A 72,089-nucleotide genomic window follows, 5' to 3' on the forward strand; every position below is an offset into this window, starting at 1 on the left:
TAGGTCTCAGTATGAGTTTGGCATGCCCAACACGACCCTCAACTCATATTTGGAATGCTTCAAGTTTTGTTGGCTACCGCACGGAGCAATACAACCTTAACCCAACACAATATGTCGACATATAGAAGATAATAAACATATGAAAATAATCATGCAACAGAATCACAGGTAATCCTATAGATCTACTAGACTAGCATATCAATAACTAGCATAAACATGCATATCTATCCCATACTTAGCATATCAGTGAATAACAAACCAATAGGTTGTCCTTGGTGCCTTTGACACGTAACTACGGTGAGTAAAAATCACCTCGCAAACTGGACAATTACTTGAGATCTCGACTTTGAATCTCAGCTCCAACTGACTCCTATTCTAACCAAATGACCTAAATCTCAATCAAATTTGCAAAATACCCAAAATACCCTTAAGGTCAACTTGGTCAAACTAGGTCAAAGTCAAAGTGAACTGGTCAAACTCACTAAGTCAATTGGGTCAAACCAACCGAGTCAACTCAACCGGATTGACCCAGTGCGAGTACACGGGGCGTACCCCGAAGGTATGCTATGATGGGTTTTGAGCAAAACATGAATCCTATGGTGTTCATGCAAACCATAAAACTTTGGATCTAGTTTGTCTAATGAACATGCAATAATCAGCCAAAGCTCATAAACCCTAGATCTAACATATAATCGATTTAACATATGAATTAGGGTTTAGATCTTACCCTGATTGTTATGTAGCAATAACAATCGCAAATCTCCTTGATCTTGACTCTTGAGAGCTTAGTGCCTCAAATGTTGCACCTCTAATGGAATCATAAAAACCATGAGCAACAAGATAACTTAGTAGAAGGACGAGGAGGCACCAAAAACGTCTAGGGTTCTCTTAGAAGTGTTAGCCACGTTTTTGGGAGCCTTAGGGGTCTTTATATACTTGTGAGGACTGCTAGGGTTTCAGGTGAAACCCTAATTCTCTGCTTAGGCATTAAGCAACCCATATAGTCCCTCTAGAAAGCCCTTGGATGAAAATCATATGGGCTTCCCATAGATTTCATCCAATGCACTTTCCATTAGGAACCCATATCCCAATTTGCAACTATACTTACAATGCACTCATAAAATCATACACAACAATATGTTTTATAACACCAAGTTACTGGTGCGTTTAGATATTATCAATGTGCAACCAACTTGCAAACTACAAGTCACACGTCTCTGTTTCAAGAATATAAGATATTATCGTCTCACCAATCAATCGTGATAAAATCCATGAAGCGATCCCAGTGAGTGTAGGTTTAATCCAATACTCAAATCTTATTTGAGGAGAACTCGTGAACACTGCAGCAGACTTTTTCTATGTTTAAAACGCTTTAGACAATCTACAGTCAGATTCATGATAGTCTTCTTTCATACCTACTTCCAAAGTTTGATCGACTGTGGATGGTTTGAATAATCTTATTATTCGGGAAGTCAAAACATGCAAAGTGAAACACAAGAATAATACTTAATCCTATATGGCCCCAAACTTTTAAGTATAAGTAAGACACCTTTATTTAATCACCATATTGATTACTCATTATTCATTGTATAATGTTTCAGGTAATCAACTTTTTACTTGAATTATAACAACAGTTGTCCCATGCTCAAAGCATGCACACTATGTTTACATATGGTCCTTACATTGTGAAATATATCAATTGAACACATTCCCAACGATGCTCATTTCACAATTCCAAATCCTTATCATAAGTGTAAGAATACCAATTCTTACCACTATTAGAATATGTTAGATTCTAACATTTTACGCAATGATCCTTTCGTAATGTCACAGCACCAAAGCCACCATGACTTTGCCAATGATATTATAAAGTACTCTAATAGAGATTGTTACAAGGCAATTCCATAGATGTGAAGTCTCATATTCAAAGTACATTCCTTTTAACATCCTTCTTGCATAAAAGTTTCTTATCTTGACATAGATTCTTAACATCCAACTCCCAATATGGAAACATTTCCACATTTTCCATATGACAACTCTTTATCAATAGAGTCTTATCTATTCATAAAGTCAATATGGTTCATCCATTATTATACTTCCAACTGTCCACAAGCGACCAATCCTTGGTGAACCTTTGATTGTCCTTGACAGTTGTTTAATTATTTTAGTCAAATCCGGTTCTAGTCCTTTTCCCTCTTAATTCCCTAGGCATTTGGAAAATTTAGAATGTTCGAATATTAAAGCATATGCAATCGATCCTATACCCGAAGCGTATGCGACATGATTCATAATGAAAAACGTGATACTTTACCAGTTTCTTGCTATAATATTTCCATATATAGAATTCCTTTATGTTGAATCTTTTCAACATAACATCAATATATGTCCTTTGACTAAATTTTATTAAAATTTCTCTAACCAAGCTTTTAGATTTTGAAACGAAGTATAATATTCCCTCCCTTAATTATAGAAAAACAATTTATCAACCCTTTAAACTTTGAAAAGTGAAACCTTATGTTTTCTATAATTAATATTGCTAAATTTCAATACTTAAAATAATAATCATGCTCCCACTAAATGATGATTATATCCACCCCAGCATAACAATTATGTTCCCACTAGTTTTGACATGTATTCAGAAAACAATTGGACTTCTAGAACGCAATACTTATTGACTTCCAAATTTCATATTTCTAATACGATATGCTTCGATAAGCCTTTATCTAAGCTTCTCAAACTCATATAGCTTCCCTTAGATAGCTCATATGTGTGTCTAAACAATTTCAGCACTTATAGCAATAAGTCTTAAATGTTTAAACTAATTTCCAAATCTCACAATACGCACTATGAAGAGGGGTGCCGTAATCATAATCGAATTTGAGAATTCAATTTACACAATCGCTATCTCCTTAAAATCTTCATAGTGAAAGCGTTTCATCACAATCATTTTAATGAAGGAGAGAAACCTTATGACACTTAGATTTTATGGTTTATGTTTTCCTATCCATGTGAATTTTTCATAACCATAATCATAAGATAATGTTTGTGACAAATCCAAACTCAAATGGACTAAACTTGTTCATTCTTAATTTCTTACCATCAAGGGTCCCACCATTGCTTCCAAGTTATTTAGCAGCTCACCTATACTAGTCAATGCACTTTTGTTGAACAAGGTGCTTGCCTTTATGCAATCTATTGAGAACTCGTAGAACTCATATGCATATTTGACCAAACTGGAATGGTATAGAAACAAGAATATGGTAACACGATAGGCTACAAACCTCAAGTCGTGTGCTAGTGTTTAATAATAGGTTTACTCTTGATTAGTTCTTGAAACTTTTCAAGATCATTTAGACTCCCACAGACCTCTTCACATATAAGATTCTCTTGTCAAGAAACATTTCTTGACAAACAAATCTTCAAGAGTTAGTGCGGATTCTTATCAAGACAAACACTACACACAATTGGTATTAGTTGGTCTTTGTCTTATCCAAAACATCACAATTTACCAATTCAAACGTGCAAGAGTAAGAAAAACAAATTTTCTACTTCACATTTAATGAGTGTTTTAAAACTTATTAAGATGTGTCACTCACGTCACAATCTTGGAGTATGACTCTAAGACTTGATTTGGGAACAAAGTATGACTCGTCCTTCTGATTTAACCATTTCAATAGTTTTCGATTCCTCTTCTTAGCCGTACTAGTGCAACAAGGTGTCCTTAAAGGATCAATTGTGACATGGTTTCATAATCAATCAGACGATCATAAAACACGATACTAAAGTACTCTTCCATCTTTTTAGATTAGAGAAACTTTTATCTTTTTGCCTAATTGATTCTTTTTATTCGTTCTACCATTCATCGAAACCTTTCAATGATTCATAATTACACTTAATATTGTAAGCATAACCACATTTACTAGACTTTTAGTAAATCATAACGAATAATCTTGTTGTTATTTGTAGTGGACTTGACCAGCGCACAACATTGCATACCAGATCTCTTAGTTTTTCACTTGACTCACATACTTATGTGAACAAGGAATTAATCTTAATTTTCTAAGTACCAAGATTTCCATACATCACACGACTCATATCATATGATCCCAGCCTTCTGTCCAATTGAAACTTGGGCGATGAGAATCTTTCCTTACTTATAAAATTACCGACACTACCATAAATAACATAACTAAGAATCACATCCATTTAATATTGCTTATAATAGAAACACAAGCATCAATTTTCACAAATGACAATGCAAGGTGATATAAATACGACAAAAGCTCAAATTTATTTTATTTATAAAAGGTGTTGAAAACTATCCTTACAATGCAATTCAAATGAAAACTATGCTATTAAATATTCCTGAGCAATTTATCATAACTCTAAGCAGCAGCTTAAAAATTCGATCATCGAATCATGTGATCGAAACACGAAATCTATTTCTTCACGATCAGGCTCAGCTTACTTCTTCCTTTAAGCTTCCTTTCTTTTCTTCGATCCTACAAAACATCAAAATGTAATCATATCACATCATGTATTAAGAATCTACAAACAGGAACTTAATAGAGTTAGATAGTGGTTTTACTTGAAGCAGAGTCATACATCTTGACGCTCTCATCTCTTATATCTCTCAGGTAGTCAGGTCATCTTCATAACCAATGCCCCATCTTTTGGCAGTAGAAACATATGGATTCTTCTAGAATGGTACACGGGACTATCTCAAAATCAACCTTTCTCTTGCGTAGAGAAAACTTTTATGGACTTCCAATGTTGCCATTTCCCATAGAAGGTTGGGATATTGATTTATTAGACAAATTTGCTCGACCAGTGCTCCAAATCATTTCTGATTCAGCAAAAATAAGAAACTAAGTCAACTCAATGAGGGTCACGTCGTGGTCCATCATATAGTACTCTCTAACGAACTTACCATACGATTTAGGAAGTAACTGAAGAACCAAGTTAACAGCCAACTTCCCGGAGACATCGACACCCAACATTCCCAATATATTAATATGCAACTTCATATCCAAGACATGAGCGCATACTCACTTTCCATCTTCGTGTCTTTTCGCCAATAGGGATTGACTAACCTTGAATTTTTCAAGTCTTCGAACATATGGGTCAAGGATAATTATTGGAGGAGGTGGAGGAAGTGAAGAATGATTTCCATTTCCACAATCCAATCATGGAACATCATCTGCAAGCGGAAAACGTTTTCTAATGGATTCAGGAAGACCATAGTTGTTAGACTTTGATATCCACAAAACGGGAGAAAATGCAAGTTAGTTGATAAAATCCTCAATATAGCACCCAAATGAAATATTGAGGCTAGGATCCAACACAACATTCTACAATTTGGAAGAGGGATACTGTAATCCAAATTACAGAACATTTGAAGGTAGGTAAATGAAAATTTACCAATTTCCACCATGAAAAACGAAAAGGAAATTTAAGTTTTAAATGAATTGAAACTCCTAGATCTTTTGAGATTCATTGAACTTTTCAATGGCATGTTTAACTCTCGATTGTGCCCTTCAAGTTGTGACTGTGATGCCGAGGATCACAAACAAGGTGTGGATAACCATACAAATTAGCTCGGTACTCTCGATGTTACAAATCACATAATCAATGTGTCGGCTAACCACACACGCTCCATTGATCTATGATAAACATCAAGCTACCCATTATCATCCTTCATTGGTCCTATATGAGTGTGCCAATTAACCACACACGCTCCACTAACGACCAACTCCACATTTTTCCTAAAGTAACTAAGATTTGGGAATTCATAAAAGTGTTTAGTTACTTCGATTTTAGGCAATAAAACGAATTTTGGAAGCAATCCTAAACACAATCTTGCAGGAAAATCGAAAAATCCGGCAACAGACCCTTGGACTCGGCGAGTCTGCCAGCCAGAAACCCTAAGATTTATTTTTCAAGAAAGCAATGAACAATTAAGCATCAAATACATCAAACAAACAACATAGGATCTTATATCATTGACGTGTTTTAAGCAAAACATCAATCCTATGGTGTACATGCAAACCCTAAAGCTTTGGATCTAGTTTGTCTAATGAACATGCAATAATCATCCAGCCCTCATAAACCCTAGATCTAGAATATAATAATAAAATTAACATATGAATTAGGGTTTAGAGCTTACCTTGATTGTTATGTAGCAATAACAATCACAAATCTCCTTGATCTTGACTCTTGAAAGCTTAGTGCCTCAAATGTTGCACCTCTAATGGAAACACAAACACCATGAGTAATAAGATGACTTAAGAAAAGGTAGAGGAGGCACCAAAAACATCTAGGGTTCTCTTAGAACTGTTAGCCACATTTTTAGGAGCCTTAGGGGTCTTTATATACTTCTGAGGGGTGCTAGGGTTTCAGGTAAAACCCTAATTCGCTGCTTAGGCTTTAAGAAACCCATAGAGTCCCTCTAGAAATCCTTTCGATGAAAATCATATGGGCTTCCCATAGATTTCGTCCAGTGCCCTTTCCATTAGGAATCGATAGCCCAATTTGCAACTATCATATAATTGCAATAATAGTCCCCTTTATTCAGTTAATCTCTTTTAGTCACAAAACTAATTCTTAATTAATTCTTGACTAATATTAACTAAAGAATATGATTTCTATTTTAATATATTATTCTCATAATATATTAATAAATCATAATTAATCCTCTTTCTCCTTAATTAATCCTATCGGTTGCTATGATGAAGGCAACCTAAAAGCAGCATGCTCATAATCAGGTCAAGTACATACCAAAATAGTTATGGGCTTAGACACCTAATCCAACACGATGGGCATACTGCCTCCTTGCATGTTGACCACCATCTGGGTGGTTGACCTCGTATCCAGGGCGTACTCTCGTAAACTTCAAAAATCATTAGGAGCGTATTGGCTTAAGCACTTACGTCCATATTTCAGATCCAAGGCTAAAATACAATCTAGAATCATAAAGTTTCCAACTTTATGAGTTTACATGCCCATTAAATGCTTAAATTAACGTCTTAATCCATTAAGACCTCCTACAAGATAAATGGGCAAAACTAACCATTGGGACTTCATTTTTATGACTTACGACCCCTCCTAGGGCCTAAAAGGACAACTTAAATCGTTAAGAACATGTGATGCGCAAGATAATACAACTAGGACCAAAAAGCATCACTAAAACCACCCATTTCTAGACTACATGATTGAAAGCTAAAGTTGCAACCGTTATACCTTTGAAGGGTTGCAAATGAAGAATAAGTTCCAGATCCAAAGTGCTTCACTCCTCCAAGATGAGCTTGGCTTCCTTCCGTCTTCTTCTTCTAAGCACACAAACACACACTTTTAGGCTAGAAATGGCTTCTCAAGGTGAAATAGGTTAAAAAAACACGAATGAGAGGGTGTAGGCTGATAGTGTGAAGGGAAATGAGTCCATAAGGATGCTTAAATACCAGCCAATCCCTAAAACTTAGGGTTTCCTCATATAGCAAGTACGGACAACATACATTGATGTGCGTACAGCGTACTAGGGCACGCCCTAGTACACTCAGCGTACACCATGTACGCATGGCGTACTCAGAAGGTATCAAATTAAAACAATGCCATTAAGGCCCTTTTTGCATACATTTCTTGAACTTGGGACCAAAATGCAACATAAATTAATTAAAGGGGTTAAACTTAGATGTACCTCACGTCGGGATGTTATAGTTCCACTGGAACTTATTACTAGGAACAATTCCATGGCTATGAAGTCTCCAATTGAAGATACACTCCTTGAATACTTCTCTTGCATTAAAGTCTCCAACTAACATGTTGATTTTATAAGCATTTCCCATTATGGAAACATTTCCATATGCTCATATGACAATAAATTCTAACCAAGAATCATCTTAATCCAAAACGTGTCACTATGGTCCTTACAAAATATTATCATACTTCTAATTTTCTACAAGCAACAAGTATGCGGTAAAACCTTAGAATGTTATTGATAGTTTCTTAACAACTTTAGTCACATAAAATTCTAATCATTTTCTCACAATGCTCAAGGCATTTGAAAAATTAGAATAAGTACATATTATAGCATATGTGATCGATCATTCATCCAAAGCATATAAGGCTCGACTCATTATTAGTTGTACAAGGATTTAATATATGTTCTATAATATTTCTATATAGAATCTTCTATGTTGAAACGTTTCAACATGAAATTCATATATGTCTCTGACTAAGTTCTATTAAATTATACAATCTAAACCTTTCGATTGAAAATAAAGTATTATTTCCTCTCCCTTAAGTCCACTGTAGCGAAACATCTGCCGGACTTCTCAATTTTAAAATTAGACACGTTGTTCCTTACGAATAGTGTTGTTAGCATCCAATACTAGCATAACAATTATTCTCCCACTAGCTTTGACGTGTACCCAGAAAACAACTGGACTTCTAGAAATCAATATGCTTTGACTTTCTTAAGGAAGTACAGAATTTTGTTGCGCGATGATTTGATAAGTCTCTAACTAGACTTTTCAATCTGTACATCCTAATTAGATAATATGTGTGTTTGTGTGTGTTTAAACATTTGAAGACTTGATAGACATGTCTCTCGAAAAATTCAAACAATTCCTTGTCATTCCTCATAATTTAAAATATGAAGAGGGATGTCGTAATCATATTATGAATTTGAGAATGTAATTAACATGACCAATATCTAAATTAATCTTTATCAGATCTTTAAAACCTGTTAGCGAGAGTAATACCTCATAATCATTTTTATGAATTAGAGCGAAACCTTTACCACCTAGATTTTGAAGTGTATATGTTCATATCCATATGGATCTTTAATTTCCAACCTACAGTCATTAGATTAGGTTTAGGAAAAAAACAAGTTCAAACTTAGTTTTCCTTCATGAACCAAACTTTGATATTCTTAATTTTTTTTTCTTTTTTTATTTTTGCCAGCTCAAGGCCTGCCAATGCTTCCGTGTCATTAACAGCCCATCTGTATTGATCAGTATTCCTTCATTGACCAACATTTTTTTACTTTTACATTAAAATGAAGACATAGAAATGAAAATCATTGCCAGCTTTAATTGGAAGTACACGAAAATAAGAATGTGTCAACTAAAACACAACAGGTTTTCAACCACATGTCGCATGCTACTGGTAACTGAAAGGTCTATAGTCGGTTGACTCTTGAAACTCTCAAGATAAATAAGAATCTTGTTGACTTCTTGACATATGAGTTTTCTCTCAAGGAACATTCATTGAGGAGCTAAACAAATACTCAAAAGGTTGTGCAGATTCCCGACAAGCAAACACTTCATATAATTGATCTCAGTTTATCCTTTGTTTATCGATCAATCAAAACATCACAAATCCAAGTCTAAATGTATTAGATTAAGAAAATAATTTATACTCCACAAATTATAAGATGTTATCAACCTTCTTAGTTTGAAATGAGTTTCAAGATACGGTTTATAGTTACTGGAGCACAGCTCTAAAACTTGATTGGAACGAAACATGATGCATATATGATCATACCATTTCAAACAATGTTTGATTCCTCTTCTTAGTCATACAATTACACTAAGATGTCCTTTGAGGAGCAGTTGTGATACAATATCATAATTACTAAGATGATCATAAAACATGATACTAAAGTACTCTCCTTTCCTTTTAGATTGGATAATATTTTATTTTTCTACCCAATATACTCTTCTATTCATTCTACTACTCTTTGAACCCTTTCAAAAGTATTAGACTTTTTTTAATCTTATAAATTTAATCATATACATTGAAACATCAGTGAATTATGACGAACAAAGTTATCATCCCTTATGGTGGATCTGAAAGGTCTATATCAATATATAAAGGTGTCTATCAATGTATAATAGATCAATAAATCCTTCATTTTCTTAACATAAACATGTTAACAATAAGTTAGTCATAATTTTTCAATGAACAAGATTCTCATGTATCATGCAATATGAATTGTATGACTCAAAGTTTCTATCCAATTAAACTTGGCAATGAAATTTCTTTTCACTTGTTCAATTATGACAGTACCACAAATGATATCATAAGAATCAAATCCACAATTAATATTGATATTACTAGAAACATGATCAACACATTTATTAATGCCATTGCAAGGATATTTTAACCATATAAGCCACAACTTTACCATTTTTTTATGAAAAAGAAAATTAGAACTTGTCCTTGCATGAAAAAATAAAAACTATGTTTCTAGACATCTTCGAAGAGTAATCACAATCTATTAAATTATCCTAACTCCTTTACAGTAGCTCCAAATTCTGACCATCGAACCATGCAACAAAAGTCCACCTCCCAAGATCATATTTAACTCACATTTGCTTAAGCTTCCTTCTTTCTTTTGGATCCTGAAATACCATCAAAATGCGATCATCACATCATGTATTAGGAGTCTACAAATAGGATCTTATAATGAAGTTAGATAATAAATGTACCTGAAAGAGAGTCACACGGATTAAATTTACCATCTTCAAGATCCTTTAGATATTTTGGGCAACTTTACTTCCAATTTCCCTTCAATTAGCATTAGAAACAAATGGACTCATTGGAGTCAACATTGGGAATGATCTTAGAATCAACCTCTCTCTTCACCATACGATCAAATGGTTTGAACTTGGTTGATTATTTTGATTGGGAAGAGAAACCTTTTCTTGATCACAAATGTTAGCATTGTCAATGTCCATGGAAACCATGGGATCAGACCCTATCAACATTGTTTGCTTAATTTTTGTTCTTAAGAATTTCTACTTCAGTAACTATCAACCTCTCGGTTAGATCAGTTAGGGTCACATCAAGATTCTTCATTTGAAATTTCTCAACAAACTGACCATATAACTTAGGAAGTGAGATAAGAACCAAAACATTGGCTTGCTCCTTCGAGAATATGAAACCCATTCTTTCTAATTTGTCAGTGTATGATTACACTTTCAGAACATATGCATACACATAATTCCCATCTTCATGTTTACATGCCAATAGGGCTTGAGTAGTTTCATATCTTTCAACTGGCAGAAACGTGACATTGGAAGAGTCATAGGAAGAGGTGGAAGAGGTGAAGAGAGACGATGTCTAGTTCGACCATTACCCATGGAAGTGAAGACAATTCCACATTGACTTGAATGTGGAAGACCATCTCCAGTTGATTAAGAAAAAGCATTTCCATAAGAACGAGGAAGACTATTTTTATCTTCATAAGACATATAAAAATAGTAGAAAGGAGAATTCAAGTTAGTTAATTTTAATCCTTAGTTATTAACCCAAAATTAAATTAAGGTTGGGATTCTTATTTTTATTTTTGTAATATGAAGAAGGATGTGGTAGTAATATCACAAAACTATTTTAGGAGGTAGAAACATTTCACCAATTTCAATCACATGAAACTCCTAAATCCTTTGATATTTTCATTGAAACATCAATTACATGTGTAATCTCGAATTATACTCTTACCAATTGTGACCAGAATGTTGAGGATCATAATTAAGATGTGAATAACCATGAAAAGCTGCTCAAACACCCTCGATCGATTTATAATCTCTCATTGATGTGTCAGTTAACCACACATGCTCCATCAACAATTATAAACATGAGTTTTTTCATCATTCATCTTTATAGCCCCACATTACTGTGTCGGTTAACCACACACGCTCAATTAACAACTCATAAAGAAATGAAGCGCATTTTCATGGATTAGCATACAACTTCACATATCTCCTAAAGTAACCAGACTGGGAATTTTATAGAAGGTTATAGTACTTTATATCATTATACTTTTAATGAGATTATGTCTTATCAAAACCGTTTGGCTAACGACCTTCCACTACACAAAGGAGTGGTGGGTGAAAAAGACACCCATTCAACGGTCATTTTATAGGTCGTTTCCTTATACCCCTGTTGGAGTGTGGCTTCATGAATGAGATTTAATATTTAATTAATTGACTTTTAGTGATACATATAGTATTAAGATTTTACATATGTATAGGGTGTATTTTTAACATTTTAAAAAACAAGATTTAAATATTAATTATCTGAATTAATCATATAATTAATTAATTAATTAAACCAAATTGTATTTAATGTTTTCTTTTAATAAAACAATATATTAAAATAATTAAATCATTTAGGAATTAAATAATTATCTTTAATTATACATTTAACTAAATAATTCAAATTTAATCCCAATCCTTCTAATATTCGAAATTAGGGTTTGGGTTACAAAGTTTTAATTGTTCAAGTTTTAAGGCGTTAAAAATAACAAATAAGGAAACTATAAACCCTAAGAAAACCCTAGGGATTTTCGAAAATAGGCAAGGAGGCTAGGGATTCAAGAAACCCTAGTAATTATCGAAATTTACAAGAGGCAAGGGTTTATTTTCAATAAACCCTAGCTTTATCAATTGACCTCATGCACAATCAATTACAAGACTAAGGCTCTGAGATAATTGATTAGTTTTATAGGTTATAAGATTACATGTGAGTGAGGAAAAAATCACTTAACACTTAAGGTCATATGCAACCTATAGAGATCTATATCTTCACAATTAATAGCAACATACTATGAATATCAAGAACCCTATAAGAAGCCTACTATAATCGAAATTAGTAGATCTAGGGTTACATATCTTTGAAATGTCGTAGTAAACAATTCCTTGAATCCATTCTTTTATAGATCTGGGAAAGATAGCACCAAAAGTATGATGCATCTAATGGCTCACACCTAAAACGCTAGAAACCCTAGAATAAAGAAAAGAGATAGGGATGAGAGAGAATTTTCGTTCATAAGCCTCTTAGAAAGGTTGTGCATGAAATTTGGCTCCAATGGGGTCCTATTTATAGTTTAGTTAACTTTTAGGCAAAGCCAGATTTGAATTGATTAAATAATAGATTTAATCCAAATTCAAACCCTTTCCTTATCTGCAACCAGGAGGCTTCCAGAAACCCTAGAAGTCCCTCCAAAACCTTCCATACCATGGAGGGTTCTAGAATTGATTCTTTTGTTCAACTACTGAACAATTACAACTATCCCCTTACACCTTTAGTTAATTCCAATAACTAAGCATGAATTAATTCTAATTATTAGTTAATTAGCTCTTATTGATTGCATATTAATTTATTAACCATATCAATTAACAAAATAATCATTTAAATATTGATCTCATATTAATTTATTAATCACATAATAAACTAAGAACTCAATCATTTATTTTCAGTTAACGTATTAATCATTTAATATATTAACAAAGCATTTTCCCATAATTTCCAATTAGTTTATTAATCAAATAATAATTTAATAAATTATCATTCTCTCTCCAAATATAATTTCTAGCTATTTATGGTTATAAGGGCAATCCAAAAGGGTTTTGCTTCTAATTACAAGAATATACCAATTTAGTTATGAACTTAAACGCATTAATCCAACACAACCACCTCTGGGGGGAGCATATGTTAAAAGGTAATACCTTTAAATAAATAAAAATTAAAAGGATTGGCGGGTTGATCCGTACACCCAAATATCAATTCAAACACAAACTGTTTATTTGGTTTGTTGACGGATCATAAATCTCAACCCAAATCCGTCCGCACACCCAAATACAAATCCAAACACAAACTATCTATTTGCCTTGGTGACTAGTCATAAATCTCAACTTAAATCCGTATATTTACATGTTGGGTTTGTGTTATGTTATGGACCGTGTTGAGAATTATCACCCTACTAATTACCAACCATTCCAATAGTTTAGATCTTCCGATTCAACGCATTCTCATTCAATTTTTTCAGGTACTTAAACAACATCATCGTGGAAAAAACAACAAAATAAACAACATTTAGCCGTTACAAACTTCCTAGAAGCATTTACCTTACACACAAGAAGCTAGATCTACAAGTCCCCATGTCTATCACACCACCAACATAACCAAAACCTTCCCAATCCCAACAAAATAAGCTTTTAAAAGAACTCGTCTTGCCGCAAACAACCTCGTCATCTCGGCCCTTCTTAATACTATTTGTAATATTTAAAGAACAATATATCATTTTTAAACTTTTATACACTATTATCATGATAAAATTATACATATTATATTCTATTAATAATATTCTGAATTGTTTCCATAGACATGTCATCAGATCTTACAAAAATAGTCATGTTTCAAATGAAAGCTTCCATGTGTGTATATATATATATATATATATATATATATATATATATATATATATATGTGTGTGTGTGTGTGTGTGTGTGTGTGTGTGTGTGTGTGTGTGTGTGTGTGTGTGTGTGTGTCGGTGTTGTAGAAATTGCTTTGGTGGCCGATTAACTAGGGATTAATCACCTGGCGGTTTGCAACCGATTACGATTACAAGTGTTTGGTGAAAATTGGTCAATATCAGTAAAACTCGAGCTTGAGGGTCATCGATGGTCCTTGACGCTTCTTGGCGGTTCTAGGCGAGAAAACTAAAAATAAAAATAAAATTTTTAAAATTTCAAATATTACATCAAAATTTACAATATTTAAATTTTCAAATATTAAACCAAAGATTTTAATTTTCAAAATTATAAAATTTTAAATGTTCCAATGCTTATTTTCTTAGTATATATTAAGTTTTTAAATACTTTTACTAATAATTTATGGTTTTGGATTAATCATTGATCAATCCCTGCCTAGGCAGATTAATCTCGTAAACGTAGTCGATCATCAAACTACTGTTGAACGTTTTTTACAACCATGATATATATATATATATATATATATATATATATATATATATATATATATATATATATATATATATATAAACACACACACGCACATACACAAACACACACACACATATATATATATATATATATATATATATATATATATATATATATATATATATATATATATATATATATATATAGATATATATATACAAAGAGAGAGAGAGAAATGAGAGAGTAAATTACACTAATGGTCCCTAGGCTTTAGGGTAATTTGCATGTTTGGTCCCTAACTTATTATTCTAACTCGGAAAGTATTTAAAGTATGTTTTTGTTACATCGTTGGTCCCTATTTGACGTAAAAAGACTATTTTGACCTTAATAATTCTTTTAATTTATGTTATTTATCATATAATTATTTAATTTTCTTAATTTATTCACAAATTTAGAAAAAAAAAAAAAAAAAAAAAAAAAAATAGTCTCTATGGTTATCCAAAATCTGAAGTTTAGTCTCCATGGTTTAAAAACCTCATAGATAGTCCATGTGTTTTCAAAATTTTTGATGTTTGGTCCTTTTTGCTAACTCCGTTAAATTTGTCCATTAACTGAAGAATATTTTCGTCATTTCACCACCATAGGGACCATTTATGATCTTTTCTCGTATTTTAAAAAAAAAATTAAGTATGTAAAAGGTCTCTCTCTCTCTTCTCTTTCAGTTTTATTCTAAATAAACCATACCTACTGCTGCATATAGAGGCGTTCAATCCTCATTCACATCTACATAAAAGGATGATGCAGCCAAGAGATCACCAGGAAACAATTTTGGTTCATGGATCCTCCGATTTCTGTCCGCGTTCACATACACATATGGAGGCGTTCAATCCTCGTTCACACTCATAGTCGAAAGTCTACTCAATCACCGGAAACCATCGACGGAAATCTAAAGGCGTAGAAAACAGTGACGGTGGCGGTGTAGTGATAAACGAGAAATCAAGAACTCGATTACATCGGCACCTGTTTTACTTGTAAGTATCTCTCTTTCCTTCTGTTAAGAACACGTGGATTGTACCCTCTCAAGAATGCTAACCAAAAATCGGTTTAAATTCCAGGTTCCTATATATCGTCCTGCACCTAAGATTAGTTGCTATGTGGTGCCATCTATTTTTAGATTATTAGCTTTATGTGTATATTTTCATTTTCTTTGATTATACATCTGTGTGTATTGAGTTCAGTTCCAATTTGGATTTCAATTAGAAATAAAACAAAGATTTCATGGTGATCTTCTTAAGTTGTACACCAACTGTTTATGGAAATGCCCCCAATGACGTCAATTTGTTCACGCCCCAAGCTGGTTGTTTCTTGTTTCACAGCTTCACCATAATGAAGATGATGATCAGATGAAGAGGAACATGGTAGACAGAGAGATGTTAAGTTTGTGTATGTGTTTTTGAGAGAGTGAGATATGAAATTAGATATGAAATTAGAGTTGGATATTGAAATTAAAGTTGGATTCTATTTTCACCGCTTTGCTTCAGAGTTGGATTCCATTTTCTTTAACAGTTTTGCTTCACCACTTGTCGTATTTGGTGATCTTGATGATTTCTAGCTATGTGGATTTAAAGATAACAAATCCTATGAATTACAAGATTAGGATTTGGACAAGTTAAATTGTGATGACTTGAATATAACCCAAAGAGAGAGAGAGAGAGAGAGAGAGAGACCCCTTTTGCATATTATTTCTATTTTTCTTTTTAAAAAAAATAAGTGAAAACATCATAAATGGTCCCTGTGGTAGTGAAATGACGAAAATGCCCTTCAGTTAACAAACAAAACTTAACGGAGTTAGCAATAAGGACCAATCGTCAAAATTTTGAAAGCACACGGACCATCTATGAGGTTTTTAAACCATGAGGACTAAACTTCAGATTTTGGGTAACCACATGGACCATTTATGATGTTTTTTCACAAAATTATTTAGTAAAATACCCCAGCCTATCGTTCATTGACAACACCCCCTCCACCACTGATAGAGTCACCACCAACAATCATAACGACGATCACCACCGACGCCCACTGACGACCATTGGTGACCACCGTCGGAGACCACCTTAGACCCATCTAATCTCCTATCTCTCCTAGAGATCAATATAGTTACAGATGAAATCTAAAAGTTAACCATGTTTGCTGAAATCTATTACTCAAACCTAAAACTCAAAAATCAATCTAAAAATGTTTTTCTCCTGTAAATCAATCTAAAACCCAATTCTTTTTTATTAAATCTAAATTTCTAAAACATGATTTACCCATATATCCTGGTGTCATTTTCTAAACACATTATTTACATAAAAAGAAAAAAAAAGAACCCAAATATGTGTGCCAATTACAAAATCAAAGAAGAATATCTGAGATGAAAGTCGGCCTCTTAGTTGATACGAGAGAAAAAAGTCAGAGAAGAACATGTAATTTAAGGTTTGCTTCGTAGTTGGTGTTGCAGTTCTATTAATGATCGGACTGTAGAATGGAGACAAATTATTGATGGTTCTTGATCCCTTCATCCGAAGCCACAGAATGACGTGGAAAAAGACTAACTTGTAGTTCGAAATTTAGGGTTAAAAGAAGAGATAGAGAAGAGAGGTGGGGAGAGGAAATCAAAAATGGTTGTGGGTACAACAATTAAATCGGCGAAGTAGATGAGGTTTCCAGAGAAATATACAATTTAATGTCACTTTTCTCTTCCTCCGTCGATAGAAGATGTAGGGACAATGAAGTTGAAGATGTTTCTTGAAGGTGGACGTTGGCGATGAGGGTAAACGATGGTCGTCAGCCATCTGGCCGCCATGGCGGAGGATTCCGGCAGTGTTTCTAGACATTTAGCATTTAGAGGGAGATGAAATATATATTACGGTGGAAAGGAATGGGGGGCTGGGAAAGGGTGGTATATTATTAAGGGTGAGAATTTTGTGAAGAAATTAATAATATAAATTATTATATGAAAAATAAACTAAATAAAAATGAGTTATTGAGGTCAAAATAGTCTTTTTACATCAAATAAGGACAAATCATGTAACAAAAACATACTTTGAGGACTTTCAGAGTTAACAAAATAAGTTAAGGACCAAACATGCAAATTACCTTAAACTATAAGGACCATTTCTGTAATTTACTCATATATATATATATATATATATATATATATATATATATATATATATATATATATATATATATGACAAAACTATAAATTTGGTCCTTGTGGTTTGCAAAAACCTTTGGATAGGGTCCAAAAAGTTTCCGGCTTGCACCGAAGGTCCAAAATCAAGGTTTTTCATTGTTTTTGGTCCAAAAAAACTTGAAAAGTCGATTTTACCCTTTTTAATTTCTTTTTTCTATTTTCTTTATTGTTTTTGGTATTTAAATAATTAAAAAAATAAAATCTTACCCAACACACATACTCTCTCTCTCTCTCTCTCTCTCTCTCTCTCTCTCTCTCTCTCTCTCTCTCCCTAACCTAACCCAGGTTTATTCTTATTCACCTTCCACAAATCCATCGAAGGTGTTTTCTTGTGCGTTCTTCTGTCCCGATTTTCAGCAGAAGGAACTCCGTCGGAGGTGTTTTCTTGTGCGTTCCCGGTGAGCAAGGGAGCTACAAACCCCCTTCGTTCTCCCTTCACCTTTTCATTGTTCCTACCAAATCAAAAAGAAGATGAAGCAAGGAATTAACGGAGCAAAAAGGCCCTCGCATACCTCCTGTTGGACATCGAACAACCAAAGTCATTACCATTGCTGCTTGTCTCGCCCTATCGAAGACCTCCGTCCCTTCGCAGCCTCTTGGCCGTCGACCCAGGAGACAATCCTTCTCACGACCGATCAACGAATAATCGCGCCCTACGAGCCATCATGCTTCCCTTTTATTCGTTCGTCTGCTTCGTTCGCAGCTTCGTATCCGTCTCTCTTTTGCCCGATCAGTCAAAGTGACGAGGGAAAAAGCCCTAAATCCTTTTCAACTTGATGAATTGTCAAAATAACCCCCTACTACAACATTCCCTTTTAATATAATTCCCAATGGAGACGAGATGGGAAGTTCTTCAGTTGAGAGAGAGAGAGAGAGAGAGAGTGATGGGTAAGATTTTATTTTTTATTTTTTTTTAATTATTTAAATACCAAACTAAATAAAGAAAATAGAAAAAAGAAATAGAAAAGGGTAAAATCGACTTTTCAAGTTTTTTTTGGACCAAAAACAATGAAAAACCTTGATTTTGGACCTTCGGTGCAAGCCGGAAACTTTTTGGACCCTATCCAAAGGTTTTTGCAAACCACAAGGACCAAATTTTTAGTTTTGTCTATATATATATATATATATATATATATATATATATATATATATATATATATATATATATATATATATATATTCACAGATTGTCTTATAGGTTAAAATGTTTCTAGCATCTATTGTGTGCTCGGAAGCACAAATTTGGACCAACGGATGAATAGAATCAATGGTCTTGATCTCAGGGTCTATGATATTACAACAGGGTAACATATAGCATATAATCATACAAATTTCAGCATAAGGGTATTTGGTCAATTAACCTATAATAAAAAAAAGAAACTTTTGGAATATAAGGGGTAACAAATTCCCTTATTTTTAAAAATCTGAACTTTTTAAACATGAAAGAATGATAAAAAAAAATGTGAACCAACAATGTGAAAGCATGTATGATGCTTATTTTATAACAACAAAATTTCATCAAATACTTCATTCTAGCCCTACAAATGGTCAATAAAGAATTGGAAACCTTTGAAATTCCAATTTGATTTCACTTTGAAGTTGGACTTCCTTATTGGACCTAATGGACCAATGAGCTTCCAATTTAACTATCTTGAACCTAGAACTCTCAAATGGGCCCTAATTGGACCCATATACATGCAACTTAACATTTTTGGGCCTTATGAACCCAAAATAAACTAGATTTACTTTAATGGGTCTTATTAGACCAAAACAAATTTATAGTAGCCCTAATAGGTCATAAAAATCGTTCTTTGATTTTTATTGGGCCAAAAATCACCTAACTTAATCGTAAAATGGACTTAAGCATTCAAGGCCCAAATTTTCTTTTCTTCCCTCTAAATTCTCGACCCAAGCCCACCTAGAGGAAGAGTTGACTTGTGTGGGTGCCACCTCATTTTTACATGGCGGTTTTCCATGCAAAGTCTCATGCTTCCATGCACCTATCTCATCACTCACTCTATCTTCTCTCCTCTTTATCTTCCTTTTGGCTGAACCCAAACACACACACGCACACACTTCACTCAAAATTCTCTCAAGAAAACTCTCTCCACTCCTCTCCAAATTTTCGAGATCTAAGAGACTTTCAAAGAGATTCTTCCACAAAAATCATCATCCAAGGTAAGTTTATGTTTGGATCCATGATCTAGCTACTTCATTTCATCCAAAAATCTCTTTTAAATCCATTCAATCTTGTGATCTTGCACCTTAGAAGCATCTAAGTTCGAGATTTAGCAAGAAGACTTACTAGGATCGAAATTTCTTCTTCTAGTCTTCTTCAAAACCGAAACTAAAACTGAAGGTGAGCTTCATACCCCTTTCTTTTCGGTTTTCATGAGTTTTATGGGGGAGAATACAATAAAATTTGTAGATCTATGTGTATATGTATGATATGCGTGATTTTATGCATGTATGTGTGAGATTTCATGTGTTTTTGTGATGAATATGTTAACAAAAAGGGGTGTAAACCCGAGATATATGACATGAGAAAGGAAACAAACATAATCTAAGCTATTTTAAATAAAACAAGTCAATAATGATAGCTTATAAGGTTATGATGAACATATTCTAACATAAAACCCATTTTAGGGCTTCAATTGTCAAAAATACAAAACTTGGGTTACAAATCGACAAGTCATGTTTTCTTGAGGGTCAAAAGGGTCAAAATAGTTTCTATAATCATTTTTATGAATAATAGAATTTTCAAGGGACTTAAAATGTGAATTTTTAGCTTAATGGGCTAATTTTGGGCTTTTCAGCCCAATAAGCCTCAAAATGCAAAAATGATAAATTTAAGGGGTTGAAATGAATTTTTTGGTAAAACAAGGGGTAATTAGCAATACAAAATATGTTAAGGGTCAAAAACGCTTTTCACTGTAAAAAAGGACCAAAAATGCAAAGTTTTTAGATTTTGGGCCAAAATTGTAAAAGTTGAGAAAATGCGGTTCTAATCGAGAAACCCATTCTGGAAGGGCTGAAGCTGCCAACAAAATAAATTTGGGTTAAAACTGTCTTTTCAACAAGTTTATCACACAAAAGTGTCAAGAAAATGTTTTAAGGAACTAAAAATGAAATTCTTTTATATAAAAGGACCAAAAGTGTTATTTTTATAAAAGAAGGGTAGTGAAAAGGTCAAATTCCACTTTTAAACAAATTAATTCATTAATACAAAATACAAGATCCACGACTACCAACAAAACGGAAAACAAATACACTTTCAACAACAAATATTGTTACAAACGAAGTGATTCGCTCTCGAATCAATACAAAACAACAAGAGCTAAACCAAACCACCTAAATAAATATGCGATAACTACGATGAACCAATTTACAAAATTTGGGCTTGGAAGTTTCAAATCATGCTTGTTGGGCCTTGCTATCCCATTAACATGATCCTTGGACCCAAAGGGAATATGCTTATGTGATATTGGGCCTCCTATGACCCGATTTCATGTAAAAGGGCTTCAATGGCTCTAATGTGCTATTGGCCCCTAGTGGCCCATTAGTGTTGCTAGTGAGGTCAAGAAATCAAATGCGAGTTGGGCCAATGTGCCTTTCGCATCCCCGACAGCCTAAAATAACTCACGGAAATAACAGGACTTCGTACTCCCCCTTTTCCTCGTTTGTTAGGCTTACGAGCAATCAAGATAAACAGATTTGGGACGTTATTCAAGAGTAATCATGGTTGTGGATTAAGTGAGTAGTAACGGGCGACGCCTTTAAGGATCGTTCGAAATCTGTAGTTATAAACTAGTCATTTTCTAATGCGTGGTTATAACAACTCACAAACCCAAAGTAATCCAATGCCACCCGAGTAATCAAAATCATTCGTTGTGACGGTATAACAATTGAGAAATCACTGTATTTTATGTATTGGTAAAACCATCGGGTTTTCCTAGGAAGTTCAACATCTTCACTTGCGCGATTTATACTAAAGTTCAACATTTATACATGTTTTGAAAATCAAAAAGCATATATTTACGGATCTTCATACTTTTATTTTATAAACAATGATCTTTTCAGAAAATATCGGATTTTCTGGGTTTTACAAACTACGCCAAATCATTTTATCACAACATTGCTTATGAACTCACCAACATTTCATATGTTGACGTTTTTCAAATTAACTTGTATTCTCAGGTAACAGGTAAACCGAAGAGTAAGTACCAAGTAATGTTTGGGTGTTTTGCTTATGATATCTATCAGAGAATCTATGTTATGAATTTGAAATGTTCAAAATAATGTACTGGATGTAAACAATATCGGTTGTATTATTTTAATGCATGGTGATGATTTATGTTAAGATTCATGTATATTCATTGTGATGGTATTCAATTTAAGTCACAAGAGCCCTCGGACATTCTGCCGTCTGGTTCGGGGGTGTGACAGGTTGGTATCAGAGCTCTGCTTATAGTGAACTAGCATATCTAACCACACATTGATATGCAACTATAAACCAAAAATAAGGACTAACACAACTCTGAACAAAACAAGTAAAACACAACGATAAAAACATCTTTGCTTGTGTGAATCAGGAAAAAGAAGATAATACTGAAGCAAACAAGATAATGCTAGCATCTCGGTTAAGCCAGGACTATTCATAGTTGTATCAAGGAGTGGATGTAGCTTGATCAACTACATTTCCTCCAAGGCACAACTATCACATGTCCCAAGGAAATCGTGATGGCTAGGGAACCTAAAAACATACCCCCTTTATCACTAAGAAGAGAACATCAGATCAATTTATACAATAATTGTAGCGTCCTAGGAGTAATGATAGTTTATTCGTATACCTCCTCTCAGTTGCTATGGAAGGGGAGCAGTAGGGCATTCAGTTTCATCAGGTCTTAGTGGCTCACGGGATGATTGAAGATGAGCCTGAAGGAGATCAAGGGGGGCACATGACATTGGGCCTGACGAGTACACGGACACTGACTACGAGTTCGATGAGGCCGATGATGACATGGAGGAAGGACAAGACTCAGGCGAGGACTTCGCCACACCACCTATCAGCGAGGCGCAGTAGGACCAACCCCGCCCCACCAATGAATCCCGCAAGGGAGAATTGCTCCCCCGAAGCTGAGATTACCGCCCTGCGACAACAACTATTCGCCATGGAAGCACGTGCAGGTCGAGCTGAGCATGAGAGGGATGAGTTCATTGGAGAAATGACTGAGATGGCTCAGTTGTTGGCTCAACACTTCGGCATATGATCTCGCTGCTATCATAGGGCGCTCCATAGAGTGTTAGGAATAGATTTATCTTACTAGTACTATGATCTATGTTATGCACCATCGACTCTATGTTTAAGTGATTACACTACTCATAGAGCCGTTATGATGCCGAACTTGTACCGCTTATTTATGCTCTTTCGAGCAAAATTTTCATGTATCAAAGTGCGGATAATAGTAATAAAAAAATTTATATGTTTACTGTGATGTTTTAATCTGTTATGTGTTACATATCCATGATTGTGTGCTAATTTGTGAAATTACTTAAGTTTGTGCCACACACCTAGTTTATAGGATCACAATCTCACAAAAAGCATAGACACTCAACATCTTTCCGTTCCAGGGCAGAAAGATGCCTCGTCGACCAACCCGCAGAAACCCTGAGCCAAACCCGCCCGAGTTCAACTCTATTGCTTTTCAGGCAGCGGTAACTACTGCAGTCACCGTGGCTATGGCACAAATTCACCAAGGGAACAATGGAGGATTCAACGGACAAGGGGCTGGAAGTTCAAACAATGGGATAAATCAAGGACCTACCAAAACATGCTCCTACAAAGACTTCACCAACACCAAACCATGAACCTTTAAGGGCACTAGAGGAATGATTACCCTGAAACGATGGATCGAGAAGGTGGAATCGATGTTCGATATATGTGAATGCCTTGAGGAGATGAAGGTGAAGTTTTCCGCATGCACTTTCGTTAACCAAGCACTCACCTGGTGGAATGGACACGTGGAAGCCATGACACTCCCCGTAGCCAATTCCATGCCATGGGCAGAGACGAAAGAAATGTTGATGGCCGAGTACTGCCCTCGTGGCGAAATTCAAAAAATAGAACAAGAGCTGTGGAATCTCATCGTTCGAAACGTTGATATAGATGCATACATATCAAGGTTTAGCGAACTATCTCTACTATGCCCTGGCATGATCACCTTAGAAGGAAAGAAGATCGAGCGACTCATCTGGGGACTAACCTCTCCGATCCAAGGAAACGTGATAGTTGCAAATCCCGAAACTTTCGACAGTGCCAAGAGATTGGCCAAGAAGTTGTATGACCACAACAACAAGAAGGGTGAGAAGCCAGTGGAGGCTGAAGGTAAGAAGGAAAATGACAACAAAAAGGGAAAGAACAACAAGAGGAACGGATGTCAAGGCTCCGAATCATCCAAGAAGCAGCAAACAGTGGCAGTTAATGTTGCAACCACTCAAGTTCCACCCACACCACATGCTCCAACCTCAGTTGCTCCAAGTGCTCCTAGGCCTTATTCCGGTAATCTTCCTAAGTGCAACAACTGCGGTCTCCATCACAATCGAGAATGCAAAGAGATGTAGTGCACCAGTTGCAATCGGAAGGGGCACACGGCGAAGTATTGCAGGACCTACCCTCCTCAGAACCAACAACAGGGAAACAACAACAACAAGAACCGCAACAACAGCAACACAGACAATGGCGACAATAATGCAAGACCAAGCCACACCTGCTATGGATGTGGAAGGACTGGGCATTTCCGTCGAAACTTCCCCAACAACAACAATTTCGGGAATGGAGGGATAGGAAGGGTGTTGACCATGGGTCAGGGAGAAGCGGTTTAGGATCCTGCTGTCGTCACCGGTACGTTCCTCCTAAACCACACTTATGCATGAATCCTATTTGATACCGGAGCAGAACGAAGTTTTGTGAGCAATAAGTTTAAGCATTTGTTAAAACAACAACCCTAGAAGCTCAATGAAACCTTTACGGTGGAAATAGCCAATGGGAAAACAGAATCCACTGGGTAAATCTATATTAGATGTACCCTAGCCCTAAATCAACACGTCTTTCGAATGAACTTAATGTATGTTTCCATTAGGAGTTTTGATGTGATTATTGGCATGGATTGGTTAAGCCCCCACTATGCTGAAATTATGTGTCATGAGAAGGCCGTTCGCCTTCACCTTCCAAATCATGAAACCCTAATTATTTACAAAGACAAACCCAGCACGGATCTTCATCTCATCTCATATGTCCAAGCACAGAAGTATCTGCGAAAGAAAGATTTGGCGTTCCTGGCCCACATAGTGGATAAATCCAAGGAAGAGGTTAATGTTCAAGACATTCCTGTAGCATGTGAATTCCCAAACATATTTCCTGAAGATCTTCCTGGGATACCCCCAGAAAGACAAATTGAATTTCGAATTGATCTTGTGCCAGGAGCTACCCCCATCGCTAAATCGCCTTACTGATTGGCTCCTGCTGAGATGCAGGAATTGTCCAGCCAACTCAGTGAACTCCTGGACAAGGGATTCATTCGACCCAACTTCTCGCCATGGGGAGCTCCAGTTCTCTTTGTCAAGAAGAAGGACGGATCTTTTAGGATGTACATCGATTACAGAGAACTAAATAAGCTCACTGTCAAAAATCGCTATCCACTCCCATGAATCGACGATCTATTTGACCAGCTCCAAGCAGCTAGTTACTTCTCTAAGATAGATCTGCGGTCTGGGTACCATCAACTCAAGGCCCGGGAAGAGGATATTCCCAAAACCTCTTTCCGAACTTGTTACGGACATTATGAATTTGTTGTAATGCCCTTCGGTCTAACGATTGCCCCTGCCGCACTCACGGACCTAATGAATCGAATCTACCGACCATCCCTCGAAAACTTTGTTATTGTTTTCATTGACAACATTCTAGTTTATTCTCGAAGCAAAGAAGAACATGGCCAACATCTCCAACAAATCATGGAAACCCTGCGAATTGAGAAGCTATACGCAAAACTCTCAAAGTGTGAGTTCTGGCTCCGTAGCGTGAACTTTTTGGGTCATGTTGTTAGTCAGGAAGGAATACATGTGGATCCTTCTAAGGTTAAAGCCATCGAAGGATGGGCAGTCCCAACAACGCCCACAGAAATTCGCCAATTCTTAGGTCTAGCAGGTTACTACAGGAGGTTCATTCAAAACTTCTCTAAGACCGCCAAGCCACTTGATGGGTTTTGGTCATAAGACATCCTATGTGCTCATACAAACCCTAATGCTTGGATCTAGGTTTCTCTATTGTACATGCTTTGAATCCAAGACTATAAACCCTAATTCTAGCATACATATAATCATATTAACATGAGAATAAGTTTATAGTGTTACCTTGATTGTTATGTAGCAATAACAATCCCAAATCTCCTTGTATTGACTTTGGAAGGCTTAGAGTCACAAGTGTCACTCCTCTAATGGCTCACAAACACCATAAGCAAGTGGAGAAGGTATAAGGAGAGAAGTGAGAGGTTAGAATTCGTATCTAGGACCTCTTGGGAAGGGATACACGAATTCATGGCCCTAGGGGTGTTTATATAGGTGTAGAGATAGGGTTTCAGTCATTATCCTTATCTAGTTGATTATCCATTAAGCAACCAATAAGATAATCCTTGAATCCTTATCATACTCGAATTCTAAGGGATTTACACCTCAAATTCGTTCACCATATATATAAGGTAATCCTTACCTTATTTTGTAACTATCACATAATTACAATTCAGCCCCTCTAGTTTAATTAATTACATTTGATCACAAAACTAATTCTTAATTAATTATTGACCAATATTAATTAAACAAATATGATTTATCCTTTAATATATTATTCTTATAACATATTAATAAATCATATTATCCTCTCTCTCTTTATTCATTTCTCCAATCAAGTTGCTTTGGTGAAGGCAACCCAAAAGGACCATGCACCATCGGGTCAAGTACATACCAAAATAGTTATGGACTTAGACACTAATCCAACAGTCTCCCACTTGGATAAGTCTAACAACTATTCTGCGTATGACTTCAGATCCTGATCTGCAATCGTAGCTTTCCAAAGCCGCTATCAACTCTGATCATATCAGATACGCGTGTCCTTAGATAAGGGATCATATATTCCTCCATTCTTGATATCGTCTGAGACATGATTTCTAATCATTCTCTTTGTACTACTTCTCGATTTCCGATTTATGACGACAGACTAATTGAACAAATCAAATTAGCCCTAGCCCGGCCGAGCATTTACATATGTCATCACTAAACCATCGAGGGGCCCAAAGATATCGCTTTTATCCTACTTTGGATAAGAGGAACGGATAAACTTTGATACAATGCTTGCTTGCACTCACTCACCGAATTACACACAACAATATGTTTTATAACACCAAGTTACTGGTGCGTTTACATATTATCAATGTGCAACCGATTCGCAAGATACAACTCACACATCTCGGTTTCAAGAATATAAGATGTTATCGTCTCACCAATCACTCGTAATACAATTCATGGAGTGATCCAAGTGAGCGTGGGTTTAATCCAATGCTCAAATCATATTCGTAAGCACTCATGAACGTTGCAGCAAACATTTGCTTATGTCTAATACTCTTTTAGACAATCCACACACCAATTCACGACAGTCTTCATTCATATCTACTTCCAACATATGAACGACTGTGGCCCGTTTGAATAATTCGATTATTCTTAATAAACTCAATTATTCTGGAAGTCAAAACATGCAAGGTGAAACACAAGAATAATACTAATCCCATATGGCCTCAAACCTTTGAGTATAAACAAACACGTTTTATTTATCACCATATCGATTACTCATTATTTGTCGTTTCGGGTAATCAACTTCGCATTTGAATTCCAACACTTGTCCCATGCTCCTAGCATGCACACAATGTTTACCTATGGTTCTTACTTTTGCGAAATAGACAAATTGAACACATTTCCAATCATTCTCATTTTACAACACCAAATCCATTTTCTTAAGTGTAAGAATGTCAAATTCTTGTTACTTATAGAATACACTAGATTCTAACACTTTATGCAACGATCCTTTTGTAATGTCACTGCACCAAAGTCTCAAAGACTATTGCCAATGATATTACAAATTCCTCTATCGGAGATTGCTACAAGACAATTCCTTAGATATGATGTCTCTCACTCAAAGTACATTCCTTTGAACATCCTTTCGCATAAAGTTTCTAATCTAGACATAGATTTTACTTCCCAACATGGACATACTTCCATATTTTCTATATGACAACTCATTCTTAATAGAATCTTATCTATTCGTAATGATGTCGATATCGTCCATCCAATATGGAAACACTTCCATAATTTCCAATACTATACTTCCAACTACTCGCAAGCGACCAATCCTCGTCGAACTTTGGATTGTCCTTTGATAGTTGTTTAATTATTTTAGTCAAAACCAATTCTAGTCCCTTTTCCCTCTAAATGCACTATACATTTGGAAAATTTTAGAATGGTCAAACATTAAAGCATTCGCAATTGATCCTATACCCGAAGCGTATGGGACACGACGTATAATGTTTTATTTGCTATGTTCTCAAAATTCGAATTGCGAAGAGGAATGCCGTAATCACAATCGAAATTTTAAGAACACACTATGTACCTTTGACTAAATTTATCAACATTTCGCAATCTAATCCTTTAGATTTGAAATGAAGCATAATATTCTCTCCCTTAATTATAGCAAAAACAACCTTTCAACTCTTACAACTTTGCAAAGTATGACTCTTGTTTTCTATAATTAATATTGCCAACTATGCAATACGTGCCTTAATAATCATACAATCATAACATTTATGCTCCCACTATCATGATGATTATCATAACACTTATGCTCCCACTAGCTTCGACATGTATTCATAAACATCTTAACTTCCAGAAAAACAATACTTATTGAATTTCTTAAGTTCATGTTTCTAATCCTTAGTGCTTTGATAATCTTTTATCAAGGCTTCTTGAACTTATACACTTTTGCCTTAGATAGTTCATATGTGTGTCTTAACAATTAAGACTAATTGCCAAACCTCACAATTCAAATTATGGAAAGGGATGCCGTAACCATGATCGAATTTGAGAATGCCATTTTACAATCACTATCTTTTAAAATCTTTCTTAGTGAAAGCATTTTCTCACAATCATTTTCATGAAGGAGGAAATCTTATGACACTTAGATTTAAACGGTGTATGTGTTCCTATCCATGCGAATTTGTTAAAACCAAAGTTTACGACAAATTCAAACTCATATGGATCGAACTTTCTTTATCTTGATTTCTTGCCTTATGGTAGCACAGCTGCCCACCACGTCTTCCAAGTAGTTAAGCATCTTACCTTTTTCCTATCAATGTACCTTTCATTGATCAAGGTCCTTGCCTTTTACGCATTCAAATGAGAACTCATAGGACTCACATGCATAATTAACTCGATTGGATTGGCACAGAAACAAAATAATGTCTTTACGATAGGTTGTAAACCTCAACTCGTGTGCTAGTGATGATCGATAAGGTTTATTTGATTTGTTCTTGAAACTTTTCGAGACCATTAAGACTCCCACTGACTCCTTGACATATAAGATTCTTTTGTCAATAAACATTTCTTGACAAACAAATTTTCAAGAGTTAGTGTAGCTTGTATCAAAACACTTCATAAATTGGTCATAGTTGGTCTTTGTCTTATCCAAGACATCACAACTTTCCACATTTGATGAATGTTATAAACCTTTTTAATACTATTCACTCAATGTCACAATCTTGACTTTAAGACTTGTTTTGGAACGAAGTATGATTGTCTTCTTGATTTGACCATTTCATCAATCTTTGATTCCTCTTCTTGGACATACAATTGTACCAAGACTCACTTAGAGGATCAATTGAGATATGGTTCTTAATCATTAAGACCTATCATAAAGCATAAAAGCCACTCTCCCTTCTTCTTAGAATGGAGAAACTCTTATCTTTCTGCCTACATGATTCTTCTTATTCGTTCTACTATTGATCTAAACCCTTTAATCAATTTAGAATTACACTTAATCTTGTAAGTATAATCATATTTACTAAGCCTTTTAGTAAATCATGACGAATATCTTTGTTATTCTTATGGTGAACTTGATCAACACACAACTTTGTGTACTCGATCTCCTAGTCCTTCACTTGACACATTGTCAATGAATTTGTCTAATTTCCAAATATGGAATTTCTCATTCATCATGCAACCAAGTTGCGTGATTCCAAATTTCTGTCCAATTGAAACTTGGGCGATGAGAAACTCTCCCTATTTGGTAAATTCTTGACTTTCCATAACATAATAAGAAACAAATCCATTATTGCTAATAATTTTAACATCAATTCTTCATATATGCCATTGTAAGGATAAATAAATAAAATTTAAAATCAAAATTTATTTTATTGCGGAAAAATTTGTCCTTCACAATGCAACTCTTTGAAAAACTTATGCGAATACATCTTTCTTAGCAATCTAATTCTAACTCTAAGTAGTAGCTCAAGAATCTAATCTTCGAGAAACGCAATCGAAATCCATTCCTTCATGGTTAGATTCTGCTCACTTCTTCCCTTAAGCTTCTTTTCTTTTCTTTGATCCTTCTAAACATCAATTGTAATCTTATCACATTATGTATTCAGAACCTAGAATGAAGCTTAAAAGAGTTAGTTAATGGATTTTACCTAAATTAGAGCCATACGTTTCGACTCTCCCATCTCTTAGATCTCTTAGGTAAATAGGGCAGCTTCGTCTCCAATGCCCCTTCTCTTGGCAATAAAAGCAAATTGACTCCTTTTGGAACAACACATGGAACTACTTCAGACATCGCCTTTCTCTTATGATCAAACTTTTCGATCATTGCATGTCTTTCATTGCCATTGTCTATATCCACAGAGGTGTCGAAGGCAGATTCACCAATCAACTTTGCTTTTCTATTGCGCCAAACCATTTCTGATTCAGCAGCAATAAGCATATAGGTGAGATCTATAAGGGTCACGTCGCGGTTCATCATATAGTACTCTCTTATGAACTCACTATATGAGTTAGGAAGTGATTGAAGAACCCAATCAACAGCCATCTCTTCACCGACAATGGATCCTATCATTCTTAGTCTATCAATGTGCGACTTCATCCCTAGGACGTGTGCACACACCGACTTTCCTTCTTTATGTTTACTTGCCAAAAGGGCTTGAGTGATATTGAACTTTTCAATTTTACAATCTTGTGGGTTAGGGAGAATAATTGGAGGAGGAGGAGGAAGTGAAGCATGATTTCTTGTTCCTCGATCGAATCGTGGAATATCATCTTCATGTGAAATGCTTGTTCCACGGGATTTGAGAAGACCATAGTTGTCGAACTTTGACATCGGGAGAAAAACGAATTCAAGTTAGTTGATTGATTGAGTCCTTGGTAAATCACCCAAATGAAATTCCAAGGCTAGGACCCAACACAATATCCTACAACTCGGGAGAGGGATGACGTAACCCAAATCGCAGAACATTTGAAGGTAAGTGAATGACGATTCACTAGTTTTCACCATGAGAAACGAAAAAGGAATTTAAGTTTTAAATCTATGAAAACTCCTAGATCCTTTGAGATTCATTGAACATTTCAATGGCATGTTTAAATCTCAATATGCCCCTCTTGTTTGTGACTGGGATGCCGAGGATCACAAAGCGGGTGTGAATAACCATGCAAACTACATGGTGCCCTCACATGTTACAATCACCTATTCGATGTGCCGGTAAACCACACACGCTCCACCGAACTATGACAAACATTGAGTCACCCTTTGCTACCTTTGCTTAGAACCATTTAGTGTGCCGGTAAACCACACACGCTCCACTAACGTCTTCGCAAGGGCACAAAGTGTAATTTCATGGAATTGCATCAATTCACTTTTGCCTAAGTAACTAAGATTGGGAATTTGAAAAACATTTAGTTACTTTGTATTTCATTATACTTATAATGGAAGGTTTCGTCCTATCCTACCCGTTCGGCTAACGACCCTCCACTAGTCAAGAGTGCGGTGGGTAAGAGTGGATACCCATTCAATCGCCATTTTATAGGCAATTTCCTTAAACACCCCTTATAGACCAGCTTCGTGAATGAGGCCTACTAACGGTAAGACTGACTTTTACTTATACATATATATAATGTTAGACTTTTAATGTTATATATAGTATAGGGTGTACTTTATACTTTTACAATACTATATGGTTAACTTTAACAATTACACTTTTAATTCAATTAAATGGTTAACCTAAACTTTTATGGATTTATTAAACCTCCTTTAATTATACTCCTTAATTAATTAATAAAACCATAAGGGTGTGATTTGAACTTTTCAAAACATTACTAGAGTTTTAGAATTTAACATTTCTAATTAAACTTTTAATCAACTTTTAAATTCCAAAACTTGAGGGCAAGTTTTGAAACATTTCAAAACATTAGGGTTTTAACTATTTAAATTTCAAAACAACAAAACTTTTGGGGTTCAAATTTAAACTATAAAACCTAAAGGGATAAATTGAAACTATTTCACAAGATAATTCAAATCTAAATTACAAATAATCAAATTTATCTAATAAAACAAGTGATTATCTAAATTTTGACAATTATCTTCTATTTTGGTAAGGATAATCACATAATAATGAAAAAATTCGGATTTTATCACAAAAACAAGTTTATGGTAATTATCCAAAACCAAAACAGGAAGAAAATCGCGAATCTGAGCTGTCAGACCCTTTGACTCGTCGAGTCTGGACCTGGACTCGTCGAGTACAGCTGACTCGGCGAGTTCACCAAGTGACTCGGCGAGTCAAACATTCAGAAACTCAAAAAATCGATTTTCAGTGCTTATTTCGATCAAATATGCATCAATACAATTGAAACCAATCTAGGCTCTGATACCACTGACGGGTTTTGGTCATAAGACATCCTATGTGCTCATACAAACCCTAATGCTTGGATCTAGGTTTCTCTATTGTACATGCTTTGAATCCAAGACTATAAACCCTAATTCTAGCATACATATAATCATATTAATATGAGAATAAGTTTATAGTGTTACCTTGATTGTTATGTAGCAATAACAATCCCAAATCTCCTTGTATTGACTTTGGAAGGCTTAGAGTCACAAGTGTCACTCCTCTAATGGCTCACAAACACCATAAGCAAGTGGAGAAGGTATAAGGAGAGAAGTGAGAGGTTAGAATTCGTATCTAGGACCTCTTGGGAAGGGATACACGAATTCATGGCCCTAGGGGTGTTTATATAGGTGTAGAGATAGGGTTTCAGTCATTATCCTTATCTAGTTGATTATCCATTAAGCAACCAATAAGATAATCCTTGAATCCTTATCATACTCGAATTCTAAGGGATTTACACCTCAAATTCGTTCACCATATATATAAGGTAATCCTTACCTTATTTTGTAACTATCACATAATTACAATTCAGCCCCTCTAGTTTAATTAATTACATTTGATCACAAAACTAATTCTTAATTAATTATTGACCAATATTAATTAAACAAATATGATTTATCCTTTAATATATTATTCTTATAACATATTAATAAATCATATTATCCTCTCTCTCTTTATTCATTTCTCCAATCAAGTTGCTTTGGTGAAGGCAACCCAAAAGGACCATGCACCATCGGGTCAAGTACATACCAAAATAGTTATGGACTTAGACACTAATCCAACACCACTTACCTCACTTACACAAAAAGGGCGTACCATTCGAATGGACGGACAAGCAAGAAGCTGCATTCCGAACTCTGAAGCAAGCACTCTACAGTGCCCCGGTACTATCACTACCAAAGCGGAAGGAAGTTTTCATAGTCTACTGTGACACGTCAAATCAGGATTTTAGTTGCGTTCTCATGCAGCGTGGAAAGGTGATAGCTTATGCATCCCGACAACTAAATACACACGAAGTGAACAATACAACCCACGATCTAGAATTGGGAGCAGTGGTCTTCACCCTGAAAATTTGGAGGCACTACCTTTATGGTACAAAGTGCACCATCTTTACAGACCACAAGAGTCTCCAGCACATCTTCAATCAAAAAGAGCTGAATATGAGGCAATGAAGATGGTTTGAACGATTAAACGATTATGAGTGTGAAATCAAGTACCACCCACGAAAGGCTAACGTAGTAGCTGATGCCTTGATTCGGAAAGAGTACTCTAATCGTCGTGTGAAAAATCTCATAATAACCATCTAATCTCACCTAACCACTCAGATCAGGGCAGCACAGTCAGATGCCATGAAGGTGGAAAACAAAACAAGCGAAGCGTTACACGGAATGGAGAAGAATCTCGAGGTGAAAGAGGGCGGAGTATATTATTTCATGAACCGTATTTGGGTCCCTAAACTTGGAGGATTTAGGGAGGTAGTCATGAATGAAGCTCACAAGACGCGATACTCCATCCATCCGGGTTCGGACAAAATGTACTTGGATATTAAACAACATTATTGGTTGCCTAACATGAAGGCCTATGTTAGCAAATGCCTTACTTGTGCCAAAGTAAAGGTAGAATACCAGAAGCCATCGGGGTTATTACAAAAACCAGTAATTCCCAAGTGGAAATGGGAAAGGATTACCATGGATTTCGTGACCAAGTTACCGAAGTCATCAGATGGATTGGACACTATATGGGTAATAGTTGACAGACTGACAAAATCCGCTCATTTCCTACCAATAAAAGAATCCTACAAGATGGATATATTGACAAGAATATACATTCGAGAAATCGTGAGATTTCACGGAGTGCCAATGTCTATCATCTCAGATAGAGATAGTAGATTCACTTCATGTTTTTAGCAATCACTTCAGAAAGCACTCGGAACCTATCTCGACATGAGCACTGCTTATCACCCACAAACAGATGGTTAAAGCGAACGAACCATTCAGATGCTTGAAGACATGCTTCGCGCATGTGTGATAGACTTTGGGAAGTCCTGGGATTCCCACTTACCCTTAGCTGAATTCTCATACAACAAAAGTTACCATTCGAGCATCAAAGTTGCTCTTTTCGAGGCATTGTATGGACGTAAGTGTAGATCACCGTTGTGTTGGGCTGAGGTAGGCGAAACCTAGCTAGCGAGAGAACTGACATCAGACAAGACTTTAATGGGACCGGAGATCATACGTGAAACCACGGAAAAGATAGTTCAAATCAGAGCTCGACTACAAGCATCACGCGACCGACAGAAGAGCTACGCTGATAAACGGTGAAAGCCCTTGGAGTTTCAGGTCGGGGATCGAGTGTTGTTAAAAGTTTCTCCCTGGAAAGGAGTTATTCGTTTTGGAAAGCGGGGACAATTGAATCCACGATACATTGGACCTTTCGAGATTCTTACCCGAATTGGTCCAGTAGCGTACAGACTACAGCTACCCGCTGAGCTCAGCAGCGTACACCCCGTGTTCCATGTTTCCAACCTAAAGAAGTGCTTATCCGATGAAATTCTCGTCATTCCCCTTGATGAAATTGAAATCAACGAGAATCTCTTGTTCGTGGAGGAACCAGTTGAAATCATGGACAGGGAGGTGAAGCGTACCAAGCAACGTCGCATTCTGATTGTGAAGGTACGGTGGAACGCGAAACGTGGGCCAGAATTCACATGGGAACGCGAAGACCAGATGAAGCAGAAGTACCCTCACCTATTCTCGCATTCTCAAATCTAGCTTTCAAAAGAATTTCGGGACGAAATTCCCTCTAACGGGGGGATGATGTCACAACTAGGAAATTTGATGCCTTGTAAACATGGAACAATGATAAAAAATGTGAACCAACAATGTGAAAGCATGTATAATGCTTATTTTATAACAACAAAACTTCATCAAATACTTCATTCTAGCCCTACAAATGGTCACCAAAGAATTGGAAACCTTTGAAATTCAAATTTGAGTTCACTTTGAAGTAGGACTTCCTTATTGGACCTAATGGACCTATGAGCTTCCAATTTAACTATCTTGAACCTAGAACTCTGAAATGGGCCCTAATTGGACCCATATACATGAAACTTAACATTTTTGGGCCTTATGAACCCAAAATAAACTAGATTAACTTTAATGGGTCTTATTGGACCAAAACAAATTTATATTAACCCAAATAGGTCATAAAAATCATTCTTTGATTTTTATTGGGCCAAAATCACCTAACTTAACCGTACAATGGAATTAAGCATTCAAGGCCCAAATTTTCTTTTCTTCCCTCTCCATTCTCGGCCCAAGCCCACCTAGAGGAAGAGTTGACTTGTGTGGGTCCTACCTCATTTTTACATTGAGGTTTTCCATGCAAAGTCTCATGCTTCCATTCACCTATCTCATCACTCACTCTCTCTTCTCTCCTCTTTATCTTCATTTTGGCCGAACCCAAACACACACATGCACACACTTCACTCAAAATTCTCTCAAGAAAACTCTCTCCACTCTTCTCCAAATTTTCGAGATCTAAGAGACTTTCAAAGAGATTCTTCCACAAAAATCATCATCCAAGGTAAGTTTATGTTTGGATCCATGATCTAGCTACTTCATTTCATCCAAAAATCTCTTTTAAATCCATTCAATCTTGTGATCTTGCACCTTAGAAGCATCTAAGTTCTAGATTTAGCAATAAGACTTGCTAGGATCAAAATTTCTTCTTCTAGTCTTCTTCAAAACCGAAACTACAACTGAAGGTGAGCTTCATACCCCTTTCTTTTTGGTTTTCATGAGTTTTATGGGGGAGAATACAAGAAAATGTGTAGATCTATGTGTATATGTATGCTATACGTGATTTTATGCATGTATGTGTGAGATTTCATGAGTTTTTGTGATGAATATGTTAACAAAAGGGGTGTAAACCAGAGATCTATGACATGAGAAAGGAAACAAACATAATCTAAGCTATTTTAAATCAAACAAGTCAAGAATGATAACTTATAAGGTTATGATGAACATATTCTAACATAAAACCCATTTTAGGGCTTAAATTGTCAAAAATACAAAACTTGAGTTACAAATCGACAATTCACAGTTTCTTGATGGTCAAAAGGGTCAAAATAGTTTCTATAATCATTATTCTAGAATAATATAATTTTCAAGGGACTTAAAATGTGAATTTTTAGCTTAATGGGCTAATTTTCGGCTTTTTAGCTCAATAAGCCTCAAAATGCGAAAATGATAAATTTAAGGGGCTCAAATGAAATTTTTGGTAAAAAAGCGGTAGTTAGCATAAAAAAATATTTTAAGGGTCAAAAATGCTTTTCACTGTCAAAAGGACCAAAAAATGCAAAGTTTTTAGATTTTGGGCCAAAACTGTAAAAGTTGAGAAAAATGCGGTTCTAATCGAGAAAACCATTTTGGAAGGGCTGAAGCTGCCAACAAAATAAATTTGGGTTAAAACTATCTTTTCAACAAGTTTATCACACAAAAGTGTCAAGAAAATGTTTTAAGGAACTAAAAATGAAATTCTTTTATATAAAAGGACCAAAAGTGTTATTTTTATAAAAGAAGGGTAGTGAAAAGGTCAAATTCCACTTTTAAACAAATTAATTCATTAATACAAAATACAAGATCCACGACTACCAACGAAACGGAAAACAAATACACTTTCAACAACAAATATCGTTACAAACGAAGTGATTCGCTCTCGAATCAATACAAAACATCAAGAGATAAACCAAACCACCTAAATAAATATGCGATAACTACGATGAACCAATTTACAAACTTTGGGCTTGGAAGTTTCAAATCATGCTTGTTGGGCCTTGCTAGCCCATTAATATGATCTTTGGGCCCAAAGGGATTATGCTTATGTGATATTGGGCCTCCTATGACCCGATTTCATGTAAAAGGGCTTCAATGGCTCTAATGTGCTATTGGTCTCTAGTAGCCCATTAGTGTTGCTAGTGAGGTTAAGAAATCAAATTCGATTTGGGCCAACATGCCTTTCGCATCCCCGACAGCCTAAAATAACTCACGGAAATAACAGGACTTCGTACTCCCCCTTTTCCTCGTTTGTTAGGCTTACGAGCAATCAAGATAAACAGATTCAAGACGTTATTCAAGAGTAATCATGGTTGTGGATTAAGTGAGTAGTAACGGGCGACGCCTTTAAGGATCGTTCGAAATCTGTAGTTATAAATTAGACATTTTTTTAATACATGTTTATAACAACTCACAAACCCAAATTAATCCAACACCAACCGAGTAATCAAAATCATTCGTTGTGATGGTATAACAATTGAGAAATCACTGTATTTTATGTATTGGTAAAAACATCGGGTTTTCCTAGGAAGTTCAACATCTTCACTTGCATTATTTATACTAAAGTTCAACATTTATACATGTTTTGAAAATCAACAAGCATATATTTACGGATCTTCACACTTTTATTTTATAAACAATGATCTTTTCAGATAATATCGGATTTCCGGGGCTTTACAAACTACATCAAATCATTTTATCACAACATTGCTTATGAACTCACCAACATTTCATATGTTGACGTTTTTCAAATTAACTTGAATGCTCAGGTAACAGGTAAAAAGAAGAATAAGTACCAAGTAATATTTGGGTGTTCTGCTTATGATATCTATCAGATAATCTATGTTATGAATTTGAAATGTTCGAAACAATGTACTGGATGTAAACAATATTTGTTGTATTTTTTTTAAGGCATGGTGATGATTTATGTATATTCATTGTGATGGTATTCAATTTATGTCACAAGAGCCCTCAGGCGTTCCGCCTTCTGGTTCGGGGGTGTGACATATATATATATATATATATATATATATATATATATATATATATATATATATGTGTGTGTGTGTGTGTGTATGTGTGTGTGTGTGTATATATATATATTCATTGTGATAGTATTCAATTTAAGTCACAAGAGCCCGCGGACGTTCCGCCTTCTGGTTCGGGGGTGTGACATATATATATATATACATATATATATATATATATATATATATATATATTCACAGATTGTCTGATAGGTTAAAATGTTTTTAGCATTTATTGTGTGCTCGGAAGCACAAATTTGGACCAACGAATAAATAGAATCAATGATCATGATCTCAGGGTCTATGATATTACAACAGGGTAACATGTTACATATAATCATACAAATTTCAGCATAAGGGTATTTGGTCAACTAACCTATATTAAAAAAGGAAACTTTCAGATTTTAAGGGGTAACTAATTCCCTTATGTTTAAAAATCTGAACTTTTTGAATTAATTTCAATTTAATTCTAATATAATTTTAATGATAACCGATTTTATTCTGTCAGAATGATGGAAAGTCAACCATAAACTAGTAAAGATATTTTCAATTTTATTCTTACAGAATATGTTTCGAAAAAAATTATAATTAATACGCTTAAGTATGGTAAAATACTTGTACACTTCGGTCTTGACTTTTAAGATTACAATGCATTACATAAGGAAAATATTGGATTTTTCTCAAACATACATCACTTTTACAAGAAGATGATTTTAGTATCACTTTCAAAAACTTATGAACTCACCAACTTAATTGTTGACACTTTTCAAAACTACTTGTATTCTTAGAGAATAAATAAAACAGGTATTCAGCCGCTTTTGAGGATGGAACGGTAAGGCGTCAAACGTTTCATTTCTTCTTGTCAACATAATGTAATTGATTTAGAAACATGTAAACATATACTTTGATGTAACTTTTTCAATTATATTTATGTTGGTTGTCTATACTTTGAGCATTATTGTAATTGTTGTTATGATAATACACATGAAGTCCTCCACCCTCGTAAGTTTCCACCATCCTTGGTTTGGGGGTGTGACACTGCTCTTTCAACAAATCCAAGATTTGTAGGGAATGGAGCAGGTCTTAATTGGTGATTCCTAAGAACTGGTAAGCTCCCATGATTTTAATGATCTATTATTAAGAGATTAAGCTTTGGTGGTTAATTTAAAGGAGTGTTATAGGAAGAATTATTCCCATATTTGTCTTTGAAATGGACAGGATGTGATAATCGTTGGTGGTTGTGGTGTTGCAGGAAAAATGGAGGTGTTGATGAATGGTGATGATGACGGATGAGGCTGGGACCAAATCCGATTAGAGAGAGAGAGAGAGAGAGAGAGAGAGAGAGAAAGAAAGAAAGAAAGAACGAAATAAAGAAAGAGAATGTGTATATGTATGCGTGTATGTGTTTGTGTGTGTAACATCCTGTTATTTTCAGTATTGTAAAAGTCAACTCAAGTCAATTTCGGTCAAATAAAAGTTAAACTTAATGACTTATTATTTTAATAAAGTTAAAATAATTATAATTTAAGAAGTAAAAACATGAAATACGAAGACCATTCTTTCTTTCCTTCAGACCTCAAACCACCTCGGAACCGTAAACCTCTTCGGGCCGCAAACCGTTCGCAGCCGCACACTCTGGATCACCTCGGGAAAAGGAACCTTATCACTTTGGGTTTCGTTCTCAGCCGCAAACCGCCTTTGGGCCGTGATCATGCTTCGGCTGTGAACTCCCTCGCACCACAATCTCGAACCTATATATATGCGAAGTCATCACTTTTCTCTCATTCTTCTCTTTTGACTGCAAACTCAAGGCTTCTCTCTCAAAATCTTTAACCACAAAAAGCTTTCTCTCTTAACTATCATCCTTCAAACCTTTGAATCTTCTTAGAACATTGCTAGGATCATCAAAGTGCTCATCATTTCATCAAGATTCTAGGGATTTCTCGACCGCAAACCTTGAATCATCTTAAAATTTCAATATCATAGGGTCGTAAACTCAAGAACATCAAGTATTGTTGGGTCGTGAACCCCTCTTCTAGCTATGAACTCGAATCAACTTCCATCTTTGCTTCTAGGGTCATAAACTCAAGAACATCAAGTGTTGTTGGGCCGTGAACCCCTCTTCTAGCCATGAACTCGAATCAACTTCCATCTTTGCTTCTAACACTCTTATTTGTAAGTTAAACTTGCAAATTAGTCCGATTTCTTATTGTATTTGTGATTATATTTACTCAAAATATACATATATTGCATGAAATGCTTACAGGACTTGGGATCGAACTCATGGAAATAACATCCTAAATCAAATCTCTAATTGGATCACTCACAAAAGGTGAGTTCATACCCATACATTTTTATGATTGTTAACGTTTGGGGGGGGGGGGGGGGGGATACAAGTGAAACACAATAAAATTGTTTTAATATCTTAAAAGTTTTTAAATGTTTTTAGTATTTTTAAATTGTTATAATTATTAAAAATTACATATTTATATATGTGTAAATTATAATATTTGGATTCAGAAGATTTAGAATATGTAATTTGACCCCATTTACTGTTCCTTGTTTGGTTTTGGGCTTGGGGTGAAATTATTTAATCGAATGTCTAATTAATCATAATTATATAAATATTACATTTATATAAATATAAAAAGGTTTTCAAACTGTTTGGTACTACATAGGTACAAACAGAGAATTTCATGGAATAATAGTACTGCATATTCTTACACTAAAACAAATAGTTAAACTATAATAGGTATAGTTTAGAGGACTCATTCATTTGTTTCAAGTTTCAAAGTACTTAATCGAAAAACAGGCATAGTACATAACAGAAAACAAGCAAAGGACATTTGTTAGAAAACAAACAGAATACTTTACTGAAAACAAACATATAAACTATATTATATATAGTTTATGAAACTTACTTACATTGTATTTAATTACAAAGTAACTTTCATTATTCTACGTGCAATCATCAATATAGCATTTTTGAGATTACCTTCATGTACTTTTCTAAGTACCGACCAAGTCCTAGAATTATAACCAGAGTCTCCTGGAAGGAGAGCGTGACACTTGTATATAGATCTATATGGAACTGACAATCCTACACCCGAACTGCTAGCTACAGTTAGGCAGGCATGCCTGGGGTGACAAATATCATACCAATTACGACGTCTGAAGAACGTCGTGTTCAGGCGATCATAGGTCATCTAGTATGGTTATAATAACTCACAATTTGGTATTGAACAAAATGATTATTGTATGGATAAGTAACACTTCACATAGTTTTATTTAATTATAAAACTATAATACAGTATCTTACAAGTATAAACATAGAATACTATTTCAATTCAGAGAAAACATACTTTTCATGGTTTTATGAGAATCAAACTACATTTTACAGATTCATAGTACAGAAACTATCATACATTTTGTTTACAAAATAACATGGCAGGAAATATAGGATTTTTTGGGAAAAACATGTTCACATTATCAATAGACAAGAAAACAGATTTCAGTTGCAAACATACTTATGAATTCACCAACTTAATTGTTGACACTTTTTCAAAAACTACTTGTATTCTCAGGGAAACAGTAATACAAGTACATCCACAACTTTTGAGATTACGAAGATCTATAAACTCATGTCTTTTAAACTTGTACTTTTGGGTTCATATACATTATATTTTGATCACATATGTAAAACTTATAACTTTGTAAATACAATGGTTATTGTTGTACTTTGATTACTATTATGCATTGTTGTGATGCTATACACGACGTCCTCCGCCCCCGAATGTTTTCGCCGTTCTGGTTTGGGGGTGTGACAGTGTGTGTAAGTATTGTTTTTATTTCAATTAAAGTATAAAAATAAATATAAAAAAGAATTAGAAAGGCAAAATGGTCCTTTCAAGTACTTCATGGACCAAATTTTACAATAAATTCATGATTTTTGGACAAAATTCACCGGAAATTCTTGATTTTGGACCATACATAAAAGTTCAAAACTTTTTGTACCCTATCTAAAGGTTTTTGAATACCACATGAACCAATTTTGCACTTTTGTCATATATATATATATATATATATATATATATATATATATATATATATATATATATATTGCAGAAATCGGATTTGGTAACCAATTAATCAGGGATTAATCACTTGGCAGTTCGCAACCAATTACGGTTAGGAGTGTTTTGCAGAAATTTGTCAATATCGGTCAAACTCGGGTTTGACGGTCATCGACAGTCTTTGTCGCTTCTCAGCAGGGTTGTAAGCGCTCCTAGGCAGGAAAAATGAAAAATAATAATAATAATAATAATAATAATAATTATTATTATTTTTCAAATATTGCACTAAAATTTTCAAATTTTATATACTTAAATTTTCAAATATTATACAAAAGATTTTAAATTTCCAAAATTATAAAATTTTAAATGTTCAAATACTTAATTTTTAAGGATATTAAAGACTTTTAATATACTATATTGATTAATCTCATAACCTCAGTCGACCGCCAAGTTATTGTCGAGCATATTATACAACCTTAATATATATATATATATATATATATATATATATATATATATGTGTGTGTGTGTGTGTGTGTGTGTGTGTGCGTGTGTGTGAAAATATCATTATAACACAATCAACTATTTTCATTAGGTGATTTGGTCATTTAATAATATTTTGTGCAATATGTCATTAAACTTATAAGTCACATGTCTATTGAGTAACTTTCATTAGGTTTTAACAGATCTCACATTCATCAACGACACTACCAACGTTCACTTCCGTTAGTCACCACTATTCATTTCCGACATCCACCACCTTTTACGTAAACATCTCATCCCTACTGGTGACAATGGTGTTGCATTCTACTGACACCGAAACCTACGAGAGTCACTACAGTAGTCATAGATCATATGGTTTGGCCGCACCCAATCAGTAATTAACTTTGATGCACATTTAATTGCGACAATATTGGTTGATTGCACCAACAAGTACTCTAGCTCATCGCTATGCGTTATCGAAATTCGTTATGTGTTGACTGGAAAATAAGATGAAAATTAAATACAAAAACGACATACAACATCTAAAATTATTTATTTATTAGGTATGGAAGATGGAAGATATGAATTTTTTTGAAAAGATTTGTCTCTTATTTTAATTACTTTTTAATTTAGTTTCATACCTCATTGGTACTTTCTAAATTAAATTGTAGTGTATCTTATATGCTTGTTATACATAATTAAGTTTTAAACGCACAATGATCTTAATAATTAGTTGTAGAATCCATATGAAAACAAATAATTGACTATAATAAATTTAAATGAAGTCAAAATAATAATTAAAATTATGGAGGAAGATTGCGAATTTTAGGTTCCAAAATTCAAAACCTAAAAATCTCAAAACGACTTGTTTAAAAATATTTAAAAAGAATCAGAATATTTGGAGAATTTCAACTTCCATATGTATTGGCTATTGATTCTCAAAGAGTCGGTGATTTGTCAATTGTCACCAATAATATATGAAACTTCGAAAAACTATAAAAAAAATTATATTACTATGCATTTAACTTTATTTTTATAGCTACGAGGCAAAATTCAAAACCCCTTATTTTATACGTAAAGAGTGTTTTTCCTTGGCCATGTCAATCCTTCAAATCTAGACGTCATCTCGGTTCTTTTTTTTTCTTTTTTTTTTTTTCGAACGGGCGGCATTAAAAGTTCTTTTTATTCTTTACATTTTCATTTTTCTCAACTCATATTATTAATAACTCATCTCTCTCAATTAAAATCGTTAAAATCGGGATTTACACTTTCCTCAGAAGTTTGTGAAAAAAAAAATTAACAATTCATTTTTTAGTAATAGAAATTTAAATAATAATTAATTGATCTTATGAAAGTTTCAACACGAAATCCAAATCAAATAAGTCGTCCATTATAAAATATTAATTGTAAACTCATTGCAAAATAATAATAATAATAATAATAATAATAATAATAATAATAATAAATTGGTTTATTATTTCTCCTCGGTAACGTAGGTAGATGGTTCGAGACCAACCTTTGTTGGGAATTTCAGGGTTTGCGGTGGAGATCTGGATACCAGTTTGGATCGTGATATCACTTTCCGAACTGATATTTCTACCCTATGTGTGTGTTACAAGAAATTCAGTTTAGGATAATCCAAGCAGACACTTATGTTTCTAGGCACAGAAAACGTAAGCTAATATGTTAAAGGGTTCTGTGAATATGTGATGAAAAATGAGAGCTAAAGAACGCCCCCTTCTGGAAAGGAAGAGTTGTTTATATACTAAACACGATTAGGGTTTCATTAGGGTTTGGCCGTCATTAGTTGCTTTGGAAGCAAGTAATATTAATCCGGATTATGGTTACCAAAAACTAACGAGTTTCGTAATATTAATCCGGATTAGGGTTACCAAAAACTAATGAGTTTCGTAATATTAATCCGGATCAGCGGGACCCCAGCCAGAGGCTCTGCCCCTTGGCTGCCCATTTCGAAACCTCGGACCCCCGACTAGTCGTCAAACCGGATTCTGAATCGATCTTATACATGTGTGCACTCTGCACAACCCCGTACATGTATTAGAGTACAAATCATGAAGCCTCTTAGCTCACATGTTAGTTCCAGTTACTTAAAATGACATGGTTACACAAAAATCACCAACAATCCTCCCCTATTTTGGTGTAACCCTTGAACCAACATAACCTTATCAACAACAAACCAAACTAGTACATAATGAAAATATCGAAACGATTGAATTTCCACTTAGTATCATACACGTGCAAATACTCGAGAATCAGGGTGTTCTAAGAATTGAACCCATCAACCCATTTGAATACCAAAAAGTAAAATACATACTAGTTTCTTGAATTTCTAGCATAATACAACTTGACACTATTATAAAGTCGTGTGTCCCAATCCTCTCATGATCGTATCAAGGTCAAGTCCACAACCTCTTGAAATGCGGCTACACTTCACAAGCACGTAGGTAACTCCTTTCCATGTATTTGCATATACATTTATCAAAGGAATTATTAAGAAGTTAAACTTCAACCTGGCTAACTTGCAGAACCGAACACATACTTGGGATGAATACTTCATGTGTTCCAATCTATAAGAATGAGCTTTCCACATTGAATTCAACTCCTAACATTATATTAAGAGGGAATTAGGTGTCTCATCATTATAGAATTAAATGGACTTTAATCCCATCCCGATTACAGACTTGTGCACTAAGTCTCTTGTCAGACCTTTAGTCAAGTGATCTGTCAAATTTTGTTGCGATTTCACAAACTCAACCGAAATCACACCATTCATGATTAGTTCTCTAATCATACTATGTCTAACACCTAGATGTTTAGACTTGCCATTATAAACCTGGCTATATGCTTTAGCCAAAGAGGCAACACTATCACAAAGGATAGAAATAGGTGTTATCGGTTTAGACCACAAAGAAATCTCATAAACCAAATTCCTTAGCCACTATGCTTCTTTACCAGCAGCTGCTAACGTAACAAACTCATATTTCATTGTCGAGTTTGTAATGCAAGATTGCTTCTTGGAAGCCCAAGAAATGGCACCTCCCCCAAGCAAGAATACCCAACCAGAAGTTGAGGAATGGTCCTCCATGTTGGTAATCCAACTTGCATCTGAATGACCTTCTAAAACCGAAGGACTCCCCAAGTAACACAAACCATAATTCATGGTTCCCTTGAGATACTTAAACACTCTATTCACTGCTTGCCAATGTTGAGCACTAGGATTGCTATTGTACCAGCTCAACTTACCCACAAAAAATGCAATATCAGGTCTGGTACTTGTCATGGCATACAATAAGCTACCAATAGCCTTAGAGTATTCCAATTATGAAATGGGAATACCATTATCTGGCATTAATTTCACACTTGGGTCCATAGGAGTACTCACAGGAGAACACTCGGTAAAATTAAACTGCTTGAGAATTTTCTCAATATAATGACTTTGAGTCATTACCAATCCTTTGTTCATCATCTTAATTCTTATTCCAAGAATTACATCAGCCTCTCCTAAATCTTTCATGGAAAACTTGGATGACAACAATTTCTTTGTTTCATCCACTTAATTTTGGTCGGTACCAAAAATCAACATGTCATCTACATATAAGCATATGAACACTCCAGCTCTAGTAGCATCATCAAATCTACTATAAACACATTTGTCACATTGGTTTGTTTTAAAACCAAAAGACAAAATCACATCATCAAATTTTTGATGCCATTGTTTAGGCGCTTGTTTCAGCCCATACAAAGATTTGACAAGTTTACAAACCATATGCTCTTTACTGGGCATAATGAAACCTTCTAGTTGTTTCATGTAAACTTCCTTGTCAAGATCACCATTTAAAAAAGCTGTTTTCACATCTATTTGGTGAATAACCAGATTGTGGATACTTGCCAAGGCAACCAACAATCTAATAGTAGAAATATGTGCAATTGAAGCATACATATCAAAATAGTCAATACCGACTTTTTGTCTAAACCCTTGAATGACTAACCGGGCTTTGAATTTGAATAATTAACATTCATTTTATTTTTGAAAATCCATTTGCAACCAAGAGGTTTAGAACCCGAAGGCAAATCAGACAACACCCATGTATTGTTCTCAAGAATTGATGACATTTCATCATCAATTGCTTCCTTCCAAAAGGCACTATCACGAGACTCCATGGCCTCTTGATAAGTCTTAGGATCATCTTCAATACTATATCAATAAGAGTATTCAAGATTAATTTCATCCCTTGAACCTTCCACCAAGTACAGTTGGAAGTCGGATCCGAAATTTTTCGCAATTTGACCTCTTTTGCTTCTACGAATATCTTGTGGTTCTTGCACGATACCACCATCTTGACTTTCTGAATTTTGCTCTTTATTATCATCAAAATTCAGATCCTTAGGCCTTTGAATCGATGAAAACCTCATCTCATCAAAAATTGCATCCCACGATTCGATAACAGTGTTAATTGAAACCGAATCATTAGGTTCTATTACATAAAACTTAGATGTCTTGGAATGTTCATCATATCCAATGAATATGCAATCAATTCCAAGTTCTCCCAAAATTTTCTTTTTGGGCTCGGTAAGTTTTACTACTGCCCGACATCCCCAAACCCGAAAATAACTTAAATTCGGCTTTTTCTTGAACCAAAGTTCATATGGGACTGTTTTGTTCCTTTTATTTGGAACCCTATTTAACAAATAGCAGGTCGTTAACATGGCCTCTCCCCAGAATCCTTCACTTAATCCCGAGTAAGATAGCATTAAGTTTACCAATTCCTTTAAAACTCGATTTTGGCGATCAGCAATGCCATTCTGTTGAGGCGTGTAAGGTGTCGTGGTCTCATGAATGATACCCACTGATTGGAAGTATATGGGATCCATATATTCACCTCCCATATAAGTTCTAAGACATTTAACTGGAATGCCTAATTACAATTCCACCTAGGTTTTGTATATTTTGAATTTATATAAGGCTTCATCCTTAGAGTGCAACAAATACACATAGCAAAACCGAGTGCAGCCGTCAATAAAAGTGACTACATACTTTTTATTCCCTAAAGAATGAGTGGAATGAAAATCATACAGGTCACTGTGTACAAGTTCCAAAATAGCTGAATTTCTAGTGACACTAGGAAAGGGCTGTTTTGTCACTTTTGTAAGCATGCATGTTTTACATTTATCAGATGTCATATCAAAGGCTAGAATTAATCCATCTTTTGACATCTCATGCATCCTTCTAAAGTTGACATGACCTAATCTTACATGCCAAAGCATAGATTTATCAACATTAGAAGCAGAAGATACAAATGCAGAATTCTAAACAGGTAATAATTTGTCAACAATATTCAAACGAAACATTCTATTATTTAAATATCCAAAGCCAACAAACATTCCACCCTTAGACAAAACAAACTTATCCGACTTAATAACTTGTTTAAAACCATCAGAATTCAAACAACTAAAGCTAACAAGATTCTTGCAAATCGTGGGAACAAACAAAACATCAAATAACCTAATTGTCTTTCCAGAAGTAAATTCAAGACACACGACACCTAAACCACAAATAGGAATAAAAGAATCATCTCCCATTTTCAGCACCGAACCATCTTCAAGCGGAGTTAATGTTTCAAACATCCGTTTATCCTTGCATACATGGTTCGTTGCTCCGTAGTCGATCCACTAAGCAACATCATCATCCTGCAAATAGAATGATTCAGGGATAAATGAAACATAGTAAACATAATTCCGATTAGAATCATCAAAGTTAGTCAAAAACTGACCTCCTTTAACTTGGGCCGAAGACCCGTTCACTTTCCCATTGGCTCCACTATTTCCAGTACCATTGTTACCCAAATTCACACGACAATCACGCTTACAATGCCCAACTTGATTGCACCTCCAACAAACTAGATCCTTTCTCTTTTTGTTGGAGTTGCCTGGGACATGTTCCTGGTTGCGTTTGCCATGTCCTTTGTGGTTCTGGTTCCTTGGTTTGTTTTCAACCATATGAACCGAGGGTTGTCCAGGTTCAACTTTTCCTTTGGGTTTTTCAAATTTTTCACTTTCCTTCGTATGAAGAGATTCTTCAATACGAATGTGACTAGCAAGTTGAACCAATGATAGTTCCTCCTTCTTATGTTTCAAGTTATGTTTGAAGTCTTTCCAGGACGGAGGCACTTTGTCAATGATAGTGGACACAACTATGGATTCATCCATATTCATTTTATGCAATTTAAACTGTCCGTATATGCCAAGGAGTTCATTACACTGTTCAGTGACAGACCTTGAATCTTCCATCATATAATTATTAAAATCACTAACCAGAAACTTCTTGCTAAACGCATCCTCAGTAATGTATTTCAATTCAAGGGTATCCCACAACTCCTTGGCACACAAGGCTTCACTATGGATATCAAATAAAGCATCAGACATACCGTTCATAATGTAACCTTTATAGATGTAGTCATCACTATCCCACTTCTGTCTATTTCTTGTCTCTTCATCTGTCTCAACGACACCTTCCTCAGGATCTGCTGGTCTTGGAGTAGTCAACACGTATGCTACTTTCAGAGTGGTCAGCATGAAGTGCATCTTTTTCTTCCGGCGCCTGAAATCGACGCCTTTAAACTTCTCCAACTTGGCAAACTTAGTGGTCATATCGCAGATTGAGTCACCCATCTCCAGAAACAGTGAATATCAGTTCGAATGTTGGGAAAAATAGGGTTTGCGGTGGAGATCTGGATACCAGCTTGAATCGTGATATCACTTTCCGAACTGATATTTCTACCCTATGCTTGGGTTACAAGAAATTCAGCCTAGGATAATCCAAGTGGACACTTACGTTTCTAGGCACAGAAAACGTAAGCTAATATGCTAAGGGGTTTCGTGAATGTGTGATGAAAAACGAGAGCTAAAGAACGCCCCCTTCTAGAAAGGAAGACTTGTTTATATACTAAACACGATTAGGGTTTCATTAGGGTTGGGGCGTCATTAGATGCTTTGGAAGCAAGTAATATTAATCCGGATTAGGGTTACCAAAAACTAACAAGTTTCGTAATATTAATCCGGATTAGGGTTACCAAAAACTAACGAGTTTCGTAATATTAATCTGGATCATCGGGCCCCCAACCAGGGGATCTTCCCCTTGGACCTTGCTAGGGACGCTACCCCTAGACCCCTCCAAAAGGGCACTGCCCCTTTGGAAACCCCGAACCCCCGACTAGTCATCGAACCGGCTTCTGACTCGATCTTATACCTACGTGTACCCCGCACAACCCCGTACATGTATTAGAGTACAAATCATGAAGCCCTTTAGCTCACATGTTAGTTCTAATTACTTAAACTGACATGGTGACACTAAAATCACCAACAACCTTCTCCTCCAATTAGGGTTAGAATTGTTTCGGTACCGAGTTTTTTTTCTACAAACCGTGTACCGTACCAACTATAATTGGTATAAGATTTTTTCTACCAGTACCATACCATGTGTACTTAGTACCAATTAATTTGGCTACCAACAATTTTGGTTGGTATATATTGGTATTTGGTATATACCAAAGTTTTTAACTAATATGTACTGTATATGAATATAAGTTGAATTTGTGAACATTTGGTCGTTACTTCACTTGCTTCTGGTAGTATTTTTTTTTTGGAAACCACTAAAAGGATTAAAAGAGGTTCACCCCTAGCAAGTTGCTAGAGGAAACAAATGATAACAGTACAAGTAAAAGGAATGAGAAGTTAATATTCCTTTTTAAATTTTAGTGTATGTATCACCGATCTCGTACCCATCAAACAATAAGTATCAAGAAATTTGTCGGTCAATGTGTTAGTTTAGTAATTCTAAGACTTGTTAGTTGTTATTCTAATTAAAACATGAAGATATGAGAACTCATATTTCTTTGTATTTATATATATATATATATATATATATATATATATATATATATATATATATATATATTAGTTGGTATGGTACAACCGTGGTATTTAAAATTGCATACCGTTACCGTACCAAGACTACTTAATTGACATGATATTACCAACCAAACATATTGGCTACCAATTTAATTGGTTCGGTTTGTAACATGTTGGTTGGTTCTCTATGGTACATATTTGCCAGCCTTACCTCCAATGACGAAATCTACAGGGACCTACCACCTCTATCACTCCCTCCTTTACATCATGGGATCTTAAAAAAAACATGGTTCTCTGTTAAAGAAAGCACAGATAAAGGAAAGAAAACTAAAAGAAAAAAGGTTTGCTCTTGGTGATTACTATGGTTTTACCAAAAATGAAGTTCTTTCTTTTAGACAAAGATATGGCATCATTGTATGTGTCTATGTTTACTTTAGTGTGTTTATGTGTGTTCATTGACTTTCATGTAGAAATAAGAAATGATGGGTAAAAGTTGTGGTTTTTAGGTGTATATATTGTTTTTACATATAGCCTTTTAGATTGTATTCATTTGAAATATATCTTGTTTTATATTCTCTTTGGGATATAATATGTTTTGAAATGAATTTGAAATAATTATATTCTTTCTTATTTTGTTCATGATTCTCTTATTCGTCTTCATTAAATTTTTAGGTTGAACATTCTTTAAGGTGGAGATGGGAGGTGGATGGTGTTAAATGGAGAGAGAGAGAGAGAGAGAGAGAGAGAGAGAGAGATAATTATATTTTTTTAATCAAATAGTTTAAAAGATAAAATAGATTAAAAGAATAGATTTATCATTTTACATGCATAAAGAACCAAGCCGTGAGGTTTAAAAACAACGTATGAAATCTTTAGGGCTAATATCATAAAAACCCTCATATTTTCAAGAAATGTTCGGTTATACCCTAAGTCCATTTTTATGTTCACAAAAACCGCATATTTAGGCAAAAAGTGTCAAAATTTCCTTCTTTTCCGATTTTACCCTTCTAAGGTGGTGTTTGGTTCTAGGATTAGAGTGTGTCACTTTTAGGCAAAAAGTGTCACTTTTTTTCTTTCATCGCACCCTTCTCTCGATCTCTCCATATTCCATCACACCAATTCATTTGTTGCTTCAGCAGTTCTACAAAATGATGGCAATCTCTCTTTTAAATAATAAAAAAGACAATGTTTGTCAAAGCTTCGATGCTCCATCTGATATACTTCTTCTAGGCTAAAATTTATCTTCATCTTAAGTGCTACGAGCTGCTAGCAGAAATTTTGTTTGGAGTTTTTATAATCTGAGAATTGTAGTCGTTGACGATTTGGAACTCAAGTGGGAAAACAATATTGTTTATTGGAGAAGTATAACAAACCCCAAATCAATCGGATCTTCGGGTTGTTCTTTCTTCTAATGGTGCCTTCCAACTGCTTGACAGAATGTTAAGCCCTGGTCGGTTTTTTCTCAAGATCATGGTGCAACAGATGTTAAGTAGTTTGGCAAGTTGTCGAGAATCAGTGTGATGTTTTTCAACTTGTGGGGCGATCGGAATTTGTGCATTTAATGAATCAAGCATTCCGAATGCAAATGTATGTATTCTCTGTCCTCTGTTCCTTCTTCCAAATGCTTGCTTCCATATCAACAAACCTGCAAATCTGGTTCTTTAATCATTAAGCTCGATCATACCTCATTTTACGCTATTTATCCACCTAACGAATTGATCATCTCCCAAATCAGCTCTAACCAGTGTTAAAACTTATGTGAACAAGATCACTTCTAATCCTAGAACCAAACATCCCTAATGTCATGGAAGGGTAAAATCGGGAAAGAGGGCAATTTTGACAATTTTTGCCTAAATATGCGGTTTTTGTGGACATAAAAATGGACTTAGGATATAACCGAACATTTCTTGAAAATTTGAGGGTTTTTATAGCATTAGCCCAAATCTTTATGGTGAAACTTTTTTTTTGTTAAAATAAACTTATTTTTATCTCGGCAACAAAAGAGTTTTTTCAATTTGTTTATTTATTAGAACCATTATTTTTGTCTTTATCGTTTTATTGTTGTTTATTTGTTTGTATAAAGTATCTATTTATAATCGGTGGAAAACCTGTTTAATCATCAAATCATTAAAAAAAATCTTTGGGATTACTTGTTAATTAACAAAGTTTTTTGAAAAAGTTCTCGATCGAAAAAAAAAATCCAAAAAAACTTCTATTATATATGCTCTGATTTTATTGTGCTTCTGTACAAGGGACTCCAAGTTCAAAATTAGGATCAAACTATTTTATACTAGGGACTTATCCAATTATCATTACAATAACAGTTTTGATAATTAAAGAGGTATAGTTTTTAGTTTTGCACTGGGCCTAGATAAATGTGGGCCGGCCCAGTTCTTTACTCTAGTGATATAAATATACATTTGTGTCACAAAAAGCTCCATTCTTATTGTGCAGGTATATTTAGCGACTTTTTCCCATGTAGGTGAAACACCCCAACATCTTTTTTCTTGTTGTGGGAGACCATTGATGCTAGATATCATTCCATATGATTATGAAGCGTAAAAAATGCAACTATTTTAATGAAACCATGACTAATGAACCATTAAACACGTGTACATATGGGCCTTTATTTGGGGAAATTAGAGAAATGTTTTGAGTTGATCCAGTAAATTGGAATGGATCACCTCATCAAATACAAACTTAGTTCAAAAATTCCGTTTAATAACGATTTAAATTTTGGTGAAATAGTTGACATCATTCTTCTTATCGATAATTGTTTTATAATATTATTTTGAAAATTTTATATATCCAAACAAATATATATAAATACTTAATTAGTGAATCATTAGAAATGAATATGGATATATCCAATTTTATTTAACGTGTGTGTGTATATATATATATATATATATATATATATATATATATATATATATATATATATATATATATATATATATATATATATATATATATATATATATATATATATAGGAATGAGTTCTATGGAAAACAAATAACTAGAGCAACATCTACCGGAACCAATAATCAAATTACACGTGTCCATTTCTTTCTTCACAAGTAATGTATATATATATATATATATATATATATATATATATATATATATAGGATTGAGTTCTATGGAAAACAAATAACTAGAGCAACATCTACCGGAACCAATAATCAAATGACACATGTCCATTTCTTTCTTCACAAGTAATGTATTGTGAAAATGATTTGTTGTCATGTTTTCATTGGTTCAAATATGTGTTGCTCTAATCATTCATTTTCCGTATAACTCTTCCCTAATCATGTTGCTTTTGTAGACACATCACCATAATATTGTACATATTGATGTTGTATCTTATCCCATGAATTCGATCTTAAAGCTAAGTAAACTCAAAAATCATAGCACTTGTGATTCCACTCGTTTGTAGACTTGTCTAGAATCCATGATACGATAAATCATTTGATTGAAAATGTACATGTAGTCATGAAATGCGTCTGCTTAGTCAAGATTCCCCTAATAAATATTCAAGTGCAAAGTTGTACATGTATGAATAATGTCCTTTCGTAGGTTATGTTTTGAAGAGAAGTAAGAATGAATCTCATAAAATCATTAATATCAGTAGGGGATGATGTGGGATTTGTTGTAAATGAGTAAAGGGAAAATGAATCAAAAGGGTAACCAACTGTTGCGTTTGTTCTCATTTGGTCTCTTTCCTTTTTTTGTACTCAATATACCATCGAACTTGTTGTTTGTGTTTACCATAACCCTTTGACCGGCTATCACAGGTCAAAATCCGGTCAAAAGGGCTATGGTAAACACCAACACCAAGTTCGATGGTATATTGAATACAAAAAAAGGACCAAATGAGTACAAACGCAAAAGTTAATTACCCTCAAGAGTCATTTTCCCAAATCGTGAATATTAAAAATTAAACATTGAAAAAACATTACAAATCAAATCTAAATGTATAAATGTTTCAAGTAGAGAATATGGCTGTGAATATATAATTTTTATGTATTTAACTGTGAATTTAATATATTAAGCTATGAATTTTATGTATTAAGTTGTTAATTGACTATATTAAACTGTTAAGTTTTTTTGGATTTTTGTGTTAAAACATTAATAGTTTATATATAAATGCATGTATTAATTTTTTTATGAATATATTAATTTTTTATGTGGTATAAATATGTAAGAATGTATAAATGTATATAATTTTACGCATTAAACTCTAAATAGTGAATTAATAGGTATATTAAATTGTGAATATAATATTTAAGCTGTCAATAAATTATTTTATTAATATATCTAATTTGGAAGAAATTATAGTTGCGACGGTGGAATAGGTGGTTGGTGGCGGTGGTAGAGTTTGAGTTTGACTTCTAAATTAATGTAGATTATATTAAGTTGTGAATTTTATAATGTAAAATGCAAATGGACTGTATTAAGTTGGAAATTCTATATATTTTTTGTGTTAAAATATAAATAAATGCATGAACGAAAAATTATACTGTAAAAGTTATGATCTTGCCTAGTTCTTACCAAAAAGACAAACAAAATCATGATTTTAATATACGAAATAAAAAATGAGGGTTCGTATGGTTCATAATATTTTGTGCTTCTCATTTGAACCAATATATATATATATATATATATATATATATATATATATATATATATATATATATATATATGTTCAGGTTCATTTGAAACTAAGCTAATTTTGTGAGACCGTTAGATGCAATCGAAAAATAATTTTAAAATGCAAAATAAAAGGAAAAATTCGAAAATTCTTTTTTTAATTATTATTTTTGTCATTTTATTTACCTAAAACAATAAAAATAAGTAAATAAAAATTGACATTTTTTTTAAAATACGTGAAATATTCTAATAAATATTACATTGTAAATATTTTAATATCATTTTTAAAATGTTAGAATATTCTACTATTTTACTAGATTTGTCAGATATGTAAAATATTCTAATATTCTACTAGAATATATAAAAAACGGTAATTTTTTAAATTTTTTTGGAAAATATAAACGATGAAAATAATTTAAAAGAAATTTGGAAAATTTTCAATTATTTTCATTTTAAAAATGATTTTTTTATATATAAAACGAGTGGCTAGGATTACATCTCACGGTTTCACAAAATTAGGCCGTTTCGCATCAACCTAAACCTTTATATATATATATATATATATATATATATATATATATATATATATATATATATATATATATATATATATATATATATATATATATAGTTAAGTTCATGTGAGACGGCGTAATTTTGTGTGACCGTGAGACGTATTTTATTTATTTATTTATTTTAGTTAATTCAAGTTCCGAAAATAATATTTAAAAAAAGAATTTTCTGATTTTTCAATTTATTTTGCGTTTTAAAATTATTTTTTAGAATATATATAGTGTAATATTCTATTATAATATTTCACGTATTTTTCAAACAAAAAAAATACGAATTTTTTTAAATATTTTTTAGTTAATTGAAGTTCCGAAAATAATATTTATAAAAAGAATTTTTAGATTTTTCTATTTGTTTTGCATTTTAAAATTATTTTTTAGAATACGTTAGTGTAATATTGTATTAGAATATTTCACGTATTTTAAAAAAAAACGGGATTTTTTTATATTAATTTTATTTATTTTAATTTTTTTTAGTCAATTTAAGTTTTGTAAATAATAATTAAAAAAAAGATTTTTTTTTTTATTTTTCCATTTATTTTGCAGTTTTAAATTATTTTTAGATTTGGTCTCACGATCTCATGGTCTCAAATGAACCTGAATATATATATATATATATATATATATATATATATATATATATATATATATATATATATATATATATATATATATATAGGTTTATTTGAGATCATTCTAATTTTGTGATACCATGAGACCAAATCTAAAAATAAATTTAAAATGCAAAATAAATGGAAAAATCCAAAAATTCTTTTTTTAAATATTATTTTCAGAACTTGAATTAACTAAAAAAAATCATATTTATTTGAAAAATACGTGAAATATTCAAATAGAATATTACACTGATATATTCTAAAAAATAATTTTAAAATGCAAAATAAATGGAAAAATCTAAAAATTCTGTTTTTAAATATTATTTTCGGAACATGAATTAACTAAAAAAATAAAAAAGTAAAAAAAAATATAAAAAATCCTATTTTTTTTTTTAAAATATGTTAAATATTCTAATAGAATATTACACTGTACATATTTTAAAAAATAATTTTAAAATGCAAAATAAATGGAAAAATCTAAAAATTCTTTTTTTTTTTTTAAATATTATTTTCGGAAGTTGAATTAGCTAAAAAAATTAAAAAAAAAATCTCATTTTTTTTTTAAAAAAATATGTGAAATATTCTAATAGAATATTACACTGTACATATTCTAAAAAATAATTTTAAAGTGCAAAATAAATGGAAAAATCCAAAAATTCTTTTTTTAAATATTTTTTTTCTGAACTTGAATTAACTAAAAAAAATAAAAAATAAATAAATAAATGCGTCTCACGATCTCACAAAATATAGTTGATCTCAAATGAACCTAACCCTATATATATATATATATATATATATATATATATATATATATATATATATATATATATATATATATAGTGAAAAGTGAATATACCCTTATGGGTATATAAGCTTAGGTACCCAAACTCACCATAATACGTCGTTTTGTTTGATATATTTATTATAATGTTCTTCAACTTCAATCATTAACTTGATTTACTTTTAAGATTTTCAAATTTTCATTATTATTTTTCTCTTACATCACATCTTTTTGACGAACATCAATTAGGTTATATATATTATAGTTGAAAATGAAAATTATCTAAGAGGAAAAAATAAATGTTATAAAAATCTTTGAGTGAAATTAAGTTAGAAGTTGAATTATAAGAATATTAGACAATTACAATGTATATATATGATACAAAACGACATCGTATGGTGAGTTTGGGTACCTAAACTTATATACCCTTAAAGGTATATTCATTTTTCCCATATATATATATATATATATATATATATATATATATATATATATATATATATATATATATATATATATATATATATATATGTATATATATATATAGGGTTAGGTTCATATGAGACAACTTAATTTTGTGAGACCGTGAGACGCATTTATTTATTTATTATTATTTATTTATTATTTTTATTTATTTTTTTAAAATTTTTTTTAGTTAATTCAAGTTCCGAAAATAATATTTAAAAAAAAGAATTTTTTGAATTTTCCATTTATTTTGCATTTTAAAATTATTTTTAGAATATGTACAGTGTAATATTCTATTTAGAATATTTCACGTATTTTTCAAAAAAGAAAAAGATTTTTTTTTATTTTTTTAGTTAATTCAAATTCCGAAAATAATATTTAAAAAAAGAATTTTTAGATTTTTCTATTTATTTTGCATTTTAAATTTATTTTTTAGAATATGTCAGTGTAATATTTTATTTAGAATATTTCACGTATTTTTCAAAAAAAAAAAACTTGATTTTTTATTTATTTTTTTTAATTAATTCAGTAATATTTAAAAAAAGAATTTTTGGATTTTTCCATTTATTTTGCATTTTAAAATTATTTTTAAATTTGGTCTCACGGTCTTACAAAATTAGAATGATATCAAATGAAAATAAACATATATATATATATATATATATATATATATATATATATATATATATATATATATATATATATATATATATATATATATATATATATATATATATATATATATATATATATATATATACCGATGAAAAAGTAAGCATCCCAAATCTTAGGGAAGCTGCACGATAAACAGACTAACCAAGTGGAATGTCTAATTTATTTAGAGTATTAAAGATTCATTCAGGATTCTCTTTTGCTTTCTTTTATAAATGATTATCATGATATATGACATTCTTAATTAATTATGTTATGTATTTTTAGAAAAAAGATGTATATAATATAAAAGTATTTAATATCTTAAGAAACAATCATACTTAAAAATGATATTATGATGCATAGAATTTCATCTTAAAATTAATTATTTTGATTTTTGAAACTTTAGACACTAAAGAAACTATTTAGATTCTTTTTTGCTAATGTCACGTTAATGGACATCTAATATATATGCTTTTGCATATGTTCTTCACGTATATGGTATACTAGTCATCCTTCAATAACTTGTTCCTGTCAATCACTTAAAAATAATGAAGATATTTTTAAAACGAAATGTTTTCTAATATATATATATATATATATATATATATATATATATATATATATATATATGAGATATAGTACTATGTTGTTCCAAATATAATACTTTTTAGATTTAGAAGATACACAATTTTTGACTTTTAATGTTATCAAATAACAAGAGTTATCAGTTTCATATTTATTGTTATTTTTTTTAGAAACTTTTTTAACAGCTACATGTACATATTAAAATATAACGAAGGGGTATTTATTGTTGTACAAGCTAGGAAAGTAACAATAATAAATAAATAAATAAAAATTGAAATTTTGAGAAAAAAAAAAAAAAAAAAAAAAAAAAAAAAAAAAAAACAAAGGGATATCATCAGTGAGTTTTTTTTTTTTTTTTTTTTTTTTTTTTTTTTTTTTTTTTTTAACTAACAAACCCAATTTAATTTTAATTTTATGGAGCTATATTTATATTTTTATAATGAATAAGTTGTAGTGGTGGATTTATAAAGAAAAAAAAAACAGTGGTTGCACAAATTTTTAGGGGCGTGTACTAGCATAGAAAATCAATTTTGAAAGATATTTTCATCACAAAATCCTCGCTAAACCGACGAATTTACATTAAATTCAGAATTCTCAGACTTTGTGACCGATTGCCGATAGATTAGTGACGGATTTGTGACATATTTCCAATGGATTTGTGAGGGATTTTCGAAAAAAAAATCACTAAATTTACATTTAACGAGAAAATTTGAAGGGTAACCCGAGCTCTCTTGAGCTACATAGTAGCTCTGCCCATGGTAAATTGCACATAGTTTCTATGAAAAAAATATCTCTAATTTTAAAACTTAAAATATTGTTTAGATTCAATCCCTCTAAAATATAAATGCATTTGAAAAGACTTTTTTTTGCCGTTGTGATTTTCTTTTATTTAATTAAATATTTTTATAAATAAAAAAACAAAAAAGAATATAAAACTATCACACTGCTAAACCAAGACGGTGAAAACGTTCTGGGTGGAGGACATCATGTACAATATCATAACAATTGCATCATAGTAATCAAAGTAAACACAATCATTACATTGAATGTTTAAGATATTTATATTTGTTCGATACATAGCTTGTATAACAACAAAATGTATAACAAAAGTATAAAAGACGTGACTCATAAGCTCTGTCTTCTCAAAATCCTACAGGTGTACATGTCTACTGGTTCCTTGAGAATACAAGTGGTTTTGAAAGTGTATCAACATTTAAGTTGGTGAGTTCATAAGAATGTTTTTGTAATGAAAACCTGTCTTTGGATCTGTGAAAATGTTTGTATGTTTCTCAAGAAAATTCATTATTTTCTTTAGTAGTGTAAAGTAGTCTTAAACCTTAAGACTAAATGTATGTTCGTTACTGTATTCTATAGTTGTATATGAAAGTATTAGCATGCATGCCTGGTTACCACCAACTGTATTGTATTGTATTGTTTTGTATGAAAACTCTTGTATGAAATCCTTGGATAACACCAGTAGTTTTGTATAGTTAGGTACTGTATAAAAATCTTTTTATGAAATCCCTGGATACCACTAGTAGTTATGTATAGTTAGGTACTGTAGGAAAACCTTTGTATGAAATCCATGGATACCACTAGTAATGTATAGTATTATTCTGTATGAAAACCTTGGCTACCACCAGTAATGTATAATAGTTTTATTAAATAAAATAAGACCATATGTTTGTATTCCCTGGAATCCTCCAGTTGTATTGTATGATAGTTCTATTAATTAAAATAAAACTATTTGAAGAATTGAAGTCCTGTAAACAAATGGTTAGTTTATACTGTTGTGAGTTTGGTATAACCATGCTTGATATGACCTAATGACATCTACGATGTTCTTCAGGCATCAGAACGGTATGATATTTGTCACCCCAGGCATGCTTCCCTAACTGTAGCTAGCAGTTCAGGTGTGGGATTGTGAGTCTCATATAGATCTATATAAAAATATCATGTTCTCCCTCCAGGAGACTCTGGTTATACTGTGGTAGGATTTAGTTCCCCACCCCGAAGGGTACAAGTGAAGTAGTGCCTCTTAACCCTGTATTAACTAGTTTACATGTAGTGTTGTAGTGTTCTCTTGTACTTGGAATTGTGTGTATAACTTGTAGAGTAAAAATAATTATACTTAAATAATTATTTAGTATTGTACTATTGTATTCGGAGAATAGTATTGTATACCATAAACTATATCTACCATAGTTTATATGTTCATTTCTGTATAAAGCTTTTGAATTAGTAAAACCATGTAATGAATCCCAAACTATACCTATTATGGTTTGTATGTATGTTATGTATTGTACTGAAAACATTGCAATTATGGTTGTATGCTGAAAACTTCCCTTATGCTCAACATGTTACAAAAGGGATAGTAATATCTAAATTTGTTTATAAAATGTAGTGATTTCTCGATTTGTGTCAATTGCAAAAGCTTTTAATTTGTTTGAAATCATTTGCATAAAAACACTAAAATCCGTGCGTTTTACTTGTATTCCCCTATAAAACATTAAAAATAGTGAAAAATGTAGGGGCATGAACTCACTGTTATTTGTGCACGTATTGGACAGTGAGAGTGGAAAGATGACCCTCGAGCTGATGTACGTGGAACCATTAATTAAAGTGTTAGAAAACACTTGTTTTTGTGTTAAGAATAGTTACTGAGAATAGTTTGAAGTGAATGAGGGTTTTCAGTCAGGGATCAATCCGAGAACCAGGTTCTTGGTCAGAGGAGTTTTCGACCGAACACAGGTTCTAGGCTGAAATCAGGTTTTCAGTTCTACTGTTGTTTTCAGCCTCTTGAAGACATGAAGGTTGTTGTTGGTGTTCTTGAGGAAAAATATGAAGATTGAAAGACAACTGAGATTTTTCGAGTGAAAAGGTGAAGAAATGACTAAGTCTTCGGGTGGAAATATATATATATATATATATATATATATATATATATATATATATATATATATATATATATATATATATCGAGGGGTGTTTTCGGTTGGAAAGAGAGTTCTCGGCCAAAATCATGTTTTCGGTTCAAGGGTTCTCAACCGAAAAAGAGAGTTTTCGGTCTGAGGCTTCTAGGATTCTGAAGGGGGGAAAATGGTGATTTTTTAGCGTGTTTTAATCCGAAAACTTATATAAACTTTATTCATATAATTTAAATCATTTACTAACCCTCACTAGCTTAACGGAATAAAATAAAGGTCGACATTTTATTTAAGAATGTTGACTTTTATTGACCGAAAAAGTATCAGGTTGTCACATCATCCCTCCGTTAGAGGGAATTTATTCCCGAAATTCTTTCTATAGAGTACAATCATGGACTAGGAAAAACATGTAGGTACTTCTGTTGCATCTGGTCTTCTCGCTCCCAAGTGAATTCAGGTCCCTACTTGGCATTCCAGCGAACCTTCACTATCGGTATGCGACTTTGTTTCTTTCATTTGACTTCCCTATCCATGATTCAATGAGTTCATCCACGAAGTTAAGAATCTCGTTTATCTTGATTTCCTCGAGCGGAATCACAAGAGTTTCGTCGGATATACACTTCTTAATATTTGACATGTGGAAGACTGGGTGTATGTTGTTAAGTTCTTGTGGCAACTGAAGTTTGTAGGCTATGAGGTCGATCCTAGCGAGGATCTCGAATGGTCCAATGTATCTTGGATTTAGCTTTCCATGCTTTCTGAAGCGTATCATGCCTTTCCAGGGTGAGACCTTCAATAGAACGCGGTCACCAACCTGGAATTCCAAGGGTTTTCGTCTTTTGTCGGCGTAGCTCTTCTATCTATGTCTGGAGGCTTTCAACCATTCTCGGATTTGCACGATCTCTTCTGTGGTTTCTTGGATGATTTTCGGGCTAGTGAGAGTGTTATCGAGGGCTTGTCTCTTATCTAGTTGCGTTTCACCTACTTTCGCCCAACATAGAGGGGATCTGCACTTACGACCATAGATGGCTTCAAATGGAGCAACCTTGATGCTGGTGTTATAGTTGTTGTTATATGAAAACTCGACTAGGGAAAATGGGTATCCCATTACTTGCCAAAATCGATAACACATGCTCTCAGCATGTCTTCTGAAGTGACTGCCAGAATCACGAGGTGAATCTACCATCTCTATCTAAGATAATAGATATGGGCACATCGTGCAATCGTACTATCTCTTGGATGTAGATTCTGGTTAGTCTCTCTATTTTCTATGTTTCTTTGATCGGCAGAAAGTGGGCGGACTTGTTCAGTCCGTCGACGATTACCCAGATGGTGTGGTGACCACTCGGTGTCCTGGGCAATTTGGTGATGAAGTTCATCGTAATTTGTTCCCACTTCCACTAAGGTATTTCTGGTTGCTCAAATAACGGGCTTTTGATATTCTACCTTCACCTTGGCGCAAGTTAGGCACTTGCCCATGAAGGTAGCATTTTCCGCTTTCATGTTTGGCCACCAATAGAGTTTCTTGAGATCCATATACATCTTATCTGAACCTGGGTGAATGGAGTATCGAGTTCTATGGGCTTCATTCATGACAACCTCCCTGTAACCACCAAACCTTGGGGTCCAAATCCGGTTCTTGAAATAACGAACTCCATCTTCCTTGATCTCCAAATTCTTCTCCATTCCCCTTAACGCTTCATCTGTCACGTTTTTTGGTTTTAAGGCTTCCAGCTGAGCCTATCTAATTTGGGAGGACAGATAGGAATGGATTGTCATTGTTAGTGGCTGCACTCTGTAACCTGAGTAATTTTTCCGGATAAGGGTGTTCGCTATTACATTGGCTTTGTCGGGATGATAGCGTATCTCACATTCATAATCACTAAGTAGCTCTACCCATAGCTGTTGTCTCATGTTGAGTTCCTTTTGATAAAAGATGTGCTGAAGGCTTTTGTGGTCGGTGAAGATAGTTCACTTGCAACTGTACAGGTAATGTCTCCAGATCTTTAGTGCAAAGACCACTGTTCTCAACTCTAAATCGTGAGTTGTATAGTTGAACTCATGTGTCTTAATCTGTCTTGAGGTGTAGGCAATAACTTTTCCCCGCTGCATGAGCACACAACCTAGCCTTTGGTTGGATGCATCGCAGTAGACAACGAAGTCATCTGTCCCTTCTGGAAGAGACAAGATAGGTGCGATGCATAGGGTCTGCTTCAATGTTTGGAACACAGTGTCAACCTTTTCTCCCCAGCTAAAGGGTACACCCTTCTGAGTCAGGGCAGTAAGAGGTTTAGCAATCATGTAGAAGTTTTGAATGAATATGCGATAGTAGCCAGCGAGACCCAAGAATTGACAGATTTCTATGCTCGTTCTCAGTTCTAACCAATTCTCGATTGCCTTTATTTTGGAAGGATCCACGTGTATGCCTTCTTCTCTAACCACATGATCGAGAAAAGTTACCTATTTAATCCAAAATTCGCACTTTGAGAACTTTGCATATAGTTTCTCCACCTTTAAGGTTCCTAGCACTTGCCTCAAGTGATGTCTATGTTCTTCCTTTGTGAATAGACAAGTATATCATCTATGAATACTATCATGAATTTGTCTAGGAAGGGGCGACACACCCGATTCATTAAATCCATGAATACGGAAGGTGTGTTGGTTAGACCAAAGGGCATCACTAGAAACTTGTAGTGACCATATCGAGTCTGAAATGTTGTTTTAGGAACATCACCCTCATGGACTCGTAATTGATGCTACCCAGATCTTAGGTTTATATTTGAGTAGTAGTTGGCTCCTTGGAGTTGATCGAAGAGGTCATCGATTTTGGGTAGAGGGTAGTGATTCTTAATAGTGAGCTTGTTTAGTTCGCGATAATCTATACACATTTGGAAGGATCCATCCTTCTTCTTCACCAATAAAAACTGTGCTCCCCAGGGTGAGAAGCTTGGCCTGATGTATCCCTTGTTGACTAGTTCGTTCAGCAGGCTGGACAACTCCTGCATTTCAGTCGGTGCTAGATGGTAAGGGGATTGGGCTACGGGGGTAGCTCTGGGGATCAAGTCGATTTGGAACCCGACTTAGCGCTCAGGAGGAACTCCTGGAGAATTCTTTGGGGAAGATATCAGAAAAGTTGCAGACTTCGAGGATGCTCTCGAGGTCTTTAACTTCCTGTTTTTCGTTAACGACATGGGATATGAATGCATGACACTCCTTTTGCATGCATTTTTGGGCTTTGATGCACGAAATGATACAAAGGTTCTTTCTGAGTTTATCGCCATAAATAATGAGGGTTTCGCCATTTGGTAGATTGAGGCGAATGGCTTTTTTGAAACAAAGAATATTCGCACGATGAAGACTTAGCTAATCCATGCTGATGATGACATGGAGACCGGCATAAGATTGACGGGGAAGGAGTAATCGTTTAGGGTGAGGGTACAACCTATGAATATGTCATTAGCGTTTTCTTTCTTTCTGGTAGCTATCTCGATGGTAAATGTTTCGGTTAGAGGTTGGGATTTATGTTTGAGTAAATGCTTGAATTTGTGACTAACAAAACTCCTCTCCGCACCACTATCAAAGATAATTCATGCATAAGAGTTATTGAGGAGGAACGTACCCGTAACTACAGTGGGATCAGCGACTGCCTCCTCCTGGCCCATGGCTATCACTTTCTCGGTGTTGCCAACAGTCGTTGCTTTAGTTCAATTCCTTTTGTAGTGCCCAGTTTCACCACAACCATAACAGGCTTGGCCTACTCCAGCTCTAGGGGCCTGATTGGTTGGTTGGACTTGTTCTTTGAAAAAACGGGTTGTGTTCCCCTTTCTGCCATAGTTAGTGCATTGCATGTCACGGAAAGGTCCATGACGATGGAAGTTACATTTATCACACCTTGGGAGAGTTCCAATATATCTACTGGAAGGTGCTTGAGTAGTGGGAACAACATCAGGAATGGTAGCAGTGTGAACTGCCACTGTTTGCTATTTCTTGGAGGGCCCTTGCAAAGATTTGCCCTTGCGCTTGTTCCAAAACTTCTTCTTTCCACCACCCTCTTTGGGTGGTTCATGAGTGGTTGGCACGGGATCTTGATGATCCCCGTGGTCTATCAATGTTTGGGCCAGACGTTTGGCACTATCAAACGTGAGCGGGTTGGCAGCCAAAACATTCCCTTGCGTTGGGGAGTTAATCCTCATATGATTCTCTTCACTTTCTTGCTCTCCGAGGTAACCATCACGGGACATAGAAGAGCAAGATCACAAAACCTCTCAGTGTAAGCAGCAATATCGAAGCCTTTCATCTTCGAAATCCAGAGCTCCTTCTCCAGCTTTTGTATCTCGTCCCGCAGGTAGTATTCAGCGAGAATTAGTTCTTTCAGATTATCCCAACTCATGGCATTAGCCACCGATAGAGTCAGGGATTTGACTTGGCCATTCCACCAAGTTGGTGCTTTGTCAGTGAACATGCACGCTGCAAACTTCACCTTGCTTGACTTGGGGCACGCACATATTTCGAAAAATGATTAGGTCTTTTCAAACCAACGAGTTAGAGAAATAACACCTCCAGTGCCATCAAAAGACCGAGGTTTGGTGTTTGTGAAGTCCTTGTATGAACACTCCTTCATGTGTTCATGACTGTTACCGAGGTTAGATGGGTTGGCACCACTACTGTGACATCCCCAATTTCACAGCTAGAAAAGACCGATTTGTTTATGCATTGTTTTATAAATCAGAGTAATCGTTTAAAGAAAACGGTTACAGCATTTGTTCCCAAAACAAGATATGATAAAAACTTATCAAAACATTTCTCAAAGATAATGTATTTTCATTAAATAATAAAACCTCGAGATGTCATGTTCCGATACAGACACATAAGCATAAACAGAATATACATTCATTTACTCTAGTGATTTACATCTCCTTTAACCTCTCAGTGCAAAGCAGCTTTGTATCAATACCTGTGATACAATTAAACTGAGTGGGTCAGGCTTGGGAGCCTGGTGAGCATATAGGGTTTTCAACCCACAATAATATAATTATTATATTTAATCATCAAACAATCAACCCAATTACCCATCGCCGTTATCTTCTTTATTTCTTAAGGTTTTACCCTAAGAATCACCTATCCTTTATCCATTCATTCCTAAAATTTGACTTTTAGGAATAGACACAAATTCTACTGTTATTTAAGGCGCATCTACCAACTTTATCATTTAAGCGCCTCTGCTAGGATTACGACATTCACTATTAGGCGCATCTACCGACCTTATCCTATAAGCGCACCTACCAGGATTATCCTATAACCGCATCTGCTAGTATTATGACATTGTCTATTTGGTGCATCTACCAATATTATTCTTAAGCGCATCTTCTAGTATTATGACATCTCTATTTGGTGCATCTACCAATATTATTCTAAAGCGCATCTGCTAGTATTATGGCATTCTCTATTTGGTGCATCTACCAATATTAATCTTAAGCGCATCTGCTAGTATTATGACATTCTCTATTTGGCGCATCTGCCGACATTATCCTATAAGCGCATTTGCTAAGATTACGACATTCACTACTTCGTGGATCTACCGATATTATTCTTAAGCATCTTGCATACCTCCTCATTTTATCACATACCAACTATCTCATCTACCCATGTTCTACCCAACATATTCATAGATATAAAATACATATATAGTTTAACTCATTTAAAAACTATATAAAATGTCCATTCCACACTCATCTCAAATAAGCAAACAATGTATAAACACATAACACGTATTTCTTAGAAAGTACTTCATATCTATGCGTTAGAAGAAAGTAACCACACACTCACACATATAAACAACAATATATATACACATAGCACGTATTTTATAAAATACTTCGTATCTATGTGTAAGACAAAAGTGACTATACACTCACTTGATCAGAAGATGATCGGACAACACTACGGCTTGTAGAAGTAGTAATCTTCGGTGAAACCGGGATCACTTCACACACTGGGTTTCTCGCGGGCAGAGCTTCGGCTCGGAAACTCTTTTCTTCTCGAGATCTACGGGCTTCGAGGCTTGCTTCGGGTCTCGGGGTTGATACCGGGGCTTCGGGGCTACTTCTTTGCACGTAAATTGATATAATATGGGAGAGAGATAAGAGAATGAGCAACCAAACTCGGCTGGCCCTTCAAATCTATTTATAGGGCAAAACTGGCCCTTGCCACGTCGTGGAACCTTTTGCCACATCGTGGGCTTGATCGTCGCTGCATGCGTCATCCCAAGTTGCATCTGGGGGACTCCCGGAGGTGTCAGGAGACTTGCCACGTCGTGGCACTGCTTGCCACGTCGTGGTCTCCGACAGTTTTGGGGTTTCGCGCCCCGAACTTCAGAAATTCATAACTTTCGCATACGAACTCCGTTTTCGACGTTCTTTATATCGACGCGAAGGTGAGATTATGATCTACAACTCTAGTTTAGACTCCATTGGCTAATTTTGACTTTGTTTAATATATTATAAGTATATTACTTATATATTATCTTTAGTAGGCCTGGACAAGAAAACTCCGTTCAAAATTCATAACTCCTTCATCTGAACTTCGTTATCGTCTGTATTTTTATCGTTGGACTACTATAGAAGACATATTCAACTCTCGTTTAGATATCTATCTACCTTAAATTCACTATTTACATCGCGCTGGGTCGTGCTCGGTCATGCCGGTTCTGTCGCGAAACTTCGACAGGTCATAACTTCTTCGTTATAACTCGGATTTCGGCGTTCTTTATATGCACGGAAACCTTGTGACATATACTAAAACTTGGTTAAGATTAATCCTTCTAAATAATATTCCATAAAAAAAATCATTTTTGATGCTTATCGTCTCTAATTTGACTAGCCCGGATCTACGGGCGTTGCAATTATCTCCCCCTTAGGATGATTACGTCCCGAAATCATCAACAAAATAGGGCTTGCATAATGATTCCACACATTATCTCTTCATCCTTGGTAATAACCGTAACTTCTATGTTTCCTCGATAGAGTATTTAACTCTATGGTTTTCTTGACCGCAGACGATGCCCAATCTTGCATCTGCTTATCGTACTATGCTGTACTTTCAATCATAACTTCCAAGTTACAAAATAAGTCCTTATTGTGGACTCCTGCTTCTTCTCAAGATAAATACTTTCCTTTATCTATTGTAACAGACCGATGGGTCGTGTTATAATGCCTTTCATCGTATGATGCAACGCTTAGACTCAAGTCTCTTAGAGTCAAATTCCATAATGGAATATACCTTCCTTCATATTCTAATGTGATATAATCACATTTTTAACATGTAGCATGCCTAGCTACAAACTCCCTTTTTTTTAACGAGCGCGATACTATTAATCGCATTGATTTCAATCTTCTGAGTTGAGTTAGATGCTACCTCGAACTTGGTTCTATGAACCACATAACAAACTCATCGTAGTCGGACTCAATTTGATATGACCACTAGGGTCGGAATAACAACCATCTTACTAGTCACTACTGAAACAAGGGTAATGACACACTTGAACAAAACGGAATCAAGTACTAGCTTCTTGGTAACCTTGTGACTTTCCCTGATCCAAGTGCGTGTCCTGTGCTTCCGGTAGTATATGCATCTACTACCTTTCACACCTACTCATACTCGTCCCAAGTATTGTACCGTAGTCGACCAAGTCACCATACAAGAAAATCACAAAACAATTTAACACATACAAATGTGTCCAAATAATCATAAACAATTTCCCTAGATTCTACTAGGACTTCTTCATTGCTCAATCTTCAATCATCAACTCTACTTCAACTCGATTGGTGATGGAAATACCAGACGATAAAACAACTTCAAGAATTTCATCAATCGTTCTGTCATTCTGCCAATCAAAAGTGTACTTCAGACGTACCGTACTCTTCTAAACGTACTGTTATTTCATAAGACATACTCTAAAGGCAGGATACCACTCTTACGATATCTTCTGATAGGTGTCATCCACTATCATAAGCCTTCTTTATTTACTCAATTTATCTACAAGTCTTCACCATGACCTCTTGTACATCCACGTAGACATTTGGTGTACCATGCGAGAATTTTTAAGATAAGAAAGTTTTTAATTACGATAAACGTATAAATCTCCTTATCACCCCGAAACGTATACATGCTAGTTCTAATTTCGTAGTCGTACTCTTAGAATCCTAAACACATAAGGTTTCCAGATCCAGTCGGCAACGGACCATAGATCCGAACAAATAATATCATATATGGCAACATATAACATTTAGCACATAAAAGCATATTAGGCATCCTTCCTAATACAAACTAGTGCTTGTGTCAATTTAGGTGTACTACCTAACATATTTTAGACACACTCCTCACGATCATTACTTAGCATTTTAAGTTTAAGTCTAGAAATTTCCTACAATTTCATAGTTCGCTTAAACTAATTCTCTGATACCAACTGTGACATCCCCAATTTCATGGCCAGAAAAGACCGATTTGTTTATGCATTGTTTTATAAATCAAAGTAATCGTTTAAAGAAGACGGTTGCGGAATTTGTTCCCAAAACAAGATATGATAAAAAATTATCAAAACATTTCTCAAAGAGAATGTATTTTCATTAAATAATAAAACCTCAGGATGTCATGTTCCGATACAGACACATAAGCATAAACAGAATATACATTCATTTACTCTAGTGATTTACATCTCCTTTAACCTCTCAGTGCAAAGCAGCTTTGTATCAATACCTGTGATACAATTAAACTGAGTGGGTCAGGCTTGGGAGCCTGGTGAGCATATAGGGTTTTCAACCCACAATAATATAATTATTATATTTAATCATCAAACAATCAACTCAATTACCCATCGCCGTTATCTTCTTTATTTCTTAAGGTTTTACCCTAAGAATCACCTATCCTTTATCCATTCATTCCTAAAATTTGACTTTAAGGAATATACACAAATTCTACTGTTATTTAAGGCGCATCTACCAACTTTATCATTTAAGCGCCTTTTCCAGGATTACGACATTCACTATTAGGCGCATCTACCGACCTTATCCTATAAGTGCATATGCCAAGATTTTCCCATAACCGCATCTGCTAGTATTATGACATTCTCTATTTGGTGCATCTACCAATATTATTCTTAAGCGCATCTGCTAGTATTATGACATCTCTATTTGGTGCATCTACCAATATTATTGATATGTGTATTTTTATATATATTTTTATGCACTTTATCTTAATATTTTGGCCTTATTTATTATATTTTAGAACTAAAGAGTACTCATAATGCTTTGAATTATGTTTTGCAGCTATTTGTTGTCAATAAAGCACAAGAGAAAAGACTGAAGCGGAAATTGGGCTTAGAAGCTAAAAGAAAGAAAAGGGGGCTGAGGTCGCGGTTACGCCCCGCGTACCTTAAGAGTACGCCCCGCGTACCTGCTTGCACCGGATATACATGATC

At 34.2% G+C, this 72,089-nt stretch overlaps 1 protein-coding gene and 1 pseudogene across 1 annotated transcript; both read right to left on the reverse strand.

Annotated features, from left to right (window-relative positions):
• Positions 1-46,395: 46,395 nt before the first annotated feature.
• On the reverse strand, positions 46,396-46,737 carry LOC145035602 (secreted RxLR effector protein 161 pseudogene; annotated as a pseudogene).
• Positions 46,738-49,127: 2,390 nt separating this feature from the next.
• On the reverse strand, positions 49,128-50,126 carry LOC145035604 (uncharacterized). The gene has a single exon (XM_078984125.1). The coding sequence runs from the start codon at positions 50,124-50,126 to the stop codon at positions 49,128-49,130; it is 999 nt and encodes a 332-aa protein (XP_078840251.1).
• Positions 50,127-72,089: the final 21,963 nt, after the last annotated feature.

Source organism: Lactuca saligna, chromosome 3 (genome assembly GCF_052625555.1).
Source record: "Lactuca saligna cultivar CGN05327 chromosome 3, ASM5262555v1, whole genome shotgun sequence".
In the NCBI taxonomy this organism is placed as follows: Eukaryota; Viridiplantae; Streptophyta; class Magnoliopsida; order Asterales; family Asteraceae; genus Lactuca; species Lactuca saligna.

Excerpts from the sequence above, each read along its gene's own strand:
- LOC145035604 (XM_078984125.1), bottom strand. The coding sequence starts at position 50,126 with ATGGGTGACTCAATCTGCGATATGACCACTAAGTTTGCCAAGTTGGAG.